This window comes from Lithobates pipiens, unplaced genomic scaffold (assembly GCF_037356315.1).
Source record: "Lithobates pipiens isolate NorthernLeopardFrog02 unplaced genomic scaffold, aLitPip1_a1.2 Scaffold_30, whole genome shotgun sequence".
Lineage (NCBI taxonomy): Eukaryota > Metazoa > Chordata > Amphibia > Anura > Ranidae > Lithobates > Lithobates pipiens.
Window position 1 is genome coordinate 29,651,159 of NW_027507791.1, and position 70,304 is coordinate 29,721,462.

At 49.2% G+C, this 70,304-nt stretch overlaps 3 protein-coding genes and 1 long non-coding RNA gene across 6 annotated transcripts; all 4 read left to right on the forward strand.

Annotated features, from left to right (window-relative positions):
* Nucleotides 1-1,048: 1,048 nt before the first annotated feature.
* LOC143942539 (protein S100-A1-like) lies at nt 1,049-11,025 on the forward strand. Of its 2 annotated transcripts, none has more exons than XM_077463861.1 (3): nt 1,049-1,196; nt 9,009-10,040; nt 10,802-11,025. In XM_077463861.1, exons 2-3 carry the CDS (start codon nt 9,903-9,905, stop codon nt 10,943-10,945), a joined length of 282 nt encoding a protein of 93 aa, XP_077319987.1. In that variant the 5' UTR covers nt 1,049-1,196; nt 9,009-9,902; the 3' UTR covers nt 10,946-11,025. The 2 variants fall into 2 exon arrangements, with proteins under 2 accessions (XP_077319987.1, XP_077319988.1); XM_077463862.1 differs by having other exon boundaries at nt 1,102-1,233.
* LOC143942541 (protein S100-A1-like) lies at nt 1,056-32,998 on the forward strand. 2 transcript variants are annotated; one of them, XM_077463864.1, is made up of 3 exons: nt 1,056-1,196; nt 29,678-30,656; nt 32,778-32,998. In XM_077463864.1, exons 2-3 carry the CDS (start codon nt 30,519-30,521, stop codon nt 32,919-32,921), a joined length of 282 nt encoding a protein of 93 aa, XP_077319990.1. In that variant the 5' UTR covers nt 1,056-1,196; nt 29,678-30,518; the 3' UTR covers nt 32,922-32,998. The 2 variants fall into 2 exon arrangements, with proteins under 2 accessions (XP_077319990.1, XP_077319989.1); XM_077463863.1 differs by having other exon boundaries at nt 1,091-1,233.
* Nucleotides 32,999-41,877: 8,879 nt separating this feature from the next.
* LOC143942038 (uncharacterized) lies at nt 41,878-49,983 on the forward strand. The gene is made up of 4 exons (XR_013264648.1): nt 41,878-41,969; nt 42,049-42,129; nt 42,217-42,273; nt 49,796-49,983. It is a non-coding gene; the product is annotated as an uncharacterized LOC143942038 (long non-coding RNA).
* A 5,296-nt stretch (nt 49,984-55,279) lies between these two features.
* On the forward strand, nt 55,280-68,817 carry CHTOP (chromatin target of PRMT1). The gene is made up of 6 exons (XM_077463865.1): nt 55,280-55,557; nt 60,477-60,558; nt 63,866-64,016; nt 66,268-66,451; nt 66,536-66,673; nt 68,074-68,817. Exons 1-6 carry the CDS (start codon nt 55,539-55,541, stop codon nt 68,274-68,276), a joined length of 777 nt encoding a protein of 258 aa, XP_077319991.1. The 5' UTR covers nt 55,280-55,538; the 3' UTR covers nt 68,277-68,817.
* Nucleotides 68,818-70,304: the final 1,487 nt, after the last annotated feature.

Here is a 70,304-nt window from a genome sequence, read left to right on the forward strand (position 1 = left end):
TCAGTGGGAGGAGGAATAGCGCCCCATGGTTTGTGTCAGTGGGAGGAGGAATAGTGCCCCATGGTTGGTGTCAGTGGGAGGAGGAATAGCGCCCCATGGTTGGTGTCAGTGGGAGGAGGAATAGTGCCCCATGGTTTGTGTCAGTGGGAGGAGGAATAGCGCCCCATGGTTGGTGTCAGTGGGAGGAGGAATAGTGCCCCATGGTTTGTGTCAGTGGGAGGAGGAATAGCGCCCCATGGTTGGTGTCAGTGGGAGGAGGAATAGTGCCCCATGGTTTGTGTCAGTGGGAGGAGGAATAGTGCCCCATGGTTGGTATCAGTGGCAGGAACGACCCAGGAACTGCCGAACTGTTGATGACAGTGGAGGGAATAATGCCCCAAGGGCCGGGTAAAAAAAGCATGCAAGGGGCCACAGTTTGGGGGTCACTGCTCCTAGACTCCTCAGCACTTCTGAGTGTTGGGTGCCCGTATCCCGGCCAGTATTTGGGGCTACGTCCTCTGAGCCGTACATGGGTCCTGTAGTGACATGTTGGTCAGAGAAGGAACCACAAAGCGTGGTGGGATAGCACTGGCACCCATCGCTCATGGAAGTGCTTGGCAACGTGACGAAGAAGACGGCAGCTCTGGAACTGAGGAAGAGGAGGAGACGTGGGCCACCAGTGGGGACCATCTTGGCTCTTCTATTCCAGGGACCTCTGGATTTGTTTAGGAAGACGGGGCCTCTTTAAATGTGACAATGGGGACCATGATGTGAGGGATCTCATTGGGATTTGTGACTTGTTGGATATACTTGAGTGGAGCATAACCATAATTACCTAACGTAGTAGTCTGATTCCCAGCATGCTCGCTGCTATGTAAACACGTAGCTCAATCGGGCACCATGTGTGAGACCAGCTGATAGGAAAACAAAGAGCAGATCATTAACACGACTCATTAACAGCAGGTGTCTGGCATCTCAGAAGGTTCACTACATGTCGGGGGGGTCCGGTTTCCTGTGGTCTCCCGGGTGATGTGCCAGAAGTCCACAATGATGGTATGGAAATGACAGCGGTGACACCCGATAGGGACAGACCTCATTGTTTGGGATGTAAGAGATACGCCCGAGGAAAAGATGAAAAGGAGACCAGCGGTGGAGATGACCAAAGGTGAGCAGTCGTCAGCGGGTGCGACAGAAGAACAGCCGATCGATCCAGTCTGGTGAGTCCAAAACACCGACCACCGTCTCTGCCGAGAGGTACCGGTACTGCTAAAAATTCTTTATTTCCATCTAACACCAAACTCTGTGTACATAACCGCAATTTATTTTATGTGTCGTTGTTGGGTCTCTGGTTTCCCCGCATTCATTTCGCATGCCAGGAGATTGTGACCGAATTGCGTAGGGGTCCTGTGCATCTTCTGGTCCATCTTCTGGTCCATCTTCTGGTCCGAATTCAGGCAAATATTTGGACCAAAAATCGGACCTGAAACTGTGAACAGGGACGCACCGAACCCCTGCTGTGAGCCGTTCCCCCACAAACATGTCAACCCAGCCTAACTGGTGCTCAGAACTTCTGCTCATTATCTGACCATCTATCCAGTTCTCCGTCCGTTTGCCTATCCATCCACCATATGCTGCTTCTCCAATTGTCCTTATCCCAGCATCCAAATCTCCGTCTGTGCGTCCACCTGTCCATCCACCATATGCTGCTTCCCCAAATGACCTTATCCCGACATCCATCTATACGTCTACCTATCCATCCACCATATGCTGCTTCTCCAATTGTCCTTATCCCAGCATCCAAATCTCCATCTGTGCGTCTACCTGTCCATCCACCATATGCTGCTTCCCCAAATTACCTTATACCGACATCCATCTGTACGTCTACCTATCCATCTACCATACTCTACTTCTCCAATTGTCCTTATCTCGGCATCCATCCAATTCTCCATCTGTACGTCCACCTATCCATCCACCATACTCTACTTCTCCAATTGTCCTTATCCCGGCATCCATCCAATTCTCCATCTGTACGTCCACCTATCCATCCACCATACTCTACTTCTCCAATTGTCCTTATCCCGGCATCCATCCAATTCTCCATCTGTACGTCCACCTATCCATCCACCATACTCTACTTCTCCAATTGTCCTTATCTCGGCATCCATCCAATTCTCCATCTGTACGTCCACCTATCCATCCACCATACTCTACTTCTCCAATTGTCCTTATCCCGGCATCCATCCAATTCTCTGTCTTTCCATCCACCTATCCATCCACCATACTCTACTTCTCCAGGTGTCCTTATCTCGGCATCCATCCAATTCTCCATCTGTACGTCCACCTATCCATCCACCATACTCTACTTCTCCAATTGTCCTTATCTCGGCATCCATCCTATGCTCCGTCTGTACGTCCACCTATCCATCCCCCATACTCTACTTCTTCAATTGTCCTTATCTCGGCATCCATCCAATTCTCCATCTGTACGTCCACCTATCCATCCCCCATACTCTACTTCTCCAATTGTCCTTATCCCGGCATCCATCCTATTCTCCGTCTTTCCATCCACCTATCCATCCACCATACTCTACTTCTCCAGGTGTCCTTATCTCGGCATCCATCCAATTCTCCATCTGTACGTCCACCTATCCATCCACCATACTCTACTTCTCCAGGTGTCCTTATCCCGGCATCCATCCTATGCTCCGTCTTTCCGTCCACCTAACCATCCACCATACTCTACTTCTCCAATTGTCCTTATCCCGGCATCCATCCAATTCTCCATCTGTACGTCCACCTATCCATCCACCATATTCTACTTCTCCAGGTGTCCTTATCCCGGCATCCATCCAATTCTCTGTCTTTCCGTCCACCTAACCATCCACCATACTCTACTTCTCCAATTGTCCTTATCCCAACATCCATCCAATTCTCCATCTGTACGTCCACCTATCCATCCACCATACTCTACTTCTCCAATTGTCCTTATCCCGACATCCATCCAATTCTCCATCTGTACGTCCACCTATCCATCCACCATACTCTACTTCTCCAGTTGTCCTTATCCCGGCATCCATCCTATGCTCCGTCTTTCCGTCCACCTAACCATCCACCATACTCTACTTCTCCAATTGTCCTTATCTCGGCATCCATCCAATTCTCCATCTGTACGTCCACCTATCCATCTACCATACTCTACTTCTCCAATTGTCCTTATCCCGACATCCATCTATCCATCCACCATACTCCTCCAATTGTCCTCAACCTGGCATCCATCCAGCTCTCAGTCTGTCCATCCACCATACTCTGCTTCTCCAAATTACCTGATCCCGGCATTCATCAAATTTTACATCTGTCCACCTGTCCATCTATCATATTCTACTTCTCCAAATTACCTTATCCCGACAGCCATCCAGTTCTCCATCTATAGATCCACTATACTCTACTTCTCCAATTTGTCCTTATCCTGGCATCAATACAGCTCTGTCTGTCCGTCCACTTGTCCACCCACCATACTCTACTTCTCCAAATCCGTCTGTCCAGCTGTCATATTCTACTTCTCCAAATTACCTTATCCTGGCATCCATTTGATTCTCCATTTGTCCATCTGCCTGTCCATTCATTATACTCTACTTCTCCAAATGATCTGATCCTGGCGTCCATCCACCTGTCCATCCATCATACTCTACTTCTCCAAATGACCTTATCCTGGCATCCATCCATTTGTCCATCTGTCCCTCTACCTATCCACCCACCATACTCTTATTCTCCAAATGACCTTATCCTGGCATCCATTCGATTCTCCGTTTGTCCATCTGCCTGTCCATCCACCATAATCTACTTCTCCAAATGATCTGATCCTGGCGTCCATCCACCTGTCCATCCACTATACTCTGCTTCTCCAAAAGATCTTGACCCATCATCCACCCAATTCTTCGTCTGTAGGTCCACCTCTCCATCCACCATGCCTTGCTTTCCCAAATGACCTTATCCCGGCATCCATCTAATTCTCAGTCTGTCCTTCCACCTGTCCATCCATCATACTCTGCCAGCATCTATTCAATTCTCCGTCTGTCCATCCATCATACTCTGCTTTCCCAAGACTACCTTATCCTGGCAATCATCTATTTCTCCATTTTGTCCGTCCACCTATCCATACAACAAATAGAATAGAAAAGAAAATAATATTCTATCCTTTTGGTATTTTCTATTCTTTTTCATTCTATTCTTTTTTATATTCTTGTATTTTTCCATATACTATTCTATTTTCCTACTGTATTCTATTATCATCTTTGTTTTATTTTATATTCTATTTTGTTCTATTTGTTTCTATTCCGTTCTAGTCTATTCTTTTTATATTATGCGCTCTTCTTTATTTTGTGTTTATTATTATTTTTTTCTATGCTGTTCTATTTTTTTTTTAATTCCTTTTTATATTCTGTTCTACACCATTTTTTTTTTCTATTCTATTCCTTTATAGTATACTCTATTTTCTGTTCTATTCCTTTGCATTATATTCTATTCTGTTCTAATCTTTTCCATTCTAGATTGAAACAGAATAAAAACAATAGAATAGAATATAAAAGTATAATATAATAGAAAACACTAAAACAGAGCAGAATAAAATAGCCTATAAAGGAATATAACAGAATACAATGTTTTCAGGATTTCCCTAAGGCAGTGAAACTGATCAGATCACCTGTGCAAAATGATGGATAGCCTGAAAACATGACCTGTTGGGGGGGGTACTTGAGGGCTGGAGTTGAGAAACATTGCCGTTAAAAAAAACCCCACTAAACCTTGTCTACAAAGGTATGAAGGATCTCCTTCCTCCAGGTCATGGGGTTCCCTGAAACAGGAAAGTTATTTCAAGGGTGCCTCTGTTGCAAAGTTTAAGAAAGGCTGGTCTAAAGGGACACTTTCACGTGCACCACCTTACAGATGGGCCCCAACGTTAGCCAGCTTAACTCTGCTAATTAAAGAGGATCTGCAGTCTGCTAACATACTTTGTAATAAAAACATCTTTGCCATTCTTAAGCTTCCCTCTAACCACTTTGCATATTATTTTATATATACTGTGATTTTTGTACTTGCCAAATATGCTGCAGAAATAATCTCCCTACACTAAGTCAGCTGCCCACAGTTAAAATGGATGCAGCCAGAAGTTCACTTCCTGGATTTACAGAGGCACACCTCCAGCCCTGCAGCTCTCATTGGCCCTCTTATGATTCATCCCCCCTCCCTTTCCTGGCAAACTCTCATGAGAGAGAGAGAGAGAGAGAGCTGTGCATGATGGCATAAGCCTAGGCTAATGATCAGACAAGAAACAGGAAGTGGGCTGTATAAGCGATTTACTGGCAGAAAAAAAAAACATGTTTTTCTATCCAAAGTTTAAAACAACAAGAGCAGAAGATTTATTGGATGAAAAGTTGAAAAAAAAATGACTGAAGGTCCCCTTTAAGGAGTTGTAGATAAGTCATATTTAGAAGGGGTTCCCTGAGATTGGAAAGTTATTTTAAGGGTTCCGTTGTGTTGCAAAGGTTACCACGGGCTGGTCCCAAGGGACAGTTTCACGTGCACCACCCCAACCTTAGCTGGCTTAAATCTGTTAATTAGTTGTAGATATAGTCATTTTTTTTTAGAAGGGGTTTCCTGAGACTGGAAAGTTATTTTAAGGGTTCCTCTGTGTTGAGAATGGCTGGCTTAATCTAACCATCAACATTCTACTTTTCATAACACCGAGGTAGCCAAGTTACCCATATGGGTGTAAATTCTGGGGTATGTTCTTGATCTAAGGAAGCCTCTTGGATAAGTGGTGAAACATTCTCAACACTATAAAGTAAGTCCTTTTTAGATATCAGTGCTATGCATATAAAACTATGACTCTATACTTAGATGTGTCATTTCTGTAACCTTGGTTTAGGATCGTAAGGTGGAGCTTTCAGTCACCTCTAGTTCCAAAACAAGTTCTCCAGATTTCTTCTTCTTTAAATATAAAACAATGGCTCACTACCTAGATCTGTAATTAATGGGATCTTAGTTTAGGACCACCCAAAGGTTTGGACATCTACTCGGTCACTTCTAGTTCAACAGCCATAGATAGAACCTCCATTATCTATTCTTTCTCCATACATTCGCCCAACTGTCCATCAGTCTATATTTCCAAATGCCAAGTCATGCCTTATCTTTTTAATGTCCTTGTCAGGTCACCTTGAGGCGAGGTGACAGATGCACACCGTAGGGATCAGGAGTGCACCGTAAGGTTGTGGACCCTACGGCTGACTGCTGCGGATGGGAGACAGATCCCACCGGAGTTAGAGCGTAAGATTCCCTGGGGCGCGGAGTCTAAGAGCCAGCAGGTGTTCACCAGAGCCTTGAGTGGTGAGGATGGACTTGGCTGCAACTGGCTCCAGGTCGCGACCCCCAGGGTCCCCCAGCTCACACCCACAGTAGGCAACAGGAGGATAGGGATGGTGAGGGACAAAGCCAAGGTCGGGGCCACAAGCAGACAGGAATAGTCAGGGACACGCCAAAAGGTCAGGATCACAGGCAAACAGGGATAGTCAAAGACACGCCAAAGTCGCTAACGGAACAACAGAATCGCACACGGCAGGTAACAGGAAGCTAACACACAAAGGAATACACAATGGTTGATCAGCACTGTTGGCTTGCAGTGCACAGGTTAATATAAGGTTCCCTGATAGGGCCTGGGGTGGAGCCATGCTTAGAGGAGAGGTTATAAAAACCACCAGGTGGAAGTGGCTGGCCTCTTAGTCTGAACACATGAGGGGAGGTAAGCAAACAGGAAGATCACTGCATAACCATGACAGTCCTCAAGTAACATATACTGCTTAATTGACCAATCTCTTTGAATGCAATAATGGCTACTTATCCTATGTGTTTAGGTGTTGGGTTATTTTTGGCCCATCTATTAAGTCATTGTAATGGATCCCCATCGCACTTCACTTGAGTGCTTCCGTCAGTACACTGCTTCTGCCAATCTGGACCTTCAGATATTACAGCCACATACTGTAACTAAAAACCAGGCGAGACTAGCTCAGTTACACATTTTGAACATGGAAACATTTATTGGACAAACGCACATATATATATACACCAGGAGGACATTTCCCTGCCCCCCCCCCCCCCTTCTGATCATATAACCCTAGCAAACTGTAACCAGAAACAGAATTAAGATAGCTAATTAACCATTTAAACAGCCTAGGTGGCTCAGAGAGGTTTGACCTTTCGGGGCAGAATTGCCGTCTTTTAGCTCAGAAGACACAACAGACATTATCATAAACACAGGACACCTTCACATAATAACAGGGACCCCTAGTAGCAGACGGACCATCTCCTACATTGTAAAGAGGCCAATTTGATCAGCTCTTTCAATTAACATGTATAGTTCAGAATCAAACAAACCAGAAATCGTTTTTGTATATTTCCTGGGAGATATTGTGGATAAATATTACTGTTCCATTTTAAGTAATCCAAGCCACATTCTTAATGTTCATTATTTTCTTGGTCACCCTGTGCCCCTAATAGACACAGGATAACTTAGACCTAGGAGGTGCATGGGGAACTGAAGCAAGGGTTTCCCAACCACTCCAAGGGATTCTGGGTTCCACTAGCCCCATGCCCAAAGCGACTCCCGTCCCACTCGTTCATAGAGTAACACATACACCTGTAGTCCTGAATATCTGCTCATTGACCATGCATTCATATGACTCTCCATCAGTCCGTTAGTCTGTCTATCAAACTCGTCCATCCAAAAATGTCTCTATTCTCCTTCCTCTGTAAATGTAAATACATATCTAATCTCAATCTCTCTTTACATCAGTCCATATATCCAACTCTCATTGGGTCCACCAAAAAATGTTTTTGCCTTGCTCCATAGCCTAAAATGCATACTTCATCTCAGACTTTCCATCTCCTTAATAACCCTACCTGGCCTGTTTTTAGGTCCTCTGTACAACTCTCAATTCTGGTAAAACATATCTTATTCTACATATCTTAGCCCTTGTACACACGGTCGGACATTCTGCCAACCAAATCCGTGGGATTTTGTCCGTGGGATTTTGCCTGTCGGATCTTGTCTGAAACTGTTGCATACACACGGTCGGACTAAGTTGTCGAAAAATCCGATCATTCAGAACGTGATGACGTAATTTCGTTACGATGGGACTACGTTCAGGCTAGTAGCCAATAGCTTTGATGTAGGAATTTGATCTGAGCATGCGTGGCACTTGGTCCGATCAAAATTCTCTACACATGATCAGAGTATGTCCGATCGAACCAGTTGGTTGGAAAATATTTCCAACATGTTGGAAAATTGGGTCCGACGGATATTCCGACGGAATCAGTCCAATGCAGACCACACACAGTCGGATTATCCGACAACACGGTCCGATAGGACACATTCCGACGGATTCTCCGACCGTGTGTACAAGGGCTAACTCTACTCATTTATTTACACCTACACATAAACCAATCCAACCTTTGAGAACAAACGTATTCTTTGACCTGTAAACCCGTATTCATAACTTTAAATCTTCCCACCCCAATGGCTCTTTATTCTATGGTCCCATTTGTTGGGAAGACTCTGCTCCCATCTGATTGAAAACTACATTCGTTTCATGTGTCAATGTTCTTAAATTCTGGTGTTCCACCAAACTTTCAACCAACTGAAAGTCCTAAGTTCTCCTCTTCCACCAAACATACAAAACCAACTGTAGTTCTTAAGTTCTGTTGTTCCACCAAACATCCAACGAGCTGAGGTTCTTACGTTTTTAGTTGTTTTACCAAACATATAACTGTAATTCAGATCTCCTTTACAAACCACCACCCACCAAAACAAACCCCTCGAATTCTCCAGTTCTGCAAGACTACAACCATGTGGCTAGTCCTCACCCTTTCCCTGGTTCGTTGTTCCATGTCATCAACCAAGTTGTTCTGGTTTTGAAATCTCCGTACTTGCTCCATTCAAATACAAAATATACCTTTTTTTTATATGATATCATTTTTAGTTCCAGCTTCTGATCTTTGGTGGTACACCCAACCAAACTTCGACTCATCCACTCATCTACTGACCTATCCATCCCAAGATGTCAGAACTGGAAGAGGCCATAAATACACTTATCGTCTTCGACACATATTACACTTGGGAAGGTAACAAGCTGTGCAAGAGGGAACTGAAGGATCTTCTACAGAACTTCTACTTACTCTACTCATTAATTTACACCTACACATAAACCAATCCAACCTTTGAGAACAAACTTCTTCTTTGACCTGTAAACCCGTATTCATGACTTTAAATCTTCCCGCCCCAATGGCTCTTTATTCTATGGTCCCATTTGTTGGGAAGATTCTGCTCCCATCTGATTGTAAACAACATTAGTTTCAAGTGTCAATGTTCTTAAATTCTGGTGTTCCACCAAACTTTCAACCAACTGAAATTCTTAAGTTCTCCTCTTCCACCAAATAGACAACCAACTGTAGTTCTTAAGTTCTCCTCTTCCACCAAATATACAACCAACTGTAGTTCTTAAGTTCTGTTGTTCCACCAAACATCCAACTAGCTGAGGTTCTTAAGTTTTTTTGTTGTTCCACCAAACGTATAACTACCATAACTGTAATTCAGACCTCCTTTACAAACCACCACCCACCAAAACAAACCCCTCTAATTCTCCAGTTCTGCAAGACTACAACCATGTCTCTAGTCCTCACACTTTCCCTTGTTCGTTGTTCCATGTCATCAACCAAGTTGTTCTGGTTTTGAGATCTCCGTACTTGCTCCATTCAAATAGAAAATATACCTTTTTTTTATATGATATCATTTTTAGTTCCAGCTTCTGATCTTTGGTGGTACACCCAACCAAACTTCGACTCATCCACTCATCTACTGACCTATCCATCCCAAGATGTCAAAACTGGAAAAGGCCATGGATACACTTATCGACGTCTTCCACACATATTCCGCTCGGGAAGGTGACAAGCACAAGCTGTGCAAGAGGGAACTGAAGGATCTTCTACAGAACGAGCTTGGAGAGTATCTTGAGGTGAGACACAAGAAGACGGGACGTGTACAGATGTGCCACCATTTGGGTTCATTGGTGGTTTGAAGTTTAAAAGTGATATCTTTTTATTTCAATAGGTTTATTGATTTTGCGAAATGTATAAACGATGATTAAAATAGGAACATACAATATAGGTGGACCCATAAAAAGTCCAGTAAACAGGACAACCTCTATCATAAACGGTGCAATGGCCTTATCATTTTACTAAATAGTATATTTTTAACTTTTGTATATTAAGTTTTTCATCATAAGAATTTACAAAAAAATAGAGAAACAAAACTTAAATATAGATTAGAGCCTGAAAGTACTTAAAACTTACACCTACAGTGTCTTGAAAAATGTATTCATACCCCTTGTCATGTTACAACCAAAAAACGTAAATGTATTTTATTGGGATTTTACGTGATAGACCAACACAAAGTGGCTCATAATTGCAACCAATTGCCTTCAGAAGTCACCTAATTAGTAAATAGAGGTCCACCTGTGTGTCATTTAATCTCAGTACAAATACAGCTGTTCTGTGAAGCCCTCAGAGATTTCTTACAGAACCTTAGTGAACAAGCAGCTTCACCAAGGCCAAGGAACACACCAGGTCAGGGATAACGTTGTGGAGAAGTTGTAAAGCAGGTTTAGGTTATAAAGGAATATCCCAAGAATAGAATGCAATCTCGATGTAATATAGGCAGGAAACAGGAAGAGATGGGAAAACGATGGTTGATTTAATCTAAGTCTTCCTTCTCCAGGAGCAGAAAGATGCCATCTCTGTGGACAAGATCCTGAAGGAGCTGGATGAGAACGGAGACGGGGAGGTGGACTTTCAGGAGTTTGTCATCTTGGTGGCCTCTTTGACCGTGGCCTGCAACACCTTCTTCTGCGAGAGCAGCTGAGGACCATTCATTCCACTGCCATGGAGGAGACCCTTGTACAAAGACTGACGTCTCAATAAACTAAAAATTTATCCTTGAAATGCTTCTGTGTTTGTTTTCTGCATCAATATATCTATAGAATACCAATGACCATAATCCAATACCAATATTCCCGAGTGTCTGTGTGCTACTGTTCCCGGGAGCCTCAAGTGTCTGGGTGCCATTGTTCTGGGAGCCCCGGGCGCCATTGTGTTCTGGGAGCCCCGGGTGCCATGGTTCTGGGAGCCCCGGGTGCCATGGTTCTGGAAGCCCCGGGTGCCATGGTTCTGGGAGCCCCGGGGTGCCATTGTTCGGGGAGCCTCGGGTGCCATTGTTCAGGGAGCCCCGGGTGCCATTTTTCTGGGAGCCCCGGGTGTCATTTTTCTGGGAGCTCCGGGTGCCATTGTTCTGGGAGTCCCGGGTGTCATTTTTCTGGGAGCCTCGGGTGCCATTGTTCTGGGATCCCCGGGTGACATTTTTCTGGGAGCCCCGGGTGTCATTTTTCTGGGAGCTCCGGGTGCCATTGTTCTGGGAGCCCCGGGTGTCATTTTTCTGGGAGCCTCGGGTGCCATTGTTCTGGGATCCCCGGGTGCCATTGTTCTGGGAGCCCCGGGTGCCATTTCTCTGGGAGCCCCGGGTGCCATTTTTCTGGGAGCCCCGGGTACCATGGTTCTGGGAGCCCCGGGTGCCATTTTTCTGGGAGCCCCGGGCGCCATTTTTCTGGGAGCCCCGGGCGCCATTGTGTTCTGGGAGCCCCGGGTGCCATTTTTCTGGGAGCCCCGTATGCCATTGTTCTGGGATCCCCAAGTGTCCGGGTGCCATGGTTCTGGGAGCCCCGGGTGTCATGGTTCTGGGATCCCCAAGTGTCCGGGTGTCATGGTTCTGGGAGCCCCGGGTGCCATGGTTCTGGGACCCCCCGGGTGCCATGGTTCTGGGAGCCCCGGGTGTCATGGTTCTGGGAGCCCCGGGTGCCATGGTTCTGGGAGCCCCGGGTGCCATGGTTCTGGGAGCCCCGGGTGCCATGGTTCTGGGAGCCCCGGGTGTCATGATTCTGGGAGCCCCAAGTGTCTGGGTGCCATGGTTCTGGGAGCCCCGGGTGTAATGGTTCTGGGACTCCCAAGTGTCTGGGCTTATAACCCTTTGTTAACGTAATGCCCCGTATTCTCTTGGGTTTTTAGATGCCTTCTGTTATGTACAGGCCACGTTACGGGAAAAAGATAAACATCGGCGTGTGGCGTGACAGTAATGTTGACAAACGCAAATAAACAGTTCATTTGAGGATGAGACCGGCCTTTATTGCGACTATTAGTTTGTGAAGGTAAATATTACCGATGCTCAGATCTCGCCTGAGGTCCCGGATCTCCGGCATTCATTATTGGAAGAGTAGGCAGAAGAATTCATTAATTCCCAGTAAGCACTGGTTTTATTTATCTTGTGGAACGGGAAGAAGGCGGTAGACCTTTTTTGTGTACAGGAAGACGCTCGTATAAAGATTTATTGAGCCCGTTTGCCAAAATCGTACGTCCCGAGCAAAAAAAGATCCTGACGTCATACGGTGTGGTCCAGCGGTCAGGTGCGAGGCTTTGCCCAGTCAGTGCAAGGAGCACCGTGAGAGTTCTGACTTTGTCCAATCGTGGCTCAGGGCTCGTGGTCCCACCCCTCACTATAAAGGGTTCCTTCCCGTGGAACCTTTGGCAGTGTGAAGTTGGGGATAGAGCTGGGCTCAGTGGTGAGAATAAGGTTTTAGCGAGCTAGTTAGGCTACCGGGACGCCAAAGTCACGCAATTTTGCTGCAATTCTGCCGCGACTTTAGGGAATGCCTGTGTAACTCGCATCGAAGTCGGCCAAAGTCGTACAGCGACTACTTTGAAGTCGTGCTAAGTCTCAAGTCTCAGGACAAGTGGTTGGAGGGTGTCGGAGGGCGGATCACCTGTGTAGAGGTATCAGTACAGCGCTGGGTGTGTCCACACAAGGGATATAATACATATACAGGGGGTGGGGAGAGGAGAGTCTGACCAGATTTCAGTTCATATAAAAGGATCCTCACACCTGTACCCAGCATAGTGTGTGCCGTCACATCGATCGCCATGGTAAGCCTACAGCACCAAGGTGAGTACCTACCTTTCCTCATTACCGGGGGGAGTACCTACCTTTCCTCATTACCGGGGGGAGTACCTACCTTTCCTCATTATCGGGGGGAGTACCTACCTTTCCTCATTTCAGAGGACAATAATACAATTGTTATTAATAGGAGGCATAGAAAACCCGTGACTGTGGGGGGGGGGAGGGGGCATTAGAGTGTAAGCTTCTCTTGTACAGAGACTGATGTGATTGGCTCAGTGATCCCTGTACAGTGCTGCAGTATATGTCAGCGCTATATAAATGTACAATAATGATATTAGTGGATGGGGAGGTTGGAGATCAGATGATGGAACCTCCTCATATGTTTGTACAGGTCCTGTTGCAGGAGAGGGGTATGCAGTGTTTGGTGGAAGAATTTAATAAGGACGGAAATATGAAAACTTTCAATGCAAATGAGCTGGAGGAATACTCTAGAGACCCTCAAAGTAAGAAAATCATTTACATTATAATATGGACCCCCCAGTGTCAGGGTGTCATTGTTCTGGGGCCCCCAAGTGTCAGGGTGTCATTGTTCTGGGACCCCCAGGTGTCAGGGTGTCATTGTTCTGGGACCCCCAAGTGTCAGGGCGTCATTGTTCTGGACCTCCAAGTGTCAGGGTGTCATTGTTCTGGGGCCTCCAAGTGTCAGGGTGTCATTGTTCTGGGACCCCCAAGTGTCAGTGTGTCATTGTTCTGGGGCCTCCAAGTGTCAGGGTGTCATTGTTCTGGGGCCTCCAAGTGTCAGGGTGTCATTGTTCTGGACCTCCAAGTGTCAGGGTGTCATTGTTCTGGATCCCCCAAGTGTCAGGGTGTCATTGTTCTGGGGCCTCCAAGTGTCAGGGTGTCATTGTTCTGGGACCCCCAAGTGTCAGGGTGTCATTGTTCTGGGGCCCCCAAGTGTCAGGGCGTCATTGTTCTGGGGCCTCCAAGTGTCAGGGTGTCATTGTTCTGGATCCCCCAAGTGTCAGGGTGTCATTGTTCTGGGGCCCCCAAGTGTCAGGGTGTCATTGTTCTGGGGCCTCCAAGTGTCAGGGTGTCATTGTTCTGGATCCCCCAAGTGTCAGGGTGTCATTGTTCTGGGGCCTCCAAGTGTCAGGGTGTCATTGTTCTGGATCCCCCAAGTGTCAGGGTGTCATTGTTCTGGGGCCCCCAAGTGTCAGGGTGTCATTGTTCTGGACCCCCAAGTGTCAGGGTGTCATTGTTCTGGGACCCCCAAGTGTCAGGGCGTCATTGTTCTGGGACCCCCAAGTGTCAGGGTGTCATTGTTCTGGGGCCCCCAAGTGTCAGGGTGTCATTGTTCTGGGACCCCCAAGTGTCAGGGCGTCATTGTTCTGAATCCCCCAAGTGTCAGGGCGTCATTGTTCTGAATCCCCCAAGTGTCAGGGTGTCATTGTTCTGGGACCCCCACATGTCAGGGCGTCATTGTTCTGGATCCCCCAAGTGTCAGTGTGTCATTGTTCTCGGACCCCAAGTGTCAGGGTGTCATTGTTCTCGGACCCCCAAGTGTCATTGTTCTCGGACCCCCAAGTGTCATTGTTCTTGGACCCCCAAGTGTCATTGTTCTGGGACCCCCAAGTGTCAGGGTGTCATTGTTCTGGGACCCCCAAGTGTCAGGGTGTCATTGTTCTGGACCCCCAAGTGTCATTGTTCTGGGACCCCCAAGTGTGAGGGTGTCATTGTTCTGGGACCCCCAAGTGTCATTGTTCTGGGACCCCCAAGTGTGAGGGTGTCATTGTTCTGGGACCCCCAAGTGTCAGGGTGTCATTGTTCTGAATCCCCCAAGTGTCAGGGCGTCATTGTTCTGAATCCCCCAAGTGTCAGGGCGTCATTGTTCTGAATCCCCCAAGTGTCAGGGTGTCATTGTTCTGGGACCCCCACATGTCAGGGCGTCATTGTTCTGGATCCCCCAAGTGTCAGTGTGTCATTGTTCTCGGACCCCAAGTGTCAGGGTGTCATTGTTCTCGGACCCCCAAGTGTCATTGTTCTCGGACCCCCAAGTGTCATTGTTCTTGGACCCCCAAGTGTCATTGTTCTGGGACCCCCAAGTGTCAGGGTGTCATTGTTCTGGACCCCCAAGTGTCATTGTTCTGGGACCCCCAAGTGTGAGGGTGTCATTGTTCTGGGACCCCCAAGTGTCATTGTTCTGGGACCCCCAAGTGTGAGGGTGTCATTGTTCTGGGACCCCCAAGTGTCATTGTTCTGGATCCCCCACATGTCAGGGCGTCATTGTTCTGGATCCCCCAAGTGTCAGGGTGTCATTGTTCTCGGACCCCAAGTGTCAGGGTGTCATTGTTCTCGGACCCCCAAGTGTCAGGGTGTCATTGTTCTCGGACCCCCAAGTGTCATTGTTCTCGGACCCCCAAGTGTCAGGGTGTCATTGTTCTGGACCCCCAAGTGTCAGGGTGTCATTGTTCTCGGACCCCAAGTGTCAGGGTGTCATTGTTCTGGGACCCCCAAGTGTCAGGGTGTCATTGTTCTGGACCCCCAAGTGTCAGGGTGTCATTGTTCTCGGACCCCAAGTGTCAGGGTGTCATTGTTCTGGGACCCCCAAGTGTCAGGGTGTCATTGTTCTGGACCCCCAAGTGTCAGGGTGTCATTGTTCTCGGACCCCAAGTGTCAGGGTGTCATTGTTCTCGGACCCCAAGTGTCAGGGTGTCATTGTTCTCGGACCCCAAGTGTCAGGGTGCCATTGTTCTTGGACCCCCAAGTGTCATTGTTCTAGACCCCCAGGGGGTAGAAAAGAAGCCCTACCAATTCACCAAAAAAGTGGACCTCCAAGTGTCAGGGTGTCATTGTTCTGGGGCCTCCAAGTGTGAGGGTGTCATTGTTCTGGGACCCCCAAGTGTCATTGTTCTGGGACCCCCAAGTGTGAGGGTGTCATTGTTCTGGGACCCCCAAGTGTCATTGTTCTGGATCCCCCACATGTCAGGGCGTCATTGTTCTGGATCCCCCAAGTGTCAGGGTGTCATTGTTCTCGGACCCCAAGTGTCAGGGTGTCATTGTTCTCGGACCCCCAAGTGTCAGGGTGTCATTGTTCTCGGACCCCCAAGTGTCATTGTTCTCGGACCCCCAAGTGTCAGGGTGTCATTGTTCTGGACCCCCAAGTGTCAGGGTGTCATTGTTCTCGGACCCCAAGTGTCAGGGTGTCATTGTTCTGGGACCCCCAAGTGTCAGGGTGTCATTGTTCTGGACCCCCAAGTGTCAGGGTGTCATTGTTCTCGGACCCCAAGTGTCAGGGTGTCATTGTTCTGGGACCCCCAAGTGTCAGGGTGTCATTGTTCTGGACCCCCAAGTGTCAGGGTGTCATTGTTCTCGGACCCCAAGTGTCAGGGTGTCATTGTTCTCGGACCCCAAGTGTCAGGGTGTCATTGTTCTCGGACCCCAAGTGTCAGGGTGCCATTGTTCTTGGACCCCCAAGTGTCATTGTTCTAGACCCCCAGGGGGTAGAAAAGAAGCCCTACCAATTCACCAAAAAAGTGGACCTCCAAGTGTCAGGGTGTCATTGTTCTGGGGCCTCCAAGTGTCAGGGTGTCATTGTTCTGGGGCCTCCAAGTGTCAGGGTGTCATTGTTCTGGGGCCTCCAAGTGTCAGGGTGTCATTGTTCTGGACCTCCAAGTGTCAGGGTGTCATTGTTCTGGGGCCTCCAAGTGTCAGGGTGTCATTGTTCTGGGGCCTCCAAGTGTCAGGGTGTCATTGTTCTGGGACCCCCAAGTGTCAGGGTGTCATTGTTCTGGGGCCCCCAAGTGTCAGGGCGTCATTGTTCTGGGGCCTCCAAGTGTCAGGGTGTCATTGTTCTGGACCCCCAAGTGTCAGGGTGTCATTGTTCTCGGACCCCAAGTGTCAGGGTGTCATTGTTCTCGGACCCCAAGTGTCAGGGTGTCATTGTTCTCGGACCCCAAGTGTCAGGGTGCCATTGTTCTTGGACCCCCAAGTGTCATTGTTCTAGACCCCCAGGGGGTAGAAAAGAAGCCCTACCAATTCACCAAAAAAGTGGACCTCCAAGTGTCAGGGTGTCATTGTTCTCGGACCCCAAGTGTCAGGGTGTCATTGTTCTGGGGCCTCCAAGTGTCAGGGTGTCATTGTTCTGGGGCCTCCAAGTGTCAGGGTGTCATTGTTCTGGGGCCTCCAAGTGTCAGGGTGTCATTGTTCTGGACCCCCAAGTGTCAGGGTGTCATTGTTCTGGGGCCCCCAAGTGTCAGGGTGTCATTGTTCTCGGACCCCAAGTGTCAGGGTGTCATTGTTCTGGGGCCTCCAAGTGTCAGGGTGTCATTGTTCTGGGGCCTCCAAGTGTCAGGGTGTCATTGTTCTGGGGCCTCCAAGTGTCAGGGTGTCATTGTTCTGGACCCCCAAGTGTCAGGGTGTCATTGTTCTGGGGCCCCCAAGTGTCAGGGTGTCATTGTTCTGGGGCCTCCAAGTGTCAGGGTGTCATTGTTCTGGATCCCCCAAGTGTCAGGGTGTCATTGTTCTGGGGCCTCCAAGTGTCAGGGTGTCATTGTTCTGGGACCCCCAAGTGTCAGGGTGTCATTGTTCTGGGGCCCCCAAGTGTCAGGGCGTCATTGTTCTGGGGCCTCCAAGTGTCAGGGTGTCATTGTTCTGGATCCCCCAAGTGTCAGGGTGTCATTGTTCTGGGGCCCCCAAGTGTCAGGGTGTCATTGTTCTGAGGCCCCCAAGTGTCAGGGTGTCATTGTTCTGGGGCCTCCAAGTGTCAGGGTGTCATTGTTCTGGATCCCCCAAGTGTCAGGGTGTCATTGTTCTGGGGCCCCCAAGTGTCAGGGTGTCATTGTTCTGGACCCCCAAGTGTCAGGGTGTCATTGTTCTGGGACCCCCAAGTGTCAGGGTGTCATTGTTCTGGGGCCCCCAAGTGTCAGGGTGTCATTGTTCTGAATCCCCCAAGTGTCAGGGTGTCATTGTTCTGGGGCCCCCAAGTGTCAGGGTGTCATTGTTCTGGATCCCCCAAGTGTCAGGGTGTCATTGTTCTGGGGCCCCCAAGTGTCAGGGTGTCATTGTTCTGGACCCCCAAGTGTCAGGGTGTCATTGTTCTGGGACCCCCAAGTGTCAGGGTGTCATTGTTCTGGGGCCCCCAAGTGTCAGGGTGTCATTGTTCTGAATCCCCCAAGTGTCAGGGTGTCATTGTTCTGGGGCCCCCAAGTGTCAGGGCGTCATTGTTCTGGGACCCCCAAGTGTCAGGGTGTCATTGTTCTGGGGCCCCCAAGTGTCAGGGTGTCATTGTTCTGAATCCCCCAAGTGTCAGGGTGTCATTGTTCTGGGGCCCCCAAGTGTCAGGGCGTCATTGTTCTGAATCCCCCAAGTGTCAGGGCGTCATTGTTCTGAATCCCCCAAGTGTCAGGGCGTCATTGTTCTGAATCCCCCAAGTGTCAGTGTGTCATTGTTCTGGGACCCCCACATGTCAGGGCGTCATTGTTCTGGATCCCCCAAGTGTCAGGGTGTCATTGTTCTCGGACCCCCAAGTGTCATTGTTCTCGGACCCCCAAGTGTCATTGTTCTTGGACCCCCAAGTGTCATTGTTCTGGGACCCCCAAGTGTCAGGGTGTCATTGTTCTGGGACCCCCAAGTGTCAGGGTGTCATTGTTCTGGACCCCCAAGTGTCATTGTTCTGGGACCCCCAAGTGTGAGGGTGTCATTGTTCTGGGACCCCCAAGTGTCATTGTTCTGGGACCCCCAAGTGTGAGGGTGTCATTGTTCTGGGACCCCCAAGTGTCATTGTTCTGGATCCCCCACATGTCAGGGCGTCATTGTTCTGGATCCCCCAAGTGTCAGGGTGTCATTGTTCTCGGACCCCAAGTGTCAGGGTGTCATTGTTCTCGGACCCCCAAGTGTCAGGGTGTCATTGTTCTCGGACCCCCAAGTGTCATTGTTCTCGGACCCCCAAGTGTCAGGGTGTCATTGTTCTGGACCCCCAAGTGTCAGGGTGTCATTGTTCTCGGACCCCAAGTGTCAGGGTGTCATTGTTCTGGGACCCCCAAGTGTCAGGGTGTCATTGTTCTGGGACCCCCAAGTGTCAGGGTGTCATTGTTCTCGGACCCCAAGTGTCAGGGTGTCATTGTTCTGGGACCCCCAAGTGTCAGGGTGTCATTGTTCTGGACCCCCAAGTGTCAGGGTGTCATTGTTCTCGGACCCCAAGTGTCAGGGTGTCATTGTTCTCGGACCCCAAGTGTCAGGGTGTCATTGTTCTCGGACCCCAAGTGTCAGGGTGTCATTGTTCTCGGACCCCAAGTGTCAGGGTGCCATTGTTCTTGGACCCCCAAGTGTCATTGTTCTGGGACCCCCAAGTGTCAGGGTGTCATTGTTCTGGGACCCCCAAGTGTGAGGGTGTCATTGTTCTGGACCCCCAAGTGTCATTGTTCTGGGACCCCCAAGTGTGAGGGTGTCATTGTTCTGGGACCCCCAAGTGTCATTGTTCTGGGACCCCCAAGTGTGAGGGTGTCATTGTTCTGGGACCCCCAAGTGTCATTGTTCTGGATCCCCCACATGTCAGGGCGTCATTGTTCTGGATCCCCCAAGTGTCAGGGTGTCATTGTTCTCGGACCCCAAGTGTCAGGGTGTCATTGTTCTCGGACCCCCAAGTGTCAGGGTGTCATTGTTCTCGGACCCCCAAGTGTCATTGTTCTCGGACCCCCAAGTGTCAGGGTGTCATTGTTCTGGACCCCCAAGTGTCAGGGTGTCATTGTTCTCGGACCCCAAGTGTCAGGGTGTCATTGTTCTGGGACCCCCAAGTGTCAGGGTGTCATTGTTCTGGGACCCCCAAGTGTCAGGGTGTCATTGTTCTCGGACCCCAAGTGTCAGGGTGTCATTGTTCTGGGACCCCCAAGTGTCAGGGTGTCATTGTTCTGGACCCCCAAGTGTCAGGGTGTCATTGTTCTCGGACCCCAAGTGTCAGGGTGTCATTGTTCTCGGACCCCAAGTGTCAGGGTGTCATTGTTCTCGGACCCCAAGTGTCAGGGTGTCATTGTTCTCGGACCCCAAGTGTCAGGGTGCCATTGTTCTTGGACCCCCAAGTGTCATTGTTCTAGACCCCCAGGGGGTAGAAAAGAAGCCCTACCAATTCACCAAAAAAGTGACAAAAGTGTTAAAAAATGACAAGAGACAGTTTTTGACAATTCCTTTATTAAAGTCTTCTTTCATCTTCTTTCTTCTGCTCTTCTTCCTTTTCTTCTTCCTTCGGTTTCTTCCTCCATCTTCTTCTTCCTCCGATCCTCTTCTTCTTGCTCTGGTGTTCTCGTCCGGCATCTTCCCTCCACGGCGTCTCTTCTTCGTTCTCGGGGGGCCGCTCCGCCCAATGGGAGGCTCCCGCTGTGTGACGCTTCTCTTCTTCTGACGCTTACGGAACCGTGCGTCCGAGGGGGCGGGGGGGGGTCACCGGGTGGCCCCGCCCTCCGTTTTATATAAGACCTATAATTTTGATCACTTTTATTGCTGTCACAAGGAATGTAAACATCCCTTGTGACAGTAATAGGTGGTGACAGGTACTCTTTATGGAGGGATCAGCCCTCCATAAAGAGTACCTGTCACCACCTATTACTGTCACAAGGGATGTTTACATTCCTTGTGACAGCAATAAAAGTGATCAAAATTATTATTATTTTTTTTTTAACAAAACAATTTATTCATTTTAAAATAAATAAAAAAACTAAAAAAAATTTTTTTAAAGCGCCCGCCGTCCCCGCGAGCTCGCGAAGCAAAAAAAAACGCATACGGAAGTCGCGCCCGCGTATGTAAATGGTGTTCAAATCACACATGTGAGGTATCGCCGCGATCGTCAGAGCGAGAGCAATAATTCTAGCACTAGAACTCCTCTGTAACGCTAACCTGGTAACCGTAAAAAAAAAAATTTTTAAGCGTCGCCTATTGAGATTTTTAGGTACCGTACTTTGTCGTCATTCCACGAGTGCGTGCGATTATAAAGTGTGACATGTTTGGTATCTATTTACTCGGCGTAACATCATCTTTTACATTATGCAAAAAAATTGGGCTAATTTTACTGTTTCGTTTTTTTTTTTTTCAAATTCGTGAAAGTGTCCCTTTTCCCAAAAAGTTGCGTTTAAAACACCGCTGCGCAAATACCGCGTGACATAAAATATTGCAACAATCGCCGTTTTTATTCTCTAGAGTCTCTGATAAAAAAAAAATATATATATATAATGTTTGGGGGTTCCAAGTAGTTTTCTAGCAAAAAATATGGATTTTAACTTGTAAACACCAAATGCCAAAAATAGGCGTAGTCATGAAATCAAATTCTTTTACTAAGTTTGGAATTGTTATTATAGGGTTAGTTATATATAATAGTAAGTCACCTGCGTAAGCGGCTATTTTATATTCTTTACCATTAACCTTTATCCCTTTGATGTCCTTTATTTTCTCTTATAGCTTCCATAAGATGCTCCATTACTTTTGCTCTCCACCTGCTCTGAGACATACAATAAATAGCAGCTAGACTCAAAGATAAGTTTACTGAATCAGATCAGGCGGCTATTGCGATTGGTTGCCAGAGGTTACAGTGTATCATTATCGCTCACTGACTGGTTGCCAGAGGCTACAGTGTATCATTGAATATATATAGAGACTTCCGCGCTCTATGGAAAAGATAGGAGAGGGCGAGAATAGCAAATGAAAAAAAGCAGCAATCACTAAATGAGTTGTCTCTCACTGGTAAAGGTAATTGAATAAAGATAATTTATTCAATTACAGTGTATCATTACCGCTCACTGACTGGTTGCCAGAGGCTACAGTGTATCATTACCGCTCACTGACTGGTTGCCAGAGGTTACAGTGTATCATTACCGCTCACTGACTGGTTGCCAGAGGTTACAGTGTATCATTACCGCTCACTGACTGGTTGCCAGAGGTTACAGTGTATCATTACCGCTCACTGACTGGTTGCCAGAGGTTACAGTGTATCATTACCGCTCACTGACTGGTTGCCAGAGGTTACAGTGTATCATTACCGCTCACTGACTGGTTGCCAGAGGTTACAGTGTATCATTACCGCTCACTGACTGGTTGCCAGAGGTTACAGTGTATCATTACCGCTCACTGACTGGTTGCCAGAGGTTACAGTGTATCATTACCGCTCACTGACTGGTTGCCAGAGGTTACAGTGTATCATTACCGCTCACTGACTGGTTGTCAGAGGTTACAGTGTATCATTACCGCTCACTGACTGGTTGCCAGAGGTTACAGTGTATCATTACCGCTCACTGACTGGTTGCCAGAGGTTACAGTGTATCATTACCGCTCACTGACTGGTTGCCAGAGGTTACAGTGTATCATTACCGCTCACTGACTGGTTGCCAGAGGTTACAGTGTATCATTACCGCTCACTGACTGGTTGCCAGAGGTTACAGTGTATCATTACCGCTCACTGACTGGTTGCCAGAGGTTACAGTGCATCATTACCGCTCACTGACTGGTTGCCAGAGGTTACAGTGTATCATTACCGCTCACTGACTGGTTGCCAGAGGTTACAGTGTATCATTACCGCTCACTGACTGGTTGCCAGAGGTTACAGTGTATCATTACCGCTCACTGACTGGTTGCCAGAGGTTACAGTGTATCATTACCACTCACTGACTGGTTGCCAGAAGTTACAGCACACATTATGGCTCACTGATTAGTTGCTAAAGGTTACAGCACATGATTTCTGCTTGTTGATTGGTTGCTAGAGATTACTGTGGATATGCATATCAATGCTGGCTGGCTGCCCCTATCTACAAATGAATGCCGGTAATTTACATGTAAACACGGGGTCTGAAGGTGAGTCATCTTTTTTTCTTTTTTTTTTTTAAATCTGTTTATTCAATTTAATAACATTCAACAGAAAAAACAACATACATACATACACAGTTCATGACAGGGTACAGGGCAGGACTTAGGGTGGTGGGGGCCCCTGGGCTTGAGTCACTTTCGGGCCCTACCTTCTATACATTACCGTATTTATTGGCGCATAACACGCACCCCAAGTTTAGGAGGGAAGTTTAAGGAAAAAAAACGATAATTTAAATGCCCATCAATGCAGCCTTATCAGTGTCCATCTGCAGCCTTGCCCATCCATCTGCAGCATTGCCCATCCATCTGCAGCATTGTCCAGTGTCATTTGCAGCCTTGTCATTTGTAGCCTTGTCATTGCAGTCTTGAAGTTTAAAAATGGCGACGCGGAGATAGAGAGTCCTGTGTATCTCGGTGGCTCTCAGGTCCTCTCGCAGTCCCGAGCGGAGCCAAGAGTAACCTGGTGTACTCGTCCTCGGCTTACAGTCACGCCCAGTCCCTGTATTATGTCCATCGCAGGGCAGGACTGGGCGTGACTGTGAGCGGAGCCGAGCCAAGTACACTCGGCTATGTATCTCCGTGGGGCCCCCTGTTGGGGCGGGGGCCCATGGGCTTGAGCCCAGTCAAGCCCCATGGTAAGTCCAGCCCTGACAGGGTACCTACAGAGGTGCATTATAAGGCAGACACTTATACGCATTAAATCAGGGATCACAAAACTTCACAATGGCCGCAGCCGGTTTACCACCATGGGTAGTAGGACACCGTGGGGCTAAAGCATGTGTTCCAGGAGCAAATAGTGCTTGCACAGTTGCATATTCCTATTTAGTTACCGGGAATACGGGTTAAGAAGGAGTTGAGTCTGAGACTGTGGAGGAATCCGCCAGCCATTTGGACCAAACCTTATCATATTTCTGAGGGCAACCCCTATTGGCATAACAATCCTTATATAGAGGCAGACTATGGTTGACCAGGTGTTTCCAGAGAGAGAGAGATAGGAGGAGGAGTGGGCTTACGCCAACTAAGGGCTATGGCATTTCGGGCGTAAAAAAAAGAAGTAGCCCGACCAGAGTGCGGCTTGCCACAGGGGGGATTATCTGCTCTGTCAGGCCCAGCATACATATCGCCATGGAGGGTTGGATTGAAATGGTGGTGACCTGCTTGATGACCTGTAATATCTCTTTCCATTACTCGGCAATGGCCGGGCAGGTCCAGGAAATATGAGTGAAATCACCCGGTACTGTTCCACAGCGCCAGCAGCCAGGGGGGGGGGGCGGGGTTCATTTTGTGCAGTTTGTTTGGAGTAAAATATGCACGATGGACCATCTCTTTTTTTTTGTGTCGTCGGGGCTTTGAGCCTGTCCAGGTTAAACTTCTCTAACGGTAGTAAGGAAAAAATCTCCACATACTCACCCTTGCAAATCTTCTCTCAGACTTCCTGTTTTTTTTTCAATTCTATTCCTTTATAATCTATTCTATTTTCTTTTCTGTTCTATTCTTTTGCATAATATTCTAGATTGGAACAGAACAAAAACAATAGAATATATAGAATATAATCTAATAGAATAGAAAACACTAAAACAGAGCAGAAAAAAATTGACTATAAAGGAATATAATAGCATAAAATATAGAATACAATAGAATGAATATAGCTGTTTTCCGAAACCCAAATCAACTCGAATCACGCAATTCGAATTTTGAATCAACGTGAACGATCGTACAAAACGAATTCTGAAAACACATCATTCAAATATAACAAATATGATGAAACCATGGGCGTCCGCAGAACTTTTTTCAGGGAGGGGCATCATTTTAAGATCACCCATTCTCTGACCCTTTTTCGACAATGGCATTATCACAGTCATAGACTGCAGACGTAGTACAGGTGATGGTTAGAGACTGCGGACATGGCCCAAGAGACTGTCAGAGACTGCAGACATGGCACAAGAGACTGTCAGAGATGGCATACATGGCTTAAGAGACTGTAAGAGACTGCATACATGTGGGGGGTGACAGAGAGAGGGGGAGTGACAGAAAGAGACAGAGGTGGTGACAGAGAGGAGTGTGACAAGGGGGGGGGTTAAAAAGGCAGAGGGATGAGAGAGAGAGAGAGGGGGTGACAGAGAGGGGTGATGAGGGTCATCGCTCCTGGTCTGATCCCTGATGCCAGGGGGGGCACTTGCCCCCCCCCTTGCCCCTACTTGCGGACGCCCATGGATGAAACTACATTTTTAACTTCAAAAATAAAAACTCAAAATTAATCAAAGTTTTCCATGGTACACATCTCTGTTTGGACCCGTCACATGTGTTGGGTCTTTGTAGACAGCCAACCATAACTGGTGTGCTCAGAACTTTTGCTCATTATCTGACCATCCATCCAATTCTCTGTCTGTCCATCTGTCCCATCCTTCCACCATACTCCTCTTCTCCAATTGTCCTCTTTCCCCGTAAAACAATGTTTCTCAACTCCAGTCCTCAAGTCCCCCCAACAGGTCATGTTTTCAGTATTTCCCTGATAATTACTAAGGCGGTGAAACTGATCAAATCATCTGTGCAAAACGATGGAAAGCCTGAAAACATGACCTGTTGGGGGGGGTTCTTGAGGGTCGGAGTTGAGAAACATTGCCGTAAAACACCAAACCTTGTCTACAAAGGTCTGAAGGATCTCCTTCCTCCAAGGTCATGGTACAGGATGTAATAGTTGGTCACATCCCACTGGACTTGTTTTGTAAAGTTGGCTTCCTCCTCTCAAATGAGGATTGGGAAAGTACATCGGCATTTATACCTACACGGGCAGCTTAGTCACCTTAATTCATGGTGTCAAAAAATGTGTTAAGGTAAAATTTGATTGTACAATATCATGATGGGGGTGTGAAAAGTTGAAATGTCTCTCTAAATGGCTTATTCACCCAACTGTTCATCAGTCTTTATTTCCAAATGCCAAGTCATGCCTTATCTTTCTTATGTCCTCAAGTAACATACAGTGCCTTGCGAAAGTATTCACCCCCCTTGAACTTTTCAACCTTTTGCCACATTTCAGGCTTCAAACATAAAGATATAAAATTTTTATTTTTTTGTGAAGAATCACCAACAAGTGGGACACAATTGTGAAGTGGAACGAAATCTATTGGATTTTTGAAACTTTTTTTAACTAATAAAAAAATGAAAAGTGGGGCGTGCAAAATGATTCGCCCCCCTTGCGTTAATACTTTGTAGAGCCGCCTTTTGCTGCGATTACAGCTGCAAGTCGCTTGGGGTGTCTCTATCAGTTTTGCACATCGAGAGACTGAAATTCTTGCCCATTCTTCCTTGCAAAACAGCTGGAGCTCAGTGAGGTTGGATGGAGAGCGTTTGTGAACAGCAGTTTTCAGCTCTTTCCACAGATTCTCGATTGGATTCAGGTCTGGACTTTGACTTGGCCATTCTAACACCTGGATACGTTTATTTGTGAACCATTCCTTTGTAGATTTTGCTGTATGTTTGGGATCATTGTCTTGTTGGAAGATAAATCTCCGTCCCAGTTTCAGGTCTTTTGCAGACTCCAACAGGTTTTCATCCAGAATGGTCCTGTATTTGGCTGCATCCATCTTCCCCTCAATTTTAACCATCTTCCCTGTCCCTGCTGAAGAAAAGCAGGCCCAAACCATGATGCTGCCACCACCATGTGTGACAGTGGGGATGGTGTGTTGAGGGTGATGAGCTGTGTTGCTTTTACACCAAACATATCGTTTTGCATTGTGGGCAAAAAGTTGGATTTTGGTTTCATGTGACCAGAGCACCTTCTTCCACATGTTTGGTGTGTCTTCCAGGTGGCTTGTGGCAAACTTTAGACGAGACTTTTTATGGATATCTTTGAGAAATGGCTTTCTCCTTGCCACTCTTCCATAAAGGGCATATTTGTGCAGTGTACGACTGATTGTTGTCCTATGGACAGACTCTCCCACCTCAGCTGTAGTCCTCTGCAGTTCATCCAGAGTGATCATGGGCCTCTTGGCTGCATCTCTGATCAGTCTTCTCCTTGTCTGAGCTGAAAGTTTAGAGGGACGGCCAGGTCTTGGTAGATTTGCAGTGGTCTGATACTCCTTACATTTCAAAATGATCGCTTGCACAGTGCTCCTTGGGATGTTTAAAGCTTGGGAAATCTTTTTGTATCCAAATCCGGCTTTAAACTTCTCCGCAACAGTATTACGGACCTGCCTGGTGTGTTCCTTGGTCTTCATGATGCTCTCTGCCCTTTCAACAGAACCCTGAGACTATCACAGAGCAGGTGCATTTATACAGAGACTTGATTACACACAGGTGGATTCTATTTATCACCATCAGTCATTTAGGACAACATTGGATCATTCAGAGATCCTCGCTGAACTTCTGGAGTGAGTTTGCTGCACTGAAAATAAAGGGGACGAATAATTTTGCACGCCCCACTTTTCAGTTTTTTATTTGCTAAAAAAGTTTAAAATATCCAATAGATTTTGTTCCACTTCACAATTGTGTCCCACTTGTTGGTGATTCTTCACAAAAAATTAAAATTTTATATCTTTATGTTTGAAGCCTGAAATGTGGCAAAAGGTTGAAAAGTTCAAGGGGGCCGAATACTTTCGCAAGGCACTGTATACTGCTTAATTGACCAATCTCTTTGAATGCAATAATGGCTACTTATCCTATGTGTTTAGGTGTTGGGTTATTTTTGGCCCATCTATTAAGTCATTGTAATGGATCCCTTTCACACTGCACTTGAGTGCTTCCGTCAGCACACTGCTTCCTCCAATCTGGATCTTCAGATATTACAGCCACATATTGTAACTAAAAACCAGGTGAGACTAGCTCAATTATACATTTTGAACATGGAAACATTTATTGGACAAACGCACACATATATATATATATATATATATATATATATATATATACGTATATCGTGTATATATATATATATATATACACACCAGGAGGACATTTCCCTGCCCCCCCTTCTGATCATATTACCCTAGCAAACTGTAACCAGAAACAGAATTAACATAGCTAATTAACCATTTAAACAGCCTAGGTGACTCAGAGAGGTATGATCTTTCAGGACAGACTTGCCGTCTTTTAGCTCAGAAGTCACAACACACATTATCACAAACACAGGACACCTTCACATAATAACAGGAGCCCCTAGTAGCAGACGGACCGTCTCCTACATTGTACAGAGGCACAATGTGATCAGCTCTTTCAATTAACATGTACAGTTCAGAATCAAACAAACCAGAAATAGTCTTTGTATATTTCCTGGGAGATATTGTGGATAAATATTACTGTTCCATTTTAAGTAATCCAAGCCACATTCTTAATGTCCATTATTTTCTTGGTCACCCTGTGCCCCTAATAGACACAGGGTAACTTAGACATAGAAGGTGCATGGGGAGCTGAAGCAAGGGTTTCCCAACCTCTCTAAAGCCTTGTACACACGGTCGGAGAATGCGTCGGAATGTGTCCTATCGGACCGTGTTGTCGGATAATCCGACTGTGTGTGGTATGCATCGGACTGATTCCGTCGGAATATCCGTCGGACCCAATTTTCCAACTTGTTGGAAATATTTTCCGACCAACTGGTTAGATCGGACATACTCCGATCATGTGTAGAGAATTTTGATCGGACAAAGTGCCACGCATGCTCAGATCAAATTCCTACATCAAAGCTATTGGCTACTAGCCTGAACGTAGTCCCATCGTAACAAAATTATGTCATCCCGTTCTGAATGATCGGATTTTTCGACAACTTTGTCCAACCATGTGTATGCAACAGTTTCAGACACAATCCGACGGACAAAATCTGACAGATTTGGTTGTCGAAATCTTCGACCGTGTGTACAGGGGCTAAGGGATTCTGGGTTCCACCAGTCCCCCGCCCAAAGTGACTCCCGTCCTAGTCATTCATAGAGTAACACATACATCTGTAGTCCTATCTATCTGCTCATCGACCATGCATTCATATGACTCTATCAGTCCGTTAGTCTGTCTATCCAACTTGTCCATCCAAAAATGTCTCTATTCTCCTTCCTCTGTAAATGTAAATACATATCTAATCTCAATCTCTCTTTACATCAGTCCATATATCCAACTCTCATTGGGTCCACCATAGATGCTCCATAGAATAAAACGCATACTTCATCTCAGACTTTCCATCTCCTTAATAACCCTACCAGGCCTGTTTTTAGGTCCTCTGTACAACTCTCAATTCTGGTAAAACATATCTCATTCTACATATCTTACTCTACTCATTCATTTACACCTACACATAAACCAATCCAACCTTTGAGAGCAAACTTCTTCTTCGACCTGTAAACCCGTATTCATAACTTTAAATCTTCCCGCCCCAATGGCTCTTTATTCTATGGTCCCATTTGTTGGGAAGATTCTGCTCCCATCTGATTGAAAACTACATTTGTGTCAATGTTCTTAAATTCTGGTGTTCCGCCAAACTTTCGACCAACTGAATTTTTTAAGTTCTCCTCTTCCACGAAACATACAACCAACTGTAGTTCTTAAGTTCTCCTCTTCCACCAAACATCCAACTAGCTGAGGTTCTTGCGTTTTGTGTTGTTCCACCAAACATATAACTGTAATTCTGACCTCCTTTACAAACCACCACCCACTAAAACAAACCCCTCTAATTCTCCTGTTAGTTCTGTAGGCCTACAACCATGTGGCTAGTCCTCACCCTTTTCCTGGTTCATTGTTCCATGCCATCAACCAAGTTGTTTTGGTTTTGAGATCTCCATACTTGCTCCATTCAAATAGAAAATATATATTTTATGCTATAATTTATAGTTCCAGCTTCTGATTTTTGGTGGTACACCCAACCAAACTTCGACTCATCCACTTGTCTACTGACCTATCCACCCCAAGATGTCAGAACTGGAAGAGGCCATAAATACACTTATCATCGTCTTCCACACATATTACACTCGGGAAGGTGACAAGCACAAGCTGTGCAAGAGGGAACTGAAGGATCTTCTACAGATCTTCTACTTACTCTACTCATTAATTTACACCTACACATAAACCAATCCAACCTTTGAGAGCAAATTTCTTCTTTGACCTGTAAACCCGTATTCATAACTTTAAATCTTCCCGCCCCAATGGCTCTTTATTCTATGGTCCCATTTGTTGGGAAGATTCTGCTCCCATCTGATTGAAAATTACATTTGTGTCAATGTTCTTAAATTCTGGTGTTCCACCAAATTTTCAACCAACTGAATTTTTTAAGTTCTCCTCTTCCACGAAACATACAACCAACTGTAGTTCTTAAGTTCTCCTCTTCCACCAAACATCCAACTAGCTGAGGTTCTTACGTTTTTTGTTGTTCCACCAAACATATAACTGTAATTCTGACCTCCTTTACAAACCACCACCCACTAAAACAAACCCCTCTAATTCTCCTGTTAGTTCTGTAGGCCTACAACCATGTGGCTAGTCCTCACCCTTTTCCTGGTTCATTGTTCCATGTCATCAACCAAGTTGTTTTGGTTTTGAGATCTCCATACTTGCTCCATTCAAATAGAAAATATATATTTTATGCTATAATTTATAGTTCCAGCTTCTGATTTTTGGTGGTACACCCAACCAAACTTCGACTCATCCACTTGTCTACTGACCTATCCACCCCAAGATGTCAGAACTGGAAGAGGCCATAAATACACTTATCATCGTCTTCCACACATATTCCGCCCGGGAAGGTGACAAGCACAAGCTGTGCAAGAGGGAACTGAAGGATCTTCTACAGAACGAGCTTGGAGAGAATCTTGAGGTGAGACGCAAGAAGACGGGACGTGTACAGATGTGCCACCATTTGGGTTCATTGGTGTTTGCAGAAAGTTGAAGTTTAAAAGTGATATCTTTTAATTTCAATAGGTTTATTGGTTTTGCAAAATGTATAAATGATTAAAATAGGAACATACAATATAGGTGAACCCGTAAAAAAAAGAGTCCAGTAAACAGGACAACCTCTATCATAAACGGTGCAATGGCCTTATCCTTTTTATAAATAGTATATTTTTAATCTTTATATATTTAAGTTTTTCATCATAAGAATTTACAAAAAAATAGAGAAACAAAACTTAACCACTTCAATACCGGGGGGCACTTAAACACCTTCCTGCCCAGACCAATTTTGAGCTTTCAGCGCTGTCGCACTTTGAATGACAATTGCGCGGTCATGCAACGCTGTACCCAAATGACATTTTTATAATTTTTTTCCCACATATAGAGCTTTCTTTTGGTGGTATTTGATCACCTCTGCGGTTTTTATTTTTTGCTAAACAAATAAAAAAATACCGAAAATTTTGAAAAAAAAAATGTTTTTTTTTGTTTCAGTTTCAAAACTTTGTAAATAAGTAAATTTTCTCCTTCACTGATGGGCACTGATGGGGATACACTGATGGGCAATGATAAGGCGGCACTGATGGGCACCGATGAGGTGGCACCAATGAAGTGGCACTGATGAGGTGGCATTAATGGACACTGATATGTGGCACTGATAGGCGGCACTGATGGGCACTGATAGGTGGCACTGATGGGCGACACAGATGGGCACTGATAGGTGGCACAAATTGGCACTGATAGCTGGCATGGATGGGCATGGATGGGCATGGATAGGCGGCACAGGTGGGCATGGGTAGTCGGCACAGGTGGGCATGGGTAGGCGGCACAGGTGGGCATGAATGGGCACTGATAGGTGGCATGGATGGGCACTGATAGGCGGCACTGTATTATAATATACTGTACTAATGGATGCCAATCAGTGCCAAACAATAATGCATGCCAATCAGTGATGCCCATTGTGGGCACTGATTGGCATCCATTATGGGCACTGATTGGCATCCATTGTGGCACTGACTGGAATCCCTGGTGGTCTAGGGTGGCATACCTTATCCTGGGCATCCCTGGTGGTCTGGTGGCGTCCCTGGTGGTCCAGTGTGGGCATCCTCGGGGGGGCTGTGCTGATAATCGATCAGCACAGGACCCCCCTGTCAGAGGAGCAGCCGATTGGCTCTCCTCTACTCGCGTCTGACAGACGCGAGTGAGGAAAAGCTGATCACCGGCTCTTCCTATTTACACTGCGATCAGCCCTGATTGGACAGGGCTGATCACGTGGTAAAGAGTCTCCGTCGGAGATTCTTTACCGAGATCGTAGTTGCCGGGTGTCAGACTGACACCCCGCAACAACGATCGCCGCGATCCGCGCCCCCGGGGGCGCGCAGCGGCTCATAATCCTGAGGACGTCATATGACGGCCAATCAGGATTATGAAACCACTTTGCCGCCGTCAATTTGTAATAGGGCGGGCGGCAAGTGGTTAAATATAGATTAGAGCCTGAAAGTACTTAAAACTTACACCTACAGTGCCTTGAAAAAGTATTCATACCCCTTGGCATGTTATAACCAAAAACGTAAATGTATTTTATTGGGATTTTATGTGATAAACCAACACAAAGTGGTACATAATTGTGAAGTGGAAGGAAACCGATATGTGAAAAGTGTGTGTGTGTGTGTGGGGGGGGGGGGGGCATTTACATTCAGCCCCCTTTACTCTGATACCCCTAACTAAAGTCTTTTGGAACCAATTGCCTTCAGAAGTCACCTAATTAGTAAATAGAGTCCACCTGTGTGTCATTTAATCTCAGTATAAATACAGCTGTTCTGTGAAGCCCTCAGAGATTTCTTACAGAACCTTAGTGAACAAGCAGCATCACCAAGGCCAAGGAACACACCAGGCAGGTCAGGGATAACGTTGTGGAGAAGTTGTAAAGCAGGTTTTAGGTTATAAAGGAATATCTCAAGAATAGAATGCAATCTTAATGTAATATAGGCAGGAAACAGGAAGAGATGGGAAAACGATGGTTGATTAAATCTAAGTCTTCCTTCTCCAGGAGCAGAAAGATGCCATCTCCGTGGACAGGATCCTGAAGGAGCTGGATGAGAACGGAGACGGGGAGGTGGACTTTCAGGAGTTTGTCATCTTGGTGGCCTCTTTGACCGTGGCCTGCAACACCTTCTTCTGCGAGAGCAGCTGAGGACCATTCGTTCCACTGCCATGGAGGAGACCCTTGTACAAAGACTGACGTCTCAATAAATTCGAAATTTATCCTTTAAATGCTTCTGTGTTTCTGTTTTCTGCATCAATATATCTATAGAATACCAATGACCATAATCCAATACCAATATTCCTGAGTGTCCATGTGTTTTGGGACCCCCAAGTGCCCCTGTGTCATTGTTCTGGGACCCCAAGTGTCCGGGTGTCATTGTTCTGGGACCCCCGGGAGTCATTGTTCTGTGACCCCCGGGTGCAGGGCAGGACTTACCATTGGGCTTGACTGGGCTCAAGCCCATGGGCCCCACCCAATAGGGGGCCCCGCCAAGATACATAGCCGAGTGTACCCAGCTCGGCTCACAGTTACTGGGTGTGAATGTGAGCCGAGCCAAGTACACTCGAGTACTCTCGGTTTCCGTTCGGGACTGCGAGAGGACCCGAGAGCCACTGAGATACACAAGACTCTGTATCTCGGCAGCGCCATTTTTAAACTTCAAGACTGCAATGACAAGCCTGCAAATGACAAGGCTGCAATGACACTGGACAAGGCTGCAGATGGATGGGCAAGGCTGCAGATGGACACTGATAAGGCTGCATTGATGGGCATTTAAATGTAAGTTTTTTTTTTCTTAAAATTTCCTCCTAAACGCGGGGTGTGTGTTATACGCCAGCACGTATTATACGCCGATAAATACGGTAATGTATAGAAGGTAGGGCCCGAAAGTGACTCAAGCCCAGGGGCCCCCACCACCCTAAGTCCTGCCCTGCCCGGGTGCCATTGTTCTGGGATCCCCAAATGTCCGGGTGTCATTGTTCTGGGACTCCCAGGTGCCATTGTTCTGGGACCCCCAAATGTCCGGGTGTCATTGTTCTGGGACTCCCAGGTGCCATTGTTCTGGGACCCCCAAATGTCCGGGTGCCATGTTACTGGGACCCCCAAATGTCCGGGTGCCATGGTTCCGGGACCCCCAAGACAAGGCTTATAACGTAATGCCCCATATTCTCTTGGGTTTTTAGATGCATTCTGTTATGTACAGGCCACGTTACGGGAAAAAAGACAAACATCGGCGTGTGGCGTGACAGTAATGTTGACAAACGCAAATAAACAGTTCAATGAAGACGAGACCGGCCTTTATTGCGACTATTAGTTTGTTAAGGTAAATATTACCGATGCTCAAAACTCGCCTGAGGTGCCGGATCTCCGGCATTCATTATTGGAAGAGTAGGCAGAAGAATTAATTAATTCCCAGTAAATACTGCTTTTATCTTGAGGAATGAAGAACAGGAGCAGTCTATAGACCTTTTGGGTACAGCAAGATGCTCATATAAAGATATATCGATTTTTTTTGAGCCCGTTTGCCAAAATCATACATCCCGAGCAAAAAAGATCCCGACGTCATACAAATGAATGAAGTATTTGTATAGCGCACAAAGCGAACTGATTCGCCTCAAATGTACACGGTGTAATCCATGTAATCCCTATCAGTGAGACGGGGAAGGCTTGTATATCTGCAGGACAGGATGGGGGTGGGTCTATCATAGTTACAGTGCCTTGCGAAAGTATTCACCCCCCTTGAACTTTTCAACCTTTTGCCACATTTCAGGCTTCAAACATAAAGATATAAAATTTTTATTTTTTGTGAAGAATCACCAACAAGTGGGACACAATTGTGAAGTGGAAGGAAATCTATTGGATTTTTGAAACTTTTTTTAACTAATAAAAAAATGAAAAGTGGGGCGTGCAAAAGTATTCGGCCCCCTTGCGTTAATACTTTGTAGAGCCGCCTTTTGCTGCGATTACAGCTGCAAGTCGCTTGGGGTATGTCTCTATCAGTTTTGCACATCGAGAGACTGAAATTCTTGCCCATTCTTCCTTGCAAAACAGCTGGAGCTCAGTGAGGTTGGATGGAGAGCGTTTGTGAACAGCAGTTTTCAGTTTCTTTCCACAGATTCTCGATTGGATTCAGGTCTGGATTTTGACTTGGCCATTCTAACACCTGGATACGTTTATTTGTGAACCATTCCTTTGTAGATTTTGCTGTATGTTTGGGATCATTGTCTTGTTGGAAGATAAATCTCCGTTCCAGTTTCAGGTCTTTTGCAGACTCCAACAGGTTTTCATCCAGAATGGTCCTGTATTTGGCTGCATCCATCTTCCCCTCAATTTTAACCATCTTCCCTGTCCCTGCTGAAGAAAAGCAGGCCCAAACCACGATGCTGCCACCACCATGTGTGACAGTGGGGATGGTGTGTTGAGGGTGATGAGCTGTGTTGCTTTTACGCCAAACATATCGTTTTGCATTGTGGGCAAAAAGTTGGATTTTGGTTTCATCTGACCAGAGCACCTTCTTCCACGTTTGGTGTGTCTCCCAGGTGGCTTGTGGCAAACTTTTGACGAGACTTTTTATGGATATCTTTGAGAAATGGCTTTCTTCTTGCCACTCTTCCATAAAGGCCAGATTTGTGCAGTATACGACTGATTGTTGTCCTATGGACAGACTCTCCCACCTCAGCTGTAGTTCTCTGCAGTTCATCCAGAGTGATCATGGGCCTCTTGGCTGCATCTCTGATCAGTCTTCTCCTTGTCTGAGCTGAAAGTTTAGAGGGACGGCCAGGTCTTGGTAGATTTGCAGTGGTCTGATACTCCTTCCAATTCAAAATGATGGCTTGCACAGTGCTCCTTGGGATGTTTAAAGCTTGGGAAATCTTTTTGTATCCAAATCCGGCTTTAAACTTCTCCACAACAGTATTACGGACCTGCCTGGTGTGTTCCTTGGTCTTCATGATGCTCTCTGCGCTTTCAACAGAACCCTGAGACTATCACAGAGCAGGTGCATTTATACAGAGACTTGATTACACACAGGTGGATTCTATTTATCACCATCAGTCATTTAGGACAACATTGGATCATTCAGAGATCCTCGCTGAACTTCTGGAGTGAGTTTGCTGCACTGAAAGTAAAGGGGGCCGAATCATTTTGCACGCACCACTTTTCAGTTTTTTATTTGCTAAAAAAGTTTAAATTATCCAATAGATTTCGTTCCACTTCACAATTGTGTCCCACTTGTTGGTGATTCTTCACAAAAAATTTAAAATGTTATATCTTTATGTTTGAAGCCTGAAATGTGGCGAAAGGTTGAAAAGTTCAAGGGGGCCGAATACTTTCGCAAGGCACTGTACATGATTGAGATTTAGTCATAATAGGCATCGGGGGAACAGAACCAGCACACTGATCTGTCACATAACAAAAATAGATAGAACCATCAACTGTACCACAGACCTCATTCTAGTGACTTAAGAATACAATTTGGACTTTTTATGCGTTATAACTAGTTTACAGATGTAAACTTTGTAACCCTTTGTAGGGCGGCCTTAACTTATTGGGCTTACCGGTTACCTCGGCTCGTCTTGTTCTTCCACGTCTAGGGGTTCCCAGGGTTGATACCCAACAACTTGAACGCTGACACAAATAAAGTCCTTTTGAAAGGTTTTATTTTGCAGTGATAACATCCAATAACACCGTCTCTTATGGGAACAAAGGGCACGGGTGAAGAACTCAGGTACCTTGAACTGCAGATATAACAAAGTCTCTACTTCTACCCAGAGAGTAGCCACTCGCAGCTGGGCACTTCAAGGCTGAACAAATCTCTAGCCAGAGATCATGGCAATCAGCACGTTGATTCAAACTTGAAACAATCCTACGAACGTGTACAAGTTGTAACTAAGAGTGAACAGGAACCTTTTTATTCAGTACCTGGAACGTTCTCTGTCTCCTTAATAGTACTGGAAAAAGTGTGGATTCGTCAATGTCCTTCCCAACTCAGTAACCAGGCACTTCTCAGGATGGCACTTGTTGGCCCTCCTCTGAAGAGTCCTCCCCTGATCACTTCCATGAGCTGTGGTGCCTCTCCAAGCCGAGAGCACACCCGGACACCCGGACACCCGGACACCTTGCATCCTCCCTCAGTTACTGCGCCTCAGACCAGCCGGTTCTAAGACTCGGGAACGGACGGATCCCTACCCCAGACCAGCTGGTTCTAAGACTCGGGAACGGACGGATCCCTACCCCAGACCAGCTGGTTCTAAGACTCGGGAACGGACGGATCCCTACCCCAGACCAGCCGGTTCTAAGACTCGGGAACGGACGGATCCCTACCCCAGACCAGACGGTTCTAAGACTCGGGAACGGACGGATCCCTACCCCAGACCAGCTGGTTCTAAGACTCGGGAACGGACGGATCCCTACCCCAGACCAGCCGGTTCTAAGACTCGGGAACGGACGGATCCCTACCCCAGACCAGCTGGTTCTAAGACTCGGGAACGGACGGATCCCTACCCCAGACCAGCCGGTTCTAAGACTCGGGAACGGACGGATCCCTACCCCAGACCAGACGGTTCTAAGACTCGGGAACGGACGGATCCCCACCCCAGACCAGACGGGTCTGTTGGGGGTAACTACTAGGAACATGTTGCGGGATGTCGAACACCCATTTTGTCCAAAATGTCATCTGCTACACATCCCCCCAGTTATTTAGACGATGTCCCCATCGTCTAGGTGACAACTAGGGTAAAAAATCCTACAAACAAAAAAAAAACTAAGTAGCGCCTGAGTTCTTTTCTTGGTTGTTGGGGAAGGGAAAGAAGGGAAAACATATTTAAAAATGAACATTTATCACAATAACACATTCAATGCTGTACACATACCACCCAGCTAACTGACTAAACCCACCCAGGCTTCGGTGAACTTGACAGTCGATCTCGGTGCATCCTGAAAGAGAACATAATACAAAGGACAACACTGTACACTATACACTTCGTTTCGAAGGGCGAAATTCCATTGTTAATACAACAGAACTTCATAGACGCATAAAATATCTCTCTAACAATATCTCTGTAACCGATTTACCACCTCTGTGCCACGTCCTCATCCTATTCAGGTTGAGAACCATGAGGAGTATGAGGTACAGTCCATTGTTGACTCCCGTAGGTTCCGTGGGCGCATACAGTACCCGGTGCATTGGAAGGGGTACGTTCCGGAGGAACGCTCCTGGGTTTCATCCTCTGACGTACATGCCCCTGTCCTCCTCCGCGAGTTCCATACACGGTTTCCCCTACAGCCCGGTGGCCCTCCAAGGGAGAGGAGTCATTGAGGAGGGGGTACTGTCAGGGCTGGCTTAGCTCTTCCTTCTCTGGGCTGGCCGCTCAGCTGTCGGCTAATTGCCTGCTCTCTTCTCTCTCCACAGTTACCAGCTGTTCCTGATGATGCTCGTCAGACCTGCCTACTTAAAGCCTTCCAGATCACTTCACCTCTGCCTTCGCCCTGGTCACATCACTAGAAACCATCTCCTGCGGTTTGTTTAAGGACTGGCTTGCTGACATCCCTTCTGGCTCCTTATCCTGCTTGCTGTTGCTACTTGGATCCCTGACTTCTGGCCTGGCTGACTACCCGATCCGGTTACTGGAATCTGGCTATGCTTGACTACGCTTTTTCTATTTATCTTTTTATTTTTATTAATAAAAAAGTGTGATTTAATTGTACTTCTGTCTCAGTCTGATTCATGGTTTCTTATAGTTAGATCTTTCCCTTGAGCATCAACAGTAGTGATGAAATAAATGGCCCTCTCTTTATCTAGTCTGCATATTATTACTTTGTCACAATAGATGTGCCGACCATAGCTCCAATGCAACAAGCGTCCTTGAAATCTGTCATAGAGCTCCGGTAAAAAGGCCTTTTTCCGGAGAGGCTTTGGTACCTTGAGATAGTTCCAAACATCATCCTCGTACCAAGCCTCACGATTTTCGTCAATTACAATCATAACATCCCTGGGGACATAGGGAAACGCCAACCCGTACTCGGCACCCACTCTTTTGTGAAAAAGCCTCTGTGACTTTTGCGAGTTTTGGCAAAACCCGGGCACTTCCTTCCCCAGGCGGTATGCAGGAGTTTGGAAACCACTGCACCAGCGTGGCAGGGTCCCTTTTCAGTGTGGACAGTTTCGCGGGTTTGGGGAGAGTCACACTCAACGTGACAGGACCCGCTACGTCCAACGCTCCATTCCCAGAGGTCAAATCCAGCCAGTCCGAAACACCTGCACAAGTGGCGGGCCACATCATCTCCCCCTGCCCACAACAACTCCTCCGACAATACCCCAAAAATGTCCCCATCTTCCAGATCTGTGTCTCTAATTCTGAATCTCCGTATGCCTCTGCCGGTAAATAATTAGACAAGGATGTACTTGCGGTCAGACTCTTTTCTGAAGCAGCCCTCTTCCGCCGATTGGATCCAGCCGGACTCGGTGGCGGAACTTTACGTGACTTCAGTGGCGTAACTAGAACCTTCAGGGTCCCGATGCAAGAAACCATGAAGGGCCCCCCTAAACCCCAGCCAGGGCCCTTCCCTCCGAGTCCGGCGGTGGAAATCCAGGGCGTGGTCACAGGTATGCCCTTTGTGAGCCCTGTAGTTCCGCCACTGGCATTAGTAGTTTTTTATTTATTTTTTATTTTTTTTCTCTGGCTGGGGAGAACAGACATCGGACTGAGCGGCAATGCATGGAGAGGGGTACTCTGAGGAGCCGGGTAGTCACCCTCCACCTCCAGCCACCCATGTGCATGGTGCACTGGTACCCCTAGCTGCCTATGCTGCTGCCGGCCATATGTAGAGGGGGCTGCATGGGCCCCCTGCAGCACAGGGCCCAGTTGCGGTCATGACTGCTGCACCCCCTATAGTTATGCCCCTGTGTGACTTCCTTGAGGACTTTGGATGCTTTACCTTCTCTAGTGGAGGCATGGTGACTTCCGAGAGGGTGGTAGAAACAGTGTCCATCTGCTCCAGAGTGGTTTCCTCAGCAGTCTCTGTAACAGACGTAGCATCCTCTCCCTCAGGGATATCAACAATGACAGGTGTCACCTTTGTGGAAGGCCTCACCAAAGGAGCGAAAACAGCCGGTTCATCAGTTATCATGCCCGTGGCCCAGTCCATGCGGTAAGCCTTTGCCGACTCGACCGGCTGTTCCACCTTGAAAATGTACACTTCCTGTATCTAGAAAATGGCGGAGGGTTGGAAACCAGGCCGTCGCACTTCCCACGCAGCATACCCAGGCCATCGATGTCTCCAGTAGTGTAGCGTATGAACCGCCCCCTGCGGCAGCAAGCGAATGCCCGTGCCCCGAGAACACCGAACCGAGTGGCTGCATTCCTACGGGACCCCTTCCAAGGGGCATCTTGTGTCCTGGAACAAGTTTCACTCCCGGGACACGGTACATTCCGAGGACCTTTTTCTCCAACGTGGAGAAAACGAAACTCGGCTCCTCCTTCCGCAACACACACTCACGCGGTGCCTCGTGCGGGGGAAAAGATCAGCTTAGACTCCTCCCACTGGGCGCTGGCTCCTGCATAGTTTTGCGGGCTTTTGGTACAGGCTCCTCCCATGCTTACGCACCTCAGTGAAAGTCTCTCCAAAATGGCGCTGATCTTTGTGGCGCAGTTCAAAAACATTCTTCACCCTCTGTTCCAAGGCCCTGCAAGGTAACTGTAAATCCCGGACTACGAGCCCCCACGTGTAGCGGCCATAACCCTTTGTAGGGCGGCTTTAACTTATTGGACTTACCGGTTACCTCCGCTTGTCTTGTTCTTCCGCGTCTAGGGGTTCCCAGGGTTGATACCCAACAACTTGAACGCTGACACAAATAAAGTCCTTTTGAAAGGTTTTATTTTGCAGTGATAACATCCAATAACACAGTCTCTTATGGGAACAAAGGGCACGGGGGAAGAACTCCAGGTACCTTGAACTGCAGATATAAGAAAAGTCTCTACTTCTACCCAGAGAGTAGCCACTCGCAGCTGGATACTTCAAGGCTGAACAAATCTCAAGCCAAAGATCACGGCAATCAGCACGTTGATTCAAACTTCAAACAATCCTACGAACGTGTACAAGTTGTAACTAAGAGTGAACAGGAACCTTTTTCTTCAGTACCTGGAACGTTCTCTGTCTCCATAATAGTACTGGAAAAAGCGTGGATTCGTCAATGTCCTTCCCAACTCAGTAACCAGGCACTTCTCAGGATGCCACTTGTTGGCCCTCCTCCGAAGAGTCCTCCCCCGATCACTTCCATGAGCTGTGGTGCCTCTCCAAACCGAGAGCACACCGGACACCTTGAATCCTCCCTCAGTTACTGCGCCTCGGATCGGCCGGTTCTGAGACTCGGGAATTGACGGATCCCCACCCCAGATCAGGCGGGTCTATTGGGGGGGTAACTACTAGGAACATGTTGCGGGATGTTGAACACCCCGTGACCAGGACCCCTCGTGGGGCTACCATGGTCCTGGTCACGGGGTGTTCGACATCTTTTTCATGGGGACCTGGTCACGGAATGTAGGACACCCCGTGACCAGGACCCCTCGTGGGGCTACCATGGTCCTGGTCACGGGGTGTTTGACATTCCGTGACCAGGTCCCCAAGAAAAAGATGTCAAACACCCCGTGACCAAGACCATGGTAGCCCCACGAGGAGTCCTGGTCACGGGGTGTTTGACATCTTTTTCATGGGGATCTGGTCACGGGATGTCGAACACCCCGTGACCAGGACCCCTCGTGGGGCTACCATGGTCCTGGTCACAGGGTGCTTGACATCTTTTTCTTGGGGACCTGGTCACGGGATGTCGAACACCCCATGACCAGGACCATGGTAGCCCCACGAGGGGTCCTGGTCACGGGGTGTCCGACATCCCGTGACCAGGTCCCCAAGAAAAAGATGTCAAACACCCCGTGACCAGGACCATGGTAGCCCCACACGACCGCGATGCCAAAGTCACGCAATGTTGCAGTAGGACAAGTGGTTGGAGGGCGGATCACCTGTATAGAGGTATCAGTACAGAGCTGGGTGTGTCCACACAAGGGATATAATACACATAAAAGGGGGTGGGGAGGGGTGGAGAGGGGTGGGGAGAGGAGGGTCTGACCAGATTTCAGATCAAATAAAAGTCTCCTCACACCTGTACCCAGCATAGTGTGTGCCGTCACATCGATCGCCATGGTAAGTTATATTACCTACAGAGGGTTTATATTACCCGTCCTCACCCATCATCATTGTGTTCTCTTTTCCTCATCCCCAGACTGCAATCCTCAAACCCACCAACAAAATGGGCTGTCTTCTGATCTTTATGAGTCTCTTCTTTGCCTACAGCATTACCGAGGTGAGTACCTACCTCTCCTCATTATACAGGGGGGTACCTACCTTTCCTCACTACCAGGGTGAGTAACTACCTTTCTTCATTATACAGGGGGTGTCCCAACCTCTCCCCATACGCCCGGTGGGCATAACTTTGGAAGTTGCCATTGTGAGTACCTACCTTTCCTCATTATACAAGGAGAGTACCTACCTTTCCTCATTGCGGAGGACAATAATACAATTGCTATTAATAGGAGGCATAGAAAACTGTGACTGTGGGGGGGGAGGGTTCATTAGAGTGTAAGCTCCTCTGGTATAGAGACTGATGAGACTGTGGGGGAGGGGACATTAGAGTGTAAGCTCCTCTGTACAGAGACTGATGTGATTGGCTCAGTGATCCCTGTACAGCTCTGTGGTATATGTCAGCGCTATATAAATGAATAATAATGATATTAGTGGATGGGGAGGTTGGAGATCGGATGATGGAATCTCCTCATATGTTTGTACAGGTCCTGTTGCAGGAGAGGGGTATGCAAAGTTTGATTTAATAAGATTGCAAACAAGGACAGAAATATGAAAACTTTGAATGCAAATGAGCTGGAGGAATATCTGAATACTTCAGAGACCCTCTAAGTAATACTAAGTAATAATTTACATTATAATATGGACCCCCAAGTGTCAGGGTGTCATTGTTCTGGACCCCTAAGTGTCAGGGTGTCATTGTTCTGGGACCACAAGTGTCAGGGTGTCATTGTTCTGGGACCCCCAAGTGTCAGGGTGCCATTGTTCTGGATCCCCAAGTGTCAGGGTGTCATTGTTCTGGGACCCCCAAGTGTCAGGGTGTCATTGTTCTGGGACCCCAAAGTGTCATGGTGTCATTGTTCTGGATCCCCAAGTGTCAGGGTGTCATTGTTCTGGGACCCCCAAGTGTCAGGGTGTCATTGTTCTGGGATCCCCAAGTGTCATTGTGTCATTGTTCTGGACCCCCAAGTGTCAGGGTGTCATTGTTCTGGGACCACAAGTGTCAGAGTGTCATTGTTCTGGACCCCTAAGTGTCAGGGCGTCATTGTTCTGGGACCCCCAAGTGTCAGGGTGTCATTGTTCTGGACCCCTAAGTGTCAGGGCGTCATTGTTCTGGGACCACAAATGTCAGGGTGTCATTGTTCTGGGACCCCCAAGTGTCAGGGTGTCATTGTTCTGGGACCACAAGTGTCAGGGTGTCATTGTTCTGGGACCCCCAAGTGTCAGGGTGTCATTGTTCTGGGACCACAAGTGTCAGAGTGTCATTGTTCTGGACCCCCAAGTGTCAGGGTGTCATTGTTCTGGGACCCCCAAGTGTCAAGGTGTCATTGTTCTGGGACCCCAAAGTGTCATGGTGTCATTGTTCTGGATCCCCAAGTGTCAGGGTGTCATTGTTCTGGGACCCCCAAGTGTCAGGGTGTCATTGTTCTGGGATCCCCAAGTGTCATTGTGTCATTGTTCTGGACCCCCAAGTGTCAGTGTGTCATTGTTCTGGGACCACAAGTGTCTATGTGTCATTGTTCTGGACCCCCAAGTGTCAGGGTGTCATTGTTCTGGACCCCCAAGTGTCAGTGTGTCATTGTTCTGGACCCCCAAGTGTCAGGGTGTCATTGTTCTGGGGCCCCCAAGTGTCAGGGTGCCATTGTTCTGGGACCCCCAAGTGTCAGGGTGCCATTGTTCTGGGACCACAAGTGTCTATGTGTCATAGTTCTGGACCCCCAAGTGTCAGTGTGTCATTGTTCTGGACCCCCAAGTGTCAGGGTGTCATTGTTCTGGGACCCCCAAGTGTCAGGGTGTCATTGTTCTGGACCCCCAAGTGTCAGGGTGTCATTGTTCTGGACCACAAGTGTCAGGGTGTCATTTTTCTGGGACCACAAGTGTCAGGGTGTCATTGTTCTGGGATCCCCAAGTGTCATTGTGTCATTGTTCTGGGACCACAAGTGTCTATGTGTCATTGTTCTGGACCCCCAAGTGTCAGGGTGTCATTGTTCTGGACCCCCAAGTGTCAGTGTGTCATTGTTCTGGACCCCCAAGTGTCAGGGTGTCATTGTTCTGGGACCCCCAAGTGTCAGGGTGTCATTGTTCTGGGACCCCCAAGTGTCAGTGTGTCATTGTTCTGGGACCCCCAAGTGTCAGGGTGTCATTGTTCTGGGACCCCCAAGTGTCAGGGTGTCATTGTTCTGGGACCCCCAAGTGTCAGGGTGTCATTGTTCTGGATCCCCAAGTGTCAGGGTGTTATTGTTCTGGGACCCCCAAGTGTCAGGGTGTCATTGTTCTGGGACCCCAAATGTCAGCGTGTCATTGTTCTGGGACCCCCAAGTGTTAGGGTGTCATTGTTCTGGGATCCCAAGTGTCAGGGTGTCATTGTTCTGGGACCCCCAAGTGTCAGGGTGTCATTGTTCTGGGACCTCCAAGTGTCAGTGTGTCATTGTTCTGGATCCCCAAGTGTCAGGGTGTCATTGTTCTGGGACCCCCAAGTGTCAGGGTATCATTGTTCTGGGATCCCCAAGTGTCAGGGTGTCATTGTTCTGGGACCACAAGTGTCAGGGTGTCATTGTTCTGGGATCCCCAAGTGTCAGGGTGTCATTGTTCTGGGACCACAAGTGTCAGGGTGTCATTGTTCTGGGACCCCCAAGTGTCCAGGTGTCATTGTTCTGGGACCACAAGTGTCAGGGTGTCATTGTTCTGGGACCCCCAAGTGTCAGGGTGTCATTGTTCTGGGACCTCCAAGTGTCAGTGTGTCATTGTTCTGGATCCCCAAGTGTCAGGGTGTCATTGTTCTGGGACCCCCAAGTGTCAGGGTGTCATTGTTCTGGGACCCCCAAGTGTCAGGGTGTCATTGTTCTAGGACCCCCAAGTGTCAGGGTGTCATTGTTCTGGGACCCCCAAGTGTCAGGGTGCCATTGTTCTGGATCCCCAAGTGTCAGTGTGTCATTGTTCTGGGACCCCCAAGTGTCAGGGTGTCATTGTTCTGGGACCCCCAAGTGTCAGGGTGCCATTGTTCTGGATCCCCAAGTGTCAGTGTGTCATTGTTCTGGGACCCCCAAGTGTCAGTGTGTCATTGTTCTGGGACCCCCAAGTGTCAGGGTGTCATTGTTCTGGGACCCCCAAGTGTCAGGGTGTCATTGTTCTGGGACCCCCAAGTGTCAGGGTGTCATTGTTCTGGATCCCCAAGTGTCAGGGTGTTATTGTTCTGGGACCCCCAAGTGTCAGGGTGTCATTGTTCTGGGACCCCAAATGTCAGGGTGTCATTGTTCTGGGACCCCCAAGTGTTAGGGTGTCATTGTTCTGGGATCCCAAGTGTCAGGGTGTCATTGTTCTGGGACCCCCAAGTGTCAGGGTGTCATTGTTCTGGATCCCCAAGTGTCAGGGTGTCATTGTTCTGGGACCCCCAAGTGTCAGGGTATCATTGTTCTGGGATCCCCAAGTGTCAGGGTGTCATTGTTCTGGGACCCCCAAGTGTCAGGGTGTCATTGTTCTGGGACCACAAGTGTCAGGGTGTCATTGTTCTGGGACCACAAGTGTCAGTGTGTCATTGTTCTGGGACCCCCAAGTGTCAGGGTGTCATTGTTCTGGGACCTCCAAGTGTCAGTGTGTCATTGTTCTGGATCCCCAAGTGTCAGGGTGTCATTGTTCTGGGACCCCCAAGTGTCAGGGTGTCATTGTTCTGGGACCCCCAAGTGTCAGGGTGTCATTGTTCTAGGACCCCCAAGTGTCAGGGTGTCATTGTTCTGGGACCCCCAAGTGTCAGGGTGCCATTGTTCTGGATCCCCAAGTGTCAGGGTGTCATTGTTCTGGATCCCCAAGTGTCAGGGTGTCATTGTTCTAGGACCCCCAAGTGTCAGGGTGTCATTGTTCTGGGACTCCCAAGTGTCAGGGTGTCATTGTTCTGGAACCTCCAAGTGTCAGGGTGTCATTGTTCTAGGACCCCCAAGTGTCAGGGTGTCATTGTTCTGGGACCCCCAAGTGTCAGGGTGTCATTGTTCGGGGACTCCCAAGTGTCAGGGTGTCATTGTTCTGGATCCTCAAGTGTCAGGGTGTCATTGTTCTAGGACCCCCAAGTGTCAGGGTGTCATTGTTCTGGGACCCCCAAGTGTCAGGGTGTCATTGTTCTGGGACTCCCAAGTGTCAGGGTGTCATTGTTCTGGAACCTCCAAGTGTCAGGGTGTCATTGTTCTAGGACCCCCAAGTGTCAGGGTGTCATTGTTCTGGGACCTCCAAGTGTCAGTGTGTCATTGTTCTGGATCCCCAAGTGTCAGGGTGTCATTGTTCTGGGACCCCCAAGTGTCAGGGTGTCATTGTTCTGGATCCCCAAGTGTCAGGGTGTCATTGTTCTAGGACCCCCAAGTGTCAGGGTGTCATTGTTCTGGGACCCCCAAGTGTCAGGGTGCCATTGTTCTGGGACCCCCAAGTGTCAGGGTGTCATTGTTCTGGATCCCCAAGTGTCAGGGTGTCATTGTTCTGGGACCCCAAGTGTCAGGGTGTCATTGTTCTAGGACCCCCAAGTGTCAGGGTGTCATTGTTCTGGGACCCCCAAGTGTCAGGGTGCCATTGTTCTGGATCCCCAAGTGTCAGGGTGTCATTGTTCTGGGACCCCCAAGTGTCAGGGTGTCATTGTTCTGGGACCCCCAAGTGTCAGGGTGCCATTGCTCTGGGACCACAAGTGTCAGGGTGTCATTGTTCTGGGACCCCCAAGTGTCAGGGTGCCATTGTTCTGGGACCCCCAAGTGTCAGGGTGTCATTGTTCTGGATCCCCAAGTGTCAGGGTGTCATTGTTCTGGGACCCCAAGTGTCAGGGTGTCATTGTTCTGGGACCCCCAAGTGTCAGGGTGCCATTGCTCTGGGACCACAAGTGTCAGGGTGTCATTGTTCTGGGACCCCCAAGTGTTAGGGTGTCATTGTTCTGGGACCCCCAAGTGTCAGGGTGTCATTGTTCTGGGACCCCCAAGTGTCAGGGTGCCATTGTTCTGGGACCCCCAAGTGCCAGGGTGCCATTGTTCTGGGACCCCCAAGTGTCATTGTGTCATTGTTCTGGACCCCCAAGTGTCAGTGTGTCATTGTTCTGGGACCCCGAAGTGTCAGGGTGCCATTGTTCTGGGACCCCCAAGTGCCAGGGTGCCATTGTTCTGGGACCCCCAAGTGTCAGGGTGCCATTGTTCTGGGACCCCCAAGTGCCAGGGTGCCATTGTTCTGGGACCCCCAAGTGTCATTGTGTCATTGTTCTGGACCCCCAAGTGTCAGTGTGTCATTGTTCTGGGACCCCCAAGTGTCATTGTGTCATTGTTCTGGACCCCCAAGTGTCAGGGTGTCATTGTTCTGGGACCCCCAAGTGTCATTGTGTCATTGTTCTGGACCCCCAAGTGTCAGTGTGTCATTGTTCTGGGACCCCCAAGTGTCATTGTGTCATTGTTCTGGACCCCCAAGTGTCAGGGTGCCATTGTTCTGGGACCACAAGTGTCAGGGTGTCATTGTTCTGCGACCCCAAAGTGTCAGGGTGTCATTGTTCTGCGACCCCAAAGTGTCAGGGTGTCATTGTTCTGGGACCCCCAAGTGTCAGGGTGCCATTGTTCTGGGACCCCCAAGTGTCAGTGTGTCATTGTTCTGGGCCCCCAAAGTGTCAGTGTGTCATTGTTCTGGGCCCCCAAAGTGTCAGGGTGTCATTGTTCTGGGACCCCAAAGTGTCAGTGTGTCATTGTTCTGGGACCCCAAAGTGTCAGGGTGTCATTGTTCTGGGACCCCCAAGTGTCAGTGTGTCATTGTTCTGGATCCCCCAAGTGTCAGTGTGCATTGTTCTGGGGCCCCCAAGTGTCAGTGTGTCATTGTTCTGGATCCCCCAAGTGTCAGTGTGCATTGTTCTGGAACCTCCAAGTGTCAGGGTGTCATTGTTCTAGGACCCCCAAGTGTCAGGGTGTCATTGTTCTGGGACCTCCAAGTGTCAGTGTGTCATTGTTCTGGATCCCCAAGTGTCAGGGTGTCATTGTTCTGGGACCCCCAAGTGTCAGGGTGTCATTGTTCTGGATCCCCAAGTGTCAGGGTGTCATTGTTCTAGGACCCCCAAGTGTCAGGGTGTCATTGTTCTGGGACCCCCAAGTGTCAGGGTGCCATTGTTCTGGGACCCCCAAGTGTCAGGGTGTCATTGTTCTGGATCCCCAAGTGTCAGGGTGTCATTGTTCTGGGACCCCAAGTGTCAGGGTGTCATTGTTCTAGGACCCCCAAGTGTCAGGGTGTCATTGTTCTGGGACCCCCAAGTGTCAGGGTGCCATTGTTCTGGATCCCCAAGTGTCAGGGTGTCATTGTTCTGGGACCCCCAAGTGTCAGGGTGTCATTGTTCTGGGACCCCCAAGTGTCAGGGTGCCATTGCTCTGGGACCACAAGTGTCAGGGTGTCATTGTTCTGGGACCCCCAAGTGTCAGGGTGCCATTGTTCTGGGACCCCCAAGTGTCAGGGTGTCATTGTTCTGGATCCCCAAGTGTCAGGGTGTCATTGTTCTGGGACCCCAAGTGTCAGGGTGTCATTGTTCTGGGACCCCCAAGTGTCAGGGTGCCATTGCTCTGGGACCACAAGTGTCAGGGTGTCATTGTTCTGGGACCCCCAAGTGTTAGGGTGTCATTGTTCTGGGACCCCCAAGTGTCAGGGTGTCATTGTTCTGGGACCCCCAAGTGTCAGGGTGCCATTGTTCTGGGACCCCCAAGTGCCAGGGTGCCATTGTTCTGGGACCCCCAAGTGTCATTGTGTCATTGTTCTGGACCCCCAAGTGTCAGTGTGTCATTGTTCTGGGACCCCGAAGTGTCAGGGTGCCATTGTTCTGGGACCCCCAAGTGCCAGGGTGCCATTGTTCTGGGACCCCCAAGTGTCAGGGTGCCATTGTTCTGGGACCCCCAAGTGCCAGGGTGCCATTGTTCTGGGACCCCCAAGTGTCATTGTGTCATTGTTCTGGACCCCCAAGTGTCAGTGTGTCATTGTTCTGGGACCCCCAAGTGTCATTGTGTCATTGTTCTGGACCCCCAAGTGTCAGGGTGTCATTGTTCTGGGACCCCCAAGTGTCATTGTGTCATTGTTCTGGACCCCCAAGTGTCAGTGTGTCATTGTTCTGGGACCCCCAAGTGTCAGGGTGTCATTGTTCTGGACCCCCAAGTGTCAGGGTGCCATTGTTCTGGGACCACAAGTGTCAGGGTGTCATTGTTCTGCGACCCCAAAGTGTCAGGGTGTCATTGTTCTGCGACCCCAAAGTGTCAGGGTGTCATTGTTCTGGGACCCCCAAGTGTCAGGGTGCCATTGTTCTGGGACCCCCAAGTGTCAGTGTGTCATTGTTCTGGGCCCCCAAAGTGTCAGTGTGTCATTGTTCTGGGCCCCCAAAGTGTCAGGGTGTCATTGTTCTGGGACCCCAAAGTGTCAGTGTGTCATTGTTCTGGGACCCCAAAGTGTCAGGGTGTCATTGTTCTGGGACCACAAGTGTCAGGGTGTCATTGTTCTGGGACCCCCAAGTGTCAGTGTGTCATTGTTCTGGATCCCCCAAGTGTCAGTGTGCATTGTTCTGGGGCCTCAGATAAACTCTTCAGCAGAGAAGCCCCCTTTCTATGTTGCAGTTCTCAGGCTCGATGGATGAAAAGGGTGCAATGTAATGTTGGGTATTCAGTATATTGGAGGAATGATACTTTGTGTCTTCTCAGGGTCGGGTTCCGCTACAAGAATTCGTCGGCTGCTTCATCCCCGACCCACAGTTGAACAATCCCGAAAAGTGAGGCCGGCTAGAGAAGGTGCCGCTACATCTCCCGGCAACAACCGAATCCGCCGTATAAAATACAAAGGAATGAAAATGAATAATGAATGAAAATGACAAATTCAATAAAGGAGAACTAAAGGCAAAACCTTTTCTGTAATGTTTTTGGATATAATAAGGGGGGAGGGGCTTCATCCTATTGGTAAGATTTCCCTTCACTTCCTGTTCCATATCCAAAACAGGATGTGAGGGAATATCCTCGGTGGCCCCATTAGAAGATTTCCCCTCTATTCCCGTTCTGGTGACAACCTAAAATTTTGCGAAGTTACTTTCAATGATCATGGTCACCGGGGCAAATATAGAGGAGGAATCTCCCTAATGGGGCAGACCATTCTCAGCTCTCACAGAGCAATTCCTTTCAGCGAGACCATACACTATGTAATCTGATTGTACAACCTTTGGGTCTTTGAATAACCATCTTTGTGGTGGCCGGTCCTCTTCTCACGATTACAGGGATGAGTAATTGTCAACTTATTGGGAGTGAACTTTGATGGAAAGTTCAATCATCATATAATTATAAATATTATTTCCAGAGGGTGAAATCGGGGAGATTGAATGACAACCGACTCTCAGCTCTGAAATCCGAAACCCTCATTTTATACTTCTGGTAACATCGTGACATCAAAATCCACCAACATCACCAGGAGATTTATTACCGATAATACCAAAATAATTGCCGGTGGTTGGGGGAACTCTGGAACCTTCTAGGTGGTGCAGTTTTGGCAGAAGGACCTGCGGCCATAGACCATAATTGTGAGGCTCAGGTACATCCGCTCCTACCTGCTCAAACCCAGCAAAGTCGAAACCTATCAGGGATCCACTGCCCTCAGGCCACGATGCCATGCAGGATGAGGTAGGAGCAGATTCTGCAGAATCAAGGCCTCTCTCAGACCCTATAGCTGCTTTTCCCACATCTGGCCACCCAGTGACAGATACAGTATTATATGCTGCTCTCCCTTAGTGCACGTTCACACTACCGCGACTTGTCAGGCGACTTAGCCGCCTGACAAGTCGCGCTCCGTTCTGTACTATGGAACCGTTCTAATAGGAGCGACTCAAGTCGCTCCGACTTAGAAAAAGGTTCCTGTAGTATTTTCGGGGCGACTTCAGGCAACTTGCATTGACTTCTATACAGAAGTCATTTTGCAAGTCGCCGCTGAAGTCGTGTGCAGGTCGCGTCTGTGAGTCGCGCTGCAAGTCGCGTCGCCCCTGTGTGAACGGGCACTTAGAGTGTCCCTGCAGGCTGATCTGATGAACTGTTCAACTATATAGCACAACAAAAAGAAGATACCCTAAATGAAAGGGTTAACCATGTAGAGAACACCACCATCTCCTTTAGTATGCCCGCAGTCTCTGACCGTCTCCTGTAGTATGTCTTCAGTCTTTGACTGTCTCCTGTAGTATGTCTTCAGTCTTTGACTGTATCCTGTAGTATGTCTTCAGTCTTTGACTGTATCCTGTAGTATGTCTGCAGTCTCTGACCGTCTCCTATAGTATGTCTGCAGTCTCTGACCGTCTCCTATAGTATGTCTGCACTCTCTGACTGTCTCCTGTACCATGTCTGCAGTCTCTGACCATCTTCTATAGTATGTCTGCAGTCTCTGACCATCTCCTATAGTATGTCTGCACTCTCTGACTGTCTCCTGTAGTATGTCTTCAGTCTCTGACTGTCTCCTGTGGTATGTCTTCAGTCTTTGACTGTCTTCTGTATCATGTCTGCAGTCTCTGACCATCTCCTGTATTATGTCTGCAGTCTCTGATCATCTCCTGTACTATGTCTGCAGTCTCTGACTGTCTCCTGTACCATGTCTTCAGTTTCTGAGTGTCTCCTGTAATATGCCCGCAGTCACATCACATTGTGGCATTGCCTCCTTGTGACATCACCAACCAGTGCATGCTGGGGTGGGGGGGGGTGTCCCTGAATGGCAGTTTGGAAATGTGGTCAGCCTACCTGTCATGTGCCCTGCCCCATGAAATGTCCTCTGCCCCATGTAATGTGCCCTGTCCCCTGTAATGTGCCCTGTCATGTGCCCTGTCCCATGTAATGTGCCCTGTCATGTGCCCTGTCCCATGTAATGTGCCCTGTCATGTGCCCTGTCCCATGTAATGTGCCCTGTCATGTGCCCTGTCCCATGTAATGTGCCCTGTCCCATGTAATGTGCCCTGTCATGTGCCCTGTCCCATGTAATGTGCCCTGTCCCATGTGATGTGCCCTGTCATGTGCCCTGTCCCATGTAATGTGCCCTGTCCCATGTAATGTGCCCTGTCCCATGTAATGTGCCCTGTCATGTGCCCTGTCCCATGTAATGTGCCCTGTCCCATGTAATGTGCCCTGTCCCATGTAATGTGCCCTGTCCCATGTAATGTGCCCTGTCATGTGCCCTGTCCCATGTAATGTGCCCTGTCCCATGTAATGTGCCCTGTCATGTGCAAAAATTTGGGAAAAAAATACTGCGCTAAAGAAATCTCTCAACAATCAGTCTAAATATCTAAAGGCTGCGATTGATACGATGTGATATACACCTATAAAGCATACAAGTCAGAAATTTCAACCGCGCTCACAATTACAAAAATCAAAAAAAATATATCAATAACAGAATAATATGTATACACTATAACCAGTCAAAAATTATAATATAGAAACACAACTAAGTGAATAATAATGTACTCTATAACTCATACAATAATCAAGTGTACAGAAAAAAAATATATATATAAAGTGCTCAAAAATTATATATAAACAACAGTTCCTCATAAAGACGTAGCAATAAGCATAAGTGGTAAAGTGCACAGAATTTTTGTGAACAATCAAAAATATTATGAATAAAGTGCTCAGAAATTATATATAAGAAAACAGTTCTTCATCAAGATGTAATCGTGGGCATAACAGTCCAATAATCAGAAGTGTTTCTTCTCAAGAAATCCTATGCGGGTACAAGAGAGAGAATTTCCTTCACCAACACCGTGCTGATAAATGGTAAAAATGCGCACTTACCAAATCCCAGAATCAGAAAGGCATTTGATATCAGAAATCTTAGGGGTCATCACACAGGGACATCACCTCGTTTTCATGTGGTTGGACCATTCATAAAAGGCAAGCAAAGACTCCCATAGCGTAAAACCGTAAACCAAAATCTTGTATTCCATAATAAAAAACATACTCACAAACATAAAGGTCAAAACGCCCAAATGTCACGTGATTTGCGTCAAGCACGTCAAGACCACCCTACGTACGTTTCGCCATATGTGGCATCGTCTGGGGCATGTCATGTGCCTTGTCCCGTGCCTTGTCCCATGTAATGTGCCCTGCCGCATGTAATGTGCCCGGTTGTATACACGACTCTGGGCGTTTTGCGCAGCCTGCAAATGTTCCTGTACTATGGGCATAACTTTTGTTATTCGGTCCTGCATTTGAGAGACGCGTTCTACCACACTCCGATACGGGGAAGCTTCTTCTTCCCACGTCTCTTTTATTATGTCCAGTAGTCCACAGGGGTGTCTCCCATAAACCGACTCAAAGGGGGGGGGGAATCCCGTGGAGGCCTGGGGTACCTCTCTTATGGCAAACAACAAGGGAGGCAACAAGCAATCCCAATTCCAACCATCCTCCTCAACTGCTTTCTTTAACATTCCCTTTAAGGTTTGTTGAATTGCTCCACTAACTCATCAGTTTGTGGGGGATACACCGAAGTCCACAAGTGTTTAATCTTAAACAGTTTACAGAGTTCTTTCATCACTTTCACCTTGGTCAGTCAAGATCTCGGATGGGAGCCACCAGTTTGAGACCCCTGACCTAGACCTAAAAGGTTTGGGTAGCACCGGTTGTTCCAACACTTCTTTATTGACTTTAGTTACTCGGTACAACAAGTCATGAATCACAGCAAAATGGGGGAACTGCACATATGCCCCAGGGTGCTGTGGTTCACCGTTTAAGATTGTGGCCCATTCCCTGGCGGGGATCAAAGTGGGGTCCCTCATCTGAGCACTAAGGAAATCTTCCCGTGAGCAGGGTGTCAAACACTTCCAGCGTCAAGGATCGCAACCACCTCTTAGGGAGAAATCAATAGATCCCTATCAATCGACCAAGATAACTATTCTTGGCAAGTAAATCTGTGAGGAGCTTCCTGCCTAAACTCCAGGGTACTACATGTACAATGTCGCGCGACCGCGCAATTGTCAGTTTAACCACTTTAGCGCAAATCGCCGCCATTGTACGTCGGTACTCTGACGCTAAATTCCGCTGTTATGGCAGCAGCAACTACCTGCCATGACCTCCTGGTATTTTCAACAACGGTGAGCGGCGCTCTTTCAGATAAAAGTGGTCTCCGTGGTGGATTCTCCGCCAGTTCACTTTTATGGGGGGCGCCCCCTCCACCGCGATCCCTGCTGTTTACGGTAGCCGTCGGTAGTGGCGGAGACGATCGCGTCCTTTCCCCCCTCTGAGGCCTGGAGCCGAGTGAAGGAAAGATGGTCTTCGCTCAGCTCCAGAACATTGAATAGTGGCGGAAGGTGACGTCAGATTTATTTAATTACTTTTTTTTATTGCATTTTAGTGTAAATATGAGACGTGAGGTCTTTTTGACCCCCCAAATCTCACCTTAAAGAGGTCCTGTCACGCTTTTTTTTTCTATTGCAAGGGATGTTTACATATTTCTTATATTATATTATATTATAATAGGAATAAAAGTGACACAAAAAATGTTTTTTTTTTTCCCAAGGACAGTGTAAAAATAAAATGTTAAATAAATAATAATAATAAAAAAAATGTTTAAAGCGCCCCATCCCGCCTGAGCTCGCGGACAGAAGCGAGCGTCTTATTTTTTAATTTAAAAAAAGTGTAATTTTTCCACACAAAAAATTGCGCTTGTAAGACTGCTGCGCAAATACGGTGTGACATAAAGTATTGCAATGACCGCCATTTTATTCTCTAGGGTGTATATATATATATATATATATATATATATATAATGTTTTGGGGTTCTATGAAATTTTCTAGCAATCCAGATTTATATATATATATATATATATATATATATATATATATATATATATATATATATATATATATATGGGGGGGACACTCCTCATCCTGAGCCATTTTATTTCATACAAAGATGGCTGCCAATCCCACTTCCCAGAACAAAATGGCCGCCCAGGTGGTCAGCCTCACATTCCCGAGGGGGGTGTGGCTGCCAGCCACAAGATGGCTTCCTCCCTCCCCTCACTACTCTCCCTCAGAAAGAACGTGGCTGCCAAACACAACATGGCGCCGCTGTCTCCATAGTGACCGCCCTCCCTCCTCCTGGAGCGCAGGGATTGGGCGGGAGGATAGGAGCGGCGGAGACGTAGGCGGTTGCTGTGCGTGATGACGTAAGGACTGTACGTGCCGGTGGTGGGGGGAGAAGACGCGTCCATCTCACAGAGAAGCGTTCGGCTGCTGACTCCATTTTGTAGCTGGAGGTCTGTGCGGCTCCCCGCCCGACTCTACACCCGACTACGGGGCTTCCGCCCGACCACAAGGCCTCAGCCATACTCTACACCTGAGCACAGGGCCTCCGGCAGACTTTACACCCGACTGCAGGGCTTCCGGCCGCTTCTACACCCGAGCACAGGGCGCTGAGTGATTGAGGAGGATGGAATGGGGGAAAAGAGGTAACGGGGCATCCGGGGTACACATGGGGGGTGTTGGGGGAGGGATGTAGAGAGATATTTGGGGGTGGAGGGAGGAAAGCATGACGGGGGTTGTTAGAGGTGTGTGTGTGTGTAGGAGGGGTACATAAGAGGGGGTGGTGGGGTATGTATGAGGGGGAGGGGTAAGTAGGGGCGGCAGGGTACATTAGAGGTGGAGGGGTACATTAAAGGGGGTGAGTGGGAGGGGTATGTAGGAGGGGACAGTTGAGTACATTAGAGGGGGTGGTGGGGTATGTATGAGGGGGAGGGGTACGTAGGGGGCGGTGGGGTACGGGTACATTAGAGGGGGTCTCGGGGTACGTAGGGGTGGCGGGGTATGTGGGGGGGTGGCGGGGTACGTAGGAGGGGGGTGGCGGGGTATGTGGGGGGGTGGCGGGGTACGTAGGAGGGGGGCGGCGGGGTATGTGGGGGGGTGGCAGGGTACGTAGGGGGCAGCGGGGTATCTGGGGGGGTGGCGGGGTACGGGGGAGGGGTACATTAGAGGGGGTAAGTGGGAGGGGTATGTAGGAGGGGGTGGTGGGGTATGTATGAGGGGGAGGGGTACGTAGGGGGCGGCGGGGTACGGGTACATTAGAGGGGGTCTTGGGGTACGTAGGGGCGGTGGGGTATGTGGGGGGGGTGGCGGGGTACGTAGGAGGGGGGCGTAGGGGGCGGCGGGGTATGTGGGGGGGTAGCAGGGTACGTAGGGGGCAGCGGGGTATGTGGGGGGGTGGCGGGGGAGGGGTACATTAGAGGGGGTGAGTGGGAGGGGTATGTAGGAGGGGGTGGTGGGGTACATTAGAGGGGGCGGCGGGGTACATTAGAGGGGGCGGCGGGGTACGTAGGAGGGGACAGTTGAGTACATTAGAGGGGGAGGGGTACGTGGGAGAGGTATGTAGGAGGGGTGGTGGAGTACTTAGGAGGGGGACATAAGGGGTGGTGGGGTAAGTAGGGGCGGCGGGGTACGGAGGGGGAGGGGTACATTAGAGGGTGTGGCGGGGTACGGAGGGGGTACATTAGAGGAGGGCGGAGGTGTACGTAGGAGTGGGGAGGGGGGATGTAGGGTGCGGAGGGGTACATTAGAGGGGGTGAGTCGGAGGGGTATGTAGGAAGGGGTGGTGGGATACATTAGAGGTGGCGGCGGGGTATGTATGAGGGGTAGGTAGGGGGCGGTGCGGTATGGGTACATTAAAAGGGGGCGGTGGGGTACGTAGGAGGGGTGGTGGGGTATTTAGGAGGGGGACGTAGGGGGCGGCGGGGTATGTGGGAGGGGTACATTAGAGGGGGTGAGTGGGAAGGGTATGTAGGGGGGGTGGGGTATTTAGGAGGAGGACGTAGGGGGCGGCGGGGTATGGGGGAGGGGTACATTAGAGTGGGAAGGGTATGTAGGAGGGGGTGGTGGGGTACGTAGGAGGGGACAGTTGAGTACATTAGAGGGGGAGAGGTACGTAGGAGGGGTGGTGGGGTACTCAGGAGGGGGACATAGGGGGTGGTGGGGTATGTGGGAGGGGGACGTAGGAGGGGGAGGGGTACGTGGGGGGCGGCGGGGTACATTAGAGGGGGTACTTAGGAGGGGTACATTAGAGGGGGCGGCGGGGTACTGGGGAGGGTGGTATATTAGAGGGGGTGGTTGGGGTATGTATGAGGGGGCGGTGGGGTATGTAGGAGGAGACAGTGGCGTACATTAGAGGGGGCGGTTGGGTATATGGGAGGGGTATGTAGGAGGGGGGCGGTGGGGTACGTAGGAGGGGTACATTAGAGGACAGGGTGGGGTACGTAGGGAGGGGGTACATTTTAGGGGGGAGGGGTACAGTAGAAGACGTAAACAAGGAGTATCTGAGAAGTCAGGACACCCCTAAGTGAAAATGTCCAAATTGGGCCCAAAGTGTCCATATTTTGTGTGGCCGCCATTATTTCCCAGCACTGGTTGCCCCCCTCCCCCCCCCCCACACTTGTCTTTGTCCTCCTCACCTGGTTGCCCCCACACACGCCTGACACCATCTGACACCAAATACCTTTATCTTGGTCTCATCAGACCACAGGACATGGTTCCAGTAATCCATCTCCTTAGTCTGCTTGTCTTCAGCAAACTGTTTGTGGTCTTTCTTGTGCATCATCTTTAGAAGAGGCTTCCTTCTGGGATGACAGCCATGCAGACCAATTTGATGCAGTGTGCGGCGTATGGTCTGAGCACTGACAGGCTGACCCCCCACCCCTACAACCTCTGCAGCAATGCTGGCAGCACTCATACGTCTATTTCCCAAAGACAACCTCTGGATATGACGCTGATCACGTGACCTCAACTTCTTTGGTGGACCATGGCGAGGTCTGTTCTGAGGGGAACCTGTCCTGTTATACCGCTGTATGGTCTTGGCCACCGTGCTGCAGCTCAGTTTCAGGGTCTTGGCAATCTTCTTATAGCCTAGGCCATCTTTATGTAGAGCAACAATTCTTATCTTCAGATCCTCAGAGAGTTCTTTGCCATGAGGTGCCATGTTGTACTTCCAGTGACCAGTATGAGAGAGTGAGAGCGATAACACCAAATTTAACACACCTGCTCCCCATTCACACCTGAGACCTTGTAACACTAACGAGTCACATGACACCGGGGGGAGGGAAAATGGCTAATTGGCCCCAATTTGGAGATTTTCACTTAGGGGGTGTACTGACTTTTGTTGCCAGCGGTTTAGACATTAATGGCTGTGTGTTGAGTTATTTTGAGGGGACGGGAAATTTACACTGTCACAGAGGGGTGTACTTACTTTTGTCACACAATGTATAAGGGATGGGGGTACATTAGATTGGTGGGGTATTTATGTAGGAAGCTATGTTTGGGTGGGGGTCTGTATGGGGGGGGGGTACATATGTCGGCGGTACACATGCTAGGAGGGGGGGTAAGTGTCTGTGCCAGAAGAAGGGGAGGGGAATACATATCAGTCGGGTAGGTTAGTGTGTGGTAGGTGGGGATGTCAGGGGTAGGTGTCATGTACAGGGGTGAAGTACTCTGTAGAGGGGGGGGAGGGTACGTTAGCTAGCAGGGGGTAGATATCAATAGTAAGTAATGTCTCATAGCCGGGTGTTGGGTAGGTTTCTGTAGTAAGCGGTCTCTTTGTGTTTTGTAGGGGGTGTAGGTAGGTATCTCTGGGAGGTAGCCAGTCTCGGTCCTGTATGTCTTATAGGTGAGGGAGGGTTGGGTAGATATCTATGGAGGTAGGTGTCCATAGTAAGCAGTCTCTCTCCCTATCTGGGGGGTAGCTGTCCATATTGAGCAGTCTTTCGGGGGTTAGGTAGGTAGGTGTCTGGGAGGTGGGTGTCCATAGTAAGCAGTCTCTCTGGTTGTGTCTTTGGGAGTGGGTAGGTGTCCATAGTGAGCAATCTCTCTCGTTGTCTTGGGGGGGGGGGGGGTAGGTAAGTGTCTGGGAGGTAGGTGTCCATAGTAAGCAGTCTCGTGTTTTTGCAGGTGGGGGGTGGGTAGGTATGTGGGAGGTAGGTGTCCATAGTAAGCAGTCTCTGGTTGTGTCTTGGGGGAGGTTAGGATAGGTGTCTGGGAGGTGTCCATAGTAGGCAGTCTTTTGAGGGCTAGGTATGTGGGAGGTAGGTGTCCCATAGTAAGCAGTCTCTCTGGTTGTCTTGTGGGGGTAGGTAGGTGTCCGTAGTAAGCAGTCTCTCTGGTCGTGTCTTGCGGGGGTAGGTATGTGGGAGGTAGGTGTCCATGGTAAGCAGTCTCTCTGGTCGTGTCTTGCGGGGGTAGGTATGTGGGAGGTAGGTGCCCGTAGTAAGCAGTCTCTCTGGTGGTAGGTAGGTGGGTATGGGAGGTAGGTGTCCGTAGTAAGCACTCTCTGGTCGTGTCTTGCGGGGGTAGGTAGGTATGTGGGAGGTAGGTGTCCGTAGTAAGCAGTCTCTCTGGTGGTAGGTGGGTATGGGAGGTAGGTGTCTGTAGTAAGCACTCTCTGGTCGTGTCTTGCGGGGGTAGGTAGGTATGTGGGAGGTAGGTGTCCGTAGTAAGCAGTCTCTCTGGTGATAGGTGGGTATGGGAGGTAGGTGTCCGTAGTAAGCACTCTCTGGTCGTGTCTTGCGGGGGTAGGTAGGTATGTGGGAGGTAGGTGTCCGTAGTAAGCAGTCTCTCTGGTGGTAGGTAGGTGGGTATGGGAGGTAGGTGTCCGTAGTAAGCACTCTCTGGTCGTGTCTTGCGGGGGTGGGTAGGTATGTGGGAGGTAGGTGCCCCTAGTAAGCTCTCTCTGGTCGTGTCTTGCGGGGGTGGGTAGGTAGGTGGGAGGTAGGTGCCCTTAGTAAGCTCTCTCTCTGGTCGTGTCTTGCGGGGGGGGGGGGGTAGGTAGGTATGTGGGAGGTAGGTGTCCGTAGTAAGCGCTCTCTCTGGTCGTGTCTTGTGGGGGTAGGTAGGTTCCGTAGTAAGCGCTCTCTCTGGTGGTAGGTAGGTGTCCGTAGTAAGCACTCTGTTCGTGTCTTGCGGGGGGGGGTAGGTAGGTATGGGAGGTAGGTACCCGTAGTAAGCACTCACTGGTCATGTCTTGCAGGGGTAGGTAGGTGTCCGTAGTAAGCACTCTCTGGTGGTAGGTAGGTAGGTAGGTATGGGAGGTAGGTGTCCGTAGTAAGCACTCTGTTCGTGTCTTGCGGGGGGGGGTAGGTAGGTATGGGAGGTAGGTACCCGTAGTAAGCACTCACTGGTCATGTCTTGCGGGGGTAGGTAGGTGTCCGTAGTAAGCACTCTCTGGTGGTAGGTAGGTATGGGAGGTAGATACCCGTAGTAAGCGCTCTCTGGTCGGGGGTAGGTAGGTATGGGAGGTAGGTGTCCGTAGTAAGCGCTCTCTCTGGTGGTAGGTAGGGGTAGGTATGGGAGGTAGGTACCCGTAGTAAGTACTCTCCCTGGTCTTGTCTTGCAGGAGATCCGGGAGGAGAGATGGCCACTCCGGCTGCATCTAAAGTTGTACTAAAGAGCACCACCAAGCTGTCGCTGAACGAGCGGTGAGGACCACCCTCTGCACTGTAACATTCCAATGTATACAAAGTACCCAATCAGAGCCCCTCCGAGGGCCCCACCTACCCCGGCTCCTCCCTACATGAGAGCGGGGCGCCCAGACGTGGCAGCGGTGGTACACTGTGTGTGTGAGGAGTAAAGTGTGTAGCGTTGGGTCATCACACAGTGGGGGGAGGGGGCCTTCTAGCCAGCCTCCCGCCCCCCCTCTATATACTCCATGTTGTATATGGTTCCACTTCTGGCTGCAGCCTGGTAGCATGTTACCTGTGCTGCCTGATTACCCGCTGGCGTGTCCGGGGCCGGCGCACTCCCCGTGTGGCCGGTACTGTAAGAGGCATGATGGCGGGTCACCCTCCCTGCCCTGAGACCCTCTGACCGCACTCTGGGGTCTTGTAAGAGGCAATTGTGTTGCTGTGTCTGCTCCTCCCCCTCCCCCCTCAGCTTGCTCCTCCCCCTCCCCCCTCAGCTTGCTCCTCCCCCTCCCCCCTCAGCTTGCTCCTCCCCCTCCCCCCTCAGCTTGCTCCTCCCTCTACTGCTTTCCTCTCGCCATCTCACCTCAATGGCCTCTCCCCGCTGCCTTCCCATCATGCATTGCGGTGTCTGCATTTCATTGGTCAAGTGATGCCATCATGTGTGCTATGGAGGTAACCGGGCCGATGAGCCTCTGTCAGTAGTTTAGTCTTCCTCTGAGGATGTGGGCCCCCGACCATCCCATCTATATGACCAAGAGTCTGTGGCCCCCTGACCCTCGACCCTATAAGGCCAAGAGTCTGTGGCCCCCTGACCCTCGACCCTGTAAGGCCAAGAGTCTGTGGACCCCGGACCCTCAACCCTGTAAGGCCAAGAGTCTGTGGACCCCGGACCCTCAACCCTGTAAGGCCAAGAGTCTGTGGACCCCGGACCCTCAACCCTGTAAGGCCAAGAGTCTGTGGACCCCGGACCCTCAACCCTGTAAGGCCAAGAGTCTGTGGACCCCGGACCCTCAACCCTGTAAGGCCAAGAGTCTGTGGACCCCGGACCCTCAACCCTGTAAGGCCAAGAGTCTGTGGACCCCGGACCCTCAACCCTGTAAGGCCAAGAGTCTGTGGACCCCGGACCCTCAACCCTGTAAGGCCAAGAGTCTGTGGACCCCGGACCCTCAACCCTGTAAGGCCAAGAGTCTGTGGACCCCGGACCCTCAACCCTGTAAGGCCAAGAGTCTGTGGACCCCGGACCCTCAACCCTGTAAGGCCAAGAGTCTGCAGAACCCTATAAGGCCAAGAGTGTGTGGACCCCTGACCCTCAACCCTATAAGGCCAAGAGTGTGTGGACCCCTGACCCTCAACCCTGTAAGGCCAAGAGTGTGTGGACCCCTGACCCTCAACCCTGTAAGGCCAAGAGTGTGTGGACCCCTGACCCTCAACCCTGTAAGGCCAAGAGTGTGTGGACCCCTGACCCTCAACCCTGTAAGGCCAAGAGTGTGTGGACCCCTGACCCTCAACCCTGTAAGGCCAAGAGTGTGTGGACCCCTGACCCTCAACCCTGTAAGGCCAAGAGTGTGTGGACCCCTGACCCTCAACCCTGTAAGGCCAAGAGTGTGTGGACCCCTGACCCTCAACCCTATAAGGCCAAGAGTCTGGACCCCTGACCCTCAACCCTATAAGGCCAAGAGTCTGCAGAACCCTATAAGGCCAAGAGTCTGTGGACCCCGGACCCTCGACCCTGTGAGGCCAAGGGCCTGCGGACCCTCGACCCTGTGAGGCCAAGGGCCTGCGGACCCTCGACCCTGTGAGGCCAAGGGCCTGCGGACCCTCGACCCTGTGAGGCCAAGGGCCTGCGGACCCTCGACCCTGTGAGGCCAAGGGCCTGCGGACCCTCGACCCTGTGAGGCCAAGGGCCTGCGGACCCTCGACCCTGTGAGGCCAAGGGCCTGCGGACCCCTGACCCTCGACCCTATAAGGCCAAGAGTCTGCGGACCCTCAACCTTCTGAAGCCAAGAGTCTGCGGACCCCTGACCCTCAACCTTCTGAAGCCAAGAGTCTGCGGACCCCTGACCCTCAACCTTCTGAAGCCAAGAGTCATCTTGGCTATTGTGTAATACAGTCTCCTCCATTTTGATGCCATCATATGTGCTATGGAGGTAATTAGGCTGACTGGCCCCTCACTCTGTACAGCTTAGTCTTTCTCTCTAGTTTTGGGCCTGAGAAGGTGAAGCAAAACCACCCCTCCATATGACGAGTTTCTTGTCACTGTGAAAAAACCCTAATACCCCAAAAAGCGGTTAAGGTCCTAATACACCCTATACGTCAAAGTCTGAGGACCCTCACCATGCAACCTATATGATCAAGACAAAGCGTTTCTCAGTTCCAGTCCTTGAGGTGCACCAACAGGTCCATGGTGTTCAGGATTTCCGTCAGATGAAACGGCTGTGGTAATTACCAAGGCAGTGAAACTGATCAAATCGCCCGAGTCTGAAAACATGGCCTGTTGGGGTGCGCCTTGAGGACTGGAATTGAGAAACCTTGATCAAGAGTCTGGACATCAACTTTGGCCAAGAGTCAAGGGAGCCCCAGACCAGGCCAAGTGTCTGTGGACCCCCTGGCTGTCAACCCCGTGTGGTCAAGAGTCTGTGGACTTCTGGCCATCTGAGGTCGTATGACCAAGAGTATGAGGTCCAGCTCTCCAGTTCTATCCCGTAGGTCTCCCTTTCCTGGATGTGGTCCCCAACCCATCGCCAAGCTGGGGGCTCCAACCAAGAGATGGGCCCACCAGTTGTATGGACCATAAAGATGACTGAGCCATGTGTACGCCATACTTGTCCACCTTTTTTACACTTTAATGGCCAGTTTGTTTTGATGGTGCCCCGTACAATGGTGATTATGGCAATGACCAACTTCATCCTCTGTCTGAAGGTCTCGTACTTTGTTCTTTATCTAACACACCCTCCTGTTCTTCTTCTGTGGTCATCATCATCATCTGTCTCCTCTCGTCTTGTCGCGTTTCGTCCTCTTCTGTCCTTCCTCAACCCCCTTTCATCTCCTCCTATTTCCCAGACTCCTCCTCCTCCTTTTTGCTTCACTGTGCTGCCCAGCCTATCTTCTAGGTCTCGTTATTTTGCTGTGCATTATGTGGAAATTGCAATGGCTAGATCTTGCACCGGCCTGAGTGCCGCCTATTAATGGAGAAAAAGAATGAAAAAAAAAAAAAAAAAAAAAAACATGGCCATCTCCAGTGTGGGGGGCCTTGAGGTTACGGCATAGTGTCTTTGAAATCTTTTTATCTAAACACCTCCCCCCATTTTGTTCGACCTTGAAGCTTTACTAACATGCTGAAGAACAAACAGATGATGCCGGTCAACGTCCGCGCCTCCATGCAACAGCAGCACCTGGCCAGCGCCAGGAACAGAAGACTAGCCCAGCAGATGGAGAGCAGGCCTTCGGTGCAAGCTGCTCTGAAGCTGAAACAGGTGAGGAAGGGTGGGTGGGTGGGGGTGGTGGTTCCATCTGCATGGGGTACTACTCCACTCAGGTGTGGTACTTCACACGGGGGGGTGGGCTTCGGTGCAAGCTGCTCTGAAGCTGAAACAGGTGAGGAAGGGTGGGTGGGTGGGGGTGGTGGTTCCATCTGCATGAGGTGCTACTCCACTCAGGTGTGGCACTTCACACAGGGGGTGGGCCATTTTGGGGCAATTGTCACTCCTGGCTTCTCCTTGCCATAAACTCCATCACTGAGCCAGTCGCATCAGTCTCTGTACCAGAGGAGCTTACGCTCTAATGTCGCGTAACCTATACCGCAGTGCTGTACAGAGAACACTGAGCCGGTCACATCAGTCTCTGAACCAGAAGAGCTTACACTCTAATGTCGTCCCACCCTAGAGGCCGCAATCAGGACTTGCGTTCCATGTGTTATGTAGCCATGATGGCTGAACCATTTCTGCCCCAGGAACGCCCATCTTTCTTTCAAACTCCATGTGGTCATCTGGCATTGTGAGTGCGTTAAGCCCTCCCCCCCTGCTCATATCAAACTCTGCGTAGTGTCCTCGTCCCACCCCACCGACGATGGGGTGGAAAACCACGGCCACTGGAGGTGCTCACAGAGCTGGAGGAGATGTATAGGTGGTCCGCCCTCAAACGGACATCACTTCGGCCCTATGTCCCGGAACTTCTCCTCTTCCAAGCCCTGTAAGGACCTCCAGCGGTCGTCCTCCAACGTTGAGGTCTACTGGGCGGCAAAGAGAACCTGTCAAATTTTTTGTTTGTAGCTTCAAAAGAGGAGGCCTAAGTCTTGTATGCTTGCAAGAGGAGTGGACGATGTCGGGATGTATATTTACTATACACCTACTCTATAACATGGACGAGGAGGCATACCTGGAGATTTGATTTCATGGTGGCCACCAAAATTGGGAGTCCTCTATGGCCGACTTTAAGGCCCACCTTTGTGTTAACACATGGCTCCTGCTATACTTTCAGGCCACTTGGATGTACAGTATCTCACAAAAGTCAGTACACCCCCCTAAGTGAAAAATCTCCAAATTGGGCCCAAAGTGTCAATATTTTGTGTGGCCGCCATTATTTTCCAGCACTGCCTTAACCCTCTTGGGCATGGAGGTCACCAGAGCTTCTTCTCCTCCATGATGACATCGTAGAGCTGGTGGATGTTGGAGACCTTGCGCCCCTCCACCTTCCGTTTTTGAAGATGTCCCTCAGGTGCTCAATAGGTTTTAGGTCTGGAGACATGATGGCAGCACTCATAGGTCTATTTCCCAACGACAGCCTCTGGAGATGATGCTGACCACGCACTCAATTTCTTTGGTGGACCTTCTTTACTGGACTCTTAGCCTTGGGGCTCGGGGTGGGGGGTCGACTGGGCTCGTGGGGGGGGGGGGTCTCTGGGCTCTTGGGGTTTGGGGGGGTGGTGGGGCTAGGCCCTTAGCCTTGGGGGTGGGGAGATTGGGCCCTTAAACTTGGGGCCTTTGTTGGTGGGTGGGTCTGGGACCTTTAACCTTGGGGCTCTTTTGAGAGGGGGGGGGGGGGGGGTCTTTAGAGCCAAGCAGTAGATGTACATAAAAATCTTCCTATGTGCTGCTAATAACTGTGGAAGGTTCTAAATCCCACAAGTCCATTCCTTGGACCTCTTCTGGACTGGAGGGGCAGTTTTGTCACAAGTGCCGAAGCATTGGTCAGATGGTCTACGTTGTAAGGGAAGATTGCCTATCACGGCAGGCACTGTGTCCCGGGGTAGTCCTGGGCACTCTGAGATTTATTTACCTAAACAAAGTCCACGTGTTTCCCATATGTCATGCCGCACCGATATTTACTGCAACTAGGTGAGGTCATCATCCATCCGACCGGCTCTTGGAGAATGTTGAGTAGCCCAGGAAGACGCAGTGCAGGATCGTCTAAGATTTTCTTCTTGGCATTCCCAAGTAACTTGTCAGCAAGAGGGTGGCATGGCCCTTTTTAATTTTTTATTTTTTTGGAATTTAATGCAGTGTTTTGGGATGGGGGGGGCAAACTCACAAAGTGGACTTTGCTTGAAGAGCCCGGTCCTCTTCAAATATTGTTGTGTGGGAACTATTTTCAAGGGGTAGCCTGGAAAGATGTTTTACTTTTCCTTGTGTTGTGTTTTAGTATATCTCCTGCCAAATGCTTGTTGGCTCCACCCCCTTTAACATATGGGCGTCCTCTAATTTCATTCTTTCCTCCCTGTCCTGACAGAGCTTGAAGCAGCGGCTCGGCAAGAGCAACATCCAGGCCCGGTTGGGGAGACCGGTGGGGAACCTCCAGCGTGGAGTCGGCGGAATGAGAGGAGGCGGTATAGGAATGCGGGGCTCCCAGAGAGGCATGATGAGGGCCGGCCGGGGAGGTAGAGGAATGCCAAGGGGCGCGATGAGCATGAGAGGTCGGTTGGATTTGGCCGATATTAAATCCTAATGGAGAGCTTTTTGCAATGGCTGACCGCTATTTGTTTTTCCCTCCTGTGCAGGGCAAAACCTCAGAGGCCGCGGGGGTTCTCCTAGAATGGGAATGGGAATGAGGAGAGGTGGGCTGCGAGGACGTGGCATGGCTGGAAGAGGAGGACTCAGAGGGGGAGTCATGAACCGTGGAGGTCCTGGAGGAAGAGGTTGGTACACTTGTTCCTTCATTACAACACTTGAGGGTAGCGTGGTTCAGATTTGGCACTATGAATTGTACTTGTAGTCTTTACCAAATTTTTGGGCTCCTCCAGTTTCGGAAAGGGGACATTACATGAGTGTTAAGAATCCACATGTATATTCCTACCAAAAGAAGCCAGGTAGGGAGCCCCATAAATGAAGGCCAGTAGATATCCAAGGGAACCCCATAAAAGCCTGCTAGGAGACCTAGAGAACCTCATAAACGAAGCTCAGTAAGAAACAAGGGTAACCCCATAAACTAAGCTCTATAGGAATACAAGGGAACCCCACAAATCCTAGTAGTGATATATGAAGCCTGGAAGGGATCCCCTAAATGAAGCCCAGTATGTATCCAAGGGAACCCCATAAATCTCAGTTTGAAATCCATGGCAGCCGCCATAAACGAAGCCTTGACAGGGATCCATGGCAGCCCCCATAAATGAAGCCTTGGCAGGGATCCATGGCAGCCCCCATAAACGAAGCCTTGGCAGGGATCCATGGCAGCCCCCATAAACGAAGCCTTGGCAGGGATCCATGGCAGCCCCCATAAACGAAGCCTTGGCAGGGATCCATGGCAGCCCCCATAAACGAAGCCTTGGCAGGGATCCATGGCAGCCCCCATAAACGAAGCCTTGGCAGGGATCCATGGCAGCCCCCATAAACGAAGCCTTGGCAGGGATCCATGGCAGCCCCCATAAACGAAGCCTTGGCAGGGATCCATGGCAGCCCCCATAAACGAAGCCTTGGCAGGGATCCATGGCAGCCCCCATAAACGAAGCCTTGGCAGGGATCCATGGCAGCCCCCATAAACGAAGCCTTGGCAGGGATCCATGGCAGCCCCCATAAACGAAGCCTTGGCAGGGATCCATGGCAGCCCCCATAAACGAAGCCTTGGCAGGGATCCATGGCAGCCCCCATAAACGAAGCCTTGGCAGGGATCCATGGCAGCCCCCATAAACGAAGCCTTGGCAGGGATCCATGGCAGCCCCCATAAACGAAGCCTTGGCAGGGATCCATGGCAGCCCCCATAAACGAAGCCTTGGCAGGGATCCATGGCAGCCCCCATAAACGAAGCCTTGGCAGGGATCCATGGCAGCCCCCATAAACGAAGCCTTGGCAGGGATCCATGGCAGCCCCCATAAACGAAGCCTTGGCAGGGATCCATGGCAGCCCCCATAAACGAAGCCTTGGCAGGGATCCATGGCAGCCCCATAGACGAAGCCTGGTAGAGATCCAAGGCAGCCCCAGAAACTAAGCCTGGTAGGGATCCAAGGGAATCCTATAAATGATGCCTAACCTCTAGATTGTGTGTATTTGTACCTTCGGTGTTCTAATATATTCTCTTCCTTTTTTTTTTTTTTGTCCTCAGGACGCGGCGGTGTCATTGCTCGGGGCAGAGGAGGGTTTGGTCGAGGACGAGGCCGCAGTAGAGGAAGGGGAGCCCCGCGCCCGGCACTGACCCGCGAGCAGCTTGACAACCAGCTGGACGCCTACATGTCCAAGACAAAAGGCCACCTGGACGCCGAGCTGGACGCCTACATGGCTCAGGCGGACCCTGAAACCAACGACTGACCGACCAGCTTTTTTTTATTTTTATTTTTTTTTTTTATTTAAAGAACTGAATTCTTACCAGCCTCTGCCGAAGACAAAAAAAAAACGGCAGCCAACCGGCTCATCACCTCGTTTTAGAGTTCCTTTTACTTTTTTTGATACTTAGAACTGGTTTTTTGTTTTCCAAGTATTTTATTATTGACTGAATGTACGGCGACGGGACACAACGCCGCCCGTCTCCTCCGCGGACGGGGATCTTTTATCACTGCCCTCCAGATTCCAAACGTGGCCTGTGTTTTGGGGGGGGCCCCATTCACACTGGTCTGCTGCGTTAAGGTGCATTGCGGTAAAGGTGGCCCATTGATTGGTGCACCACATCGCAGGTTTTTTTTTTTTTTTTGCAGCGTTCGTTGTGCGCTGGCCAGTGTGTATGGGCCCTCGGCGGGACGGGAACGCTGTTGACAATCGGCGTCTCGTCTTTTTGGCAGTATATAGGATATTGTCGGGTTTTGTAGCCGCGGTGTTTATTACTGTTGAACAATCATTAAACACTTTACAAGTCTGTCTGTGTCCGGCTCCCTTTCTGGAAATCCATGCGCCATTTACAAAATCTATATGGGTAAGTCTTAAAGGGACGGTATGCTTTCCATCTGGGAATTTCGTGAATGGAAAGCTTTAAATTTAATTTACAGAAGTCTAAAGTTTTTTTGTTTGTTTTTTGTTTTTTTTGCTCTCTAGTTTTGGAGACCATGGAACCGTCATACCTAAAGAGGTGACGTGGAGCTCCTTGATCTTCATGATCTAGATGGTGCCCATTGTAAACCGACGCACCACCCTGTAAAAGGAGCTTAGAATTGCCCTTTCTATTAACCCTCTTTCCTTTTTTTTGTGACTTGACGCAGTGGTCCCTAACCTTCCCTGGCACCAGCCTCACAGAAGACAACCCCCTCCATGGACTAGGGGTGGCGGGTGGGTTTGCAGCCCAATTATCTGCTCACCAATATGGCATCCCATAGGAGTCTGCCTGCAGCCAAACCTCCATCCATGCAACCCACAGCAGGGCCTCCATTCGCAGGACAATCCAATACCCAATGGCCTGTTAGGGGGGTGGCAGGTGCGTGCAGCCCAAGCGTTACCTGCTCACCAATATGGCTTCCTTAAAAGTCTCCATGGGATCCAAGGCAGCCCCCATAAATGAAGCCTTGGCCGGGATCCAAGGCAGCCCCCATAAATGAAGCCAAGTCTTAAAGGGACGGTATGCTTTCCATCTGGGAATTTCGTGAATGGAGAGCTTTAAATTTTAATTTTACAGAAGTCTAAAGTTGTTTTTTTTTTGTTAGCTCTCTAGTTTTGGAGACCATGGAACGGTCATACCTAAAGAGGTGACATGGAGCTCCTTGATCTTCATGATCTGGATGGTGCCCATTGTAAACCGACGCACCACCCTGTAAAAGGAGCTTAGAATTGCCCTTTCTATTAACCCTCTTTCCTTTTTTTTGTGACTTGACGCAGTGGTCCCTAACCTTCCCTGGCACCAGCCTCGCAGAAGACAACCCCCTCCATGGACTGGTGGTGGCGGGTGGGTTTGCAGCCCAATTATCTGCTCACCAATATGGCCTTCCATAGGAGCCTGCCTGCAGCCAAACCTCCATCCATGCAACTCACAGCAGGGCCTGCATTCGCAGCACAATCCAATACCCAGTGGCCTGTTGGGGGGGATGGCAGGTGCTTGCAGCCCAAGGGTTACCTGCTCACCAATATGGCTTCCTTAAAAGTCTCCGTGCAGCCAAACCTCCGTGCCTGCAACCCACACCAAGGCCTGGGCTCACACGAATTTCTATTACCCAGTGGCCTCTTAGGGAGTGGTGGCTGGGTGTAACCTAATTGTTCCCATAAGAGTCTCCATGCAACAGCAGGGCCTGCGCTCACGAGAATCCAATATGGGGTGGTGGGTGTAGACCAATTTTGTTTTCTGCTCTCCAACACAGCCTCCATTGTAGTCTCCATGCAGCCAAACCTTGGTGCCTACTGCAGGGCCAGTGATTCCAT

What these genes read in the sequence shown, in the direction of transcription:
- LOC143942539 (XM_077463861.1), top strand. Translation starts at nt 9,903, where the DNA reads ATGTCAAAACTGGAAAAGGCCATGGATACACTTATCGACGTCTTCCAC. An exon ending in AGCTTGGAGAGTATCTTGAG is followed by an intron (nt 10,041 to 10,801) that starts GTGAGACACAAG and finishes TTCCTTCTCCAG; the next exon opens with GAGCAGAAAGATGCCATCTC.
- LOC143942541 (XM_077463864.1), top strand. Translation starts at nt 30,519, where the DNA reads ATGTCAGAACTGGAAGAGGCCATAAATACACTTATCATCGTCTTCCAC. An exon ending in AGCTTGGAGAGAATCTTGAG is followed by an intron (nt 30,657 to 32,777) that starts GTGAGACGCAAG and finishes TTCCTTCTCCAG; the next exon opens with GAGCAGAAAGATGCCATCTC.
- CHTOP (XM_077463865.1), top strand. An exon ending in CTGCTCTGAAGCTGAAACAG is followed by an intron (nt 64,017 to 66,267) that starts GTGAGGAAGGGT and finishes CTGTCCTGACAG; the next exon opens with AGCTTGAAGCAGCGGCTCGG. An exon ending in TGGAGGTCCTGGAGGAAGAG is followed by an intron (nt 66,674 to 68,073) that starts GTTGGTACACTT and finishes TTTTGTCCTCAG; the next exon opens with GACGCGGCGGTGTCATTGCT.